The sequence below is a fragment of the Poromitra crassiceps genome, assembly GCF_964638095.1.
Source record: "Poromitra crassiceps genome assembly, chromosome: 17".
NCBI classification, from domain to species: Eukaryota; Metazoa; Chordata; class Actinopteri; order Beryciformes; family Melamphaidae; genus Poromitra; species Poromitra crassiceps.
The window spans coordinates 9,339,777-9,411,865 of record NC_139635.1 but is presented as its reverse complement, the minus strand read 5'-3'; the positions used below and the strand labels follow the sequence as shown (position 1 = coordinate 9,411,865).

General features: G+C 45.2%; 2 protein-coding genes across 2 annotated transcripts in view; both read right to left on the bottom strand.

Annotated features, from left to right (window-relative positions):
• LOC310792190 (zinc-binding protein A33-like) overlaps positions 1-10,244 on the bottom strand; it is a gene marked incomplete at its 5' end in the record, with an annotated part of 21,819 nt that extends 11,575 nt beyond the window's left edge. Inside the window, 2 exons of the mRNA XM_083653919.1 lie at positions 6,024-6,174; positions 9,785-10,244. Coding sequence (XP_083510045.1) covers positions 6,024-6,174; positions 9,785-10,244 — 611 coding nt within the window. The remainder of the gene's footprint in view (positions 1-6,023; positions 6,175-9,784) is intronic.
• A 16,814-nt stretch (positions 10,245-27,058) lies between these two features.
• On the bottom strand, positions 27,059-62,938 carry LOC310792189 (NLR family CARD domain-containing protein 3-like; the record flags this gene model as incomplete). Its single annotated transcript, XM_083653918.1, has 11 exons — positions 27,059-27,160; positions 42,108-42,174; positions 44,312-44,503; positions 53,646-54,490; positions 54,566-55,485; positions 59,795-59,851; positions 60,039-60,101; positions 60,458-60,632; positions 61,170-61,397; positions 61,527-61,627; positions 62,662-62,938. The coding sequence occupies 11 exons, from the start codon at positions 62,936-62,938 to the stop codon at positions 27,059-27,061; spliced, it is 3,027 nt and encodes a 1,008-aa protein (XP_083510044.1).
• Positions 62,939-72,089: the final 9,151 nt, after the last annotated feature.

Below are 72,089 nucleotides of genomic sequence, written 5' to 3'. Positions count from 1 at the left end.
ACCCCGTCTGATCTTCATGTATCAAATCTGGTAAAATAGCTTCCATTCTCTTAGTCATTATAGATGTAAACAGTTTATAATCAACATTCAATATAGATATAGGGCGATAGGACTCACAATACTCTTTATTCTTCCCATCCTTTGGTAGGACCGAGATCACAGCCTCTTTCCATGATGGGGGAGCCTCAGCTTTGTCCAGTGTCCAGTTAAAGGAGTTCAGCAGGACCGAAGCGAGTTCCTCTTTAAAGATTTTATACCACTCATTTGGAAAGCCATCGCTCCCCGGGCTTTTGTTGGCTTTCAGCCTCCCAATTGCAGAAACCAGTTCTTCTCTTGTTATGGGATCGGTCAAAGTTTCATTTTGTATCTCACCTATGGACGGGAGGTCTAATTTTAGTAGAAATTGTCTAATGCTATCTTCATTTTCCAACTCAGGTTGCGAGTATAAGTTTTCATAGTATTCTTTGAAGATTTTCTGAATCTTTTCTGGCTCATAGGTAAGTTTATTTCCCGAGGGATCCCTAATTTTATGTATTGAATTCCTAATTTGTTGATTTTTGAGGCGTTTCGCTAAGATTTTAGTTGCCTTCGGTCCTGCTTCATAAAATGTCTGTTTTGTGAATCTCAATTTCTTCTCTATTTCATCCTTCCCCATATCTTCTATTTGCTTCCTTACTCCTTTTAACTGCTCAACCAATGCTTCATCTCCCTCTATTGGACGTTGACTCTCTAATTCTCTCAAATTTCTCTGTAGCTCCTCATATCTTAATTTCCTGAGCTTGTTCAAATATGCCGTTTTTGATATTAATTTCCCTCTCATTACTGCTTTGACCGTATCCCATACCAGGACTGGATTCACTTGACCATTGTCATTAACCTTTATACAATCAATGATTTCTTCTTGGATCTGCGTCACCACGTTTTCATTGTTTAGAATACTAACGTTCAATCTCCAAAGTCCATTTCTTTGCTTATCATTCAAATGTATAGTCAGATAAATTATATTGTGATCGGATATATCCGCTGTTCCTATTGAGCAGTCCATCACCCTATATCTATCTCCAGTATTCATCAAAAAGAAAGAATGCACCCGATGTGATGCTGAGTAATGAGTGTAATCTTTAACTCCTACATTTATGTTCCTCCAAACGTCAAACAAGCCAGACTCCTTAATTAGAATATTAAGATCTTTAGACCTCTGCGACCTAGGTTTACTTGTACTTGTGGTATCTTGGGAGTAGTTTTTTTTTTTAGTTTTTCGGCTTCGCCTCGTGCCACAACCCTGTACCAGTGGTAAATGTGCCCACAACCCCCTCCCTCTCGTGTTAAATTTGTTAAATCAAACATGCATTCATACTCCAGGATAGCATTTCTCGTTGTTTGTCATTGTTTGTCTGCTTTGTAGGGCATGTGGTTTTGTCTGTGCTTTTGTCCGTGCTTTACAGTAAACCAGGGGCTGCATAATTGTGCTTATATGCTTTTGTCTGTTTTTATGTGCTTATGTGCTGTTGCTCTGGCATGTATTGTATAGAATATGCTAATGTCATCTTGCATGTTCTTTTTATATGCTATTAATCTGCTTGTGCTTTTCTTCTTTTATATGCTTTTGTCTACTTATGTCTTCTGTACTATTGCATGTGTTTGTTAATGTTTTACATATAACATCAACCTGCCAGGGACTGCAGATGAAAATTAGCCTGTATGGCTAAATCTGGCACATTTACATGATGGACTCACGTGCTCATGTTAATTAATGTGCATTGTCCCTTTTCTTAAATAAATAAACAAACAAACAAGTGCAGAAGGACTCAACCCATTCCCTCCCACTCTGCTGATGAAATATCAAGATGGTGATGGCCAACGTTTGCACTCCACCAGTGAGAAGAAATGTAATGGGATAGCTACGTCCATATTATTTATGTCTATGGTATAACACCATTAATGGTAAGCAGCGGTAAGCAGCTTGAAGCTGTCGGCGACCCGCCTACAAACAACAGAAGAAGAAAGTATGTCGCACTGGTGACGCACTTTTTGTGGCGATGTTTACATATACCCCGCTAGTTGAGAGAAGTGGACAGACGTTTGATCATGGATAACGAAATGGATAACCAAATTATTCTGTCCTTTTTACTTGTGATCCGATGCATCGTGGTGGCACCTCAGTAGTTTTTGGATATTATCTCCAGACCTCGCGTCACCAGCCACGAGGTCCCCGGCCCCGGCCGCCTGCGGTTTGACGTTACCTTCCACAAAATTGAGGTAATCTTTAGCTAACGTAATTGCAAGCATGACATTTAACATGTCCATTTGTCAAATATTACATGAGGACTAACATTCTAGAGAATCAGAAGTTACGTGTTAATGTTTTTAAAATGTTATTGCATGCTGCACAGCATTGTGTTGGGTAAACAAATGCCCATTGATTAATAACACGTGTCGTTCGTTTATTCAAGGGAATGATGACCGTCGAGTGACAACAGAGGAACAGGATTTTTGGAAAATGAACGTTATTAAATGCTGTAACGTTAATGGTAATTCTCATGTGTATGGTTTATTTAGCCTACTTAATCTCTCCTGAGATTATAACGTTAACCTGTTAGGCTACTGTGCAGGTTAATACTGCTGATAATCAGTTGTTTCAACATCAGATATAACACAAGTCAAATGCCAACAGTTTTGAGACTGAGATATTTGTTTTGAACTATTTGTACGCATCTATCTGCCAGTGACCGGATAATTATATTGTTATTTGCTTGTTTTAATGCTTTTGTCAATAAACATTGCCAACAAATAGCCTTGTTGTTATTGTTATGTACTTCGGTAAATCATGTAGGCTACCTGAATGTATCACAATATGATCGCAGAAGGAGCCCATTAGTTGTCAGAGGCAGGTTGGATAAAATGATCAGATGTGATATAATAAAGATTGTTGATGTCGAGTGAACACGAACTATGACACGAACCGAAGATTGGACCAGACGAGGCACACCAACCGAAGATTGGACCAGAGGATATGACGACGGCCGAAACAACCGACCAGCAGCCTGCTTCAAATCAATGCTTTATATTTATTGAAATTAAATATGGTGATATCTGTATAAATTTGGCATACATTACATAGACTACACCATAACATATATTTCAATATAATTCAAACAACGGTTCCTTTCCCATACCATGGTGGGCTGGACTGTAGCCTACAGTAGGCTATTGCTGTGAAAAAGTGACTACACATTTGATTGTGTTAAGTGTTACACTATCAATAAATGTTTTCCAATGACACATTAGCTTGCCATATTCTTAACTGAGCTTCGTGGAATTAGCTCAAGACAAGTGTGTATCAGCTTAATGTCCAATACAGAAGAGCATGAAACAAATCTGCAAAAACTATATTTATTGAAATGTGATCGTCACGTTGTATAACGTTATATAGCCCAATTGGTCTGCCCATAACGTCACTTTACATGGAGGCTATGTAAGAAATAATTTGCATCTGTTAAACCAACATATATCTTCCATAATGAATTAAATCATAATCATAATGCTACAAAGACATGAGCTAATCACCACAGAACCGCACAGACCATTTTGCCCGGTATCACGGACGTAAATGTGTCCAGGCCACTGAGATGAATATGAATCTTTATTATATGTCGATGAACCGAGCAGCTCTGAGCTTCCATCAGCTAGTATGGTCGATGTGCTGGCTGGATCCCCTGCCCTCAAAAGTCCGATTTCGAAATAGGCGTTATTTTTTTATAAACTGGCCTCATAATGGGGATCTATAGCCTACAGTTATGTGTCTACTAACATTATTAAAAGATCATAAAGGTAATGCTGTTTTCTGACAGTTTGCTGCTTCTTCTTCTTCTTTTCTTTGACTTGAACGTAGGCGTAGTTGCTGCCCTCTTGTTGTGGACTCCAGTACTAAACATAGAGGCGTGCGCATGCCCAGTGTATGTAAAGCATCGTATTGCGGGCGTCTCGCATGAGCTAATATGGACGGAGACTGCTCGGAGCCTGCTCTAGTGTAGACTGGGAAGGCTTCAACTACGGGGTCTTTGAAAACGGCTTAGTGAAGATGTAGCCTAAGTCGAAGCCTCTGTTTCCTCATGTTTCTAGCCTCTGTTTATAATAACAAAGCTATGAAGTGGCAACTACATCTGACTGACATACAGTTATCCTCCCAAACTCCACTTAGAAAGTTGGAAAGCCCTCGTGGCTAAAGCCGCTTGCTTTGCAAGCTGAAGTTCAGTGGTTCGAATCCACCACTGGGTTTTAGCAATCTCTGTCCCAGCCCGGAGCTTCTTTACAGGTCCGGTACCATGTAACTACATACGAACTACAGTTAAATAGACTCACTCCACTTTACAGGTCCATTACCATGTAACTACATATGAACTACAGTTAAATAGACTCACTCCACTTTACAGGTCCATTACCATGTAACTACATATGAACTACAGTTGAATAGACTCACTCCACTTTACAGGTCCGGTACCATGTAACTACATATGAACTACAGTTGAATAGACTCACTCCACTTTACAGGTCCGGTACCATGTAACTACATATGAACTACAGTTAAATAGACTCACTCCACTTTACAGGTCCGTTACATGTAACTACATATGAACTACAGTTGAATAGACTCACTCCACTTTACAGGTCCGGTACCATGTAACTACATATGAACTACAGTTGAATAGACTGAAATTGAGCAATGCGGTAGTTCAGGCAGGCCACGAACGTCAAGCCCAGCTTAAACCCAGCCCACAGCTGATTAGGAGCTGATCTCAAACCCAGCCCACATCAGCTCAGCTGATGCCATTGGCTCAACTCATACAGGGGCGCCCTATTTAAACCTGCTTTACTCTGCCTGTCATTGCTGCTTCCTCTGCAATCCTGTTTGCAACCCACCTCCTCCCCAGCTCCTCCCTATGCTATATCTGACTTAAACAATGTCAATGATTCTGTTGTCATTGTTGCTCGCTCTGTTCTGTACCTGGAGGTCTTTTGCTGCTTCTTGCCTTAAGGCTATTCCACAGATTGTGGAAGGGCAAGGAGCTCCCAGAATCTGCTGCTGCTCTCCCTGCCTTAGGCTTTCCATGCTTGCTGCGTGGAAGGGCAGGGAGCCTCCAGAACAAAGCCATACCGCCAAATTTAACTTATGCAAATAAAAGCTTTAAATTTATCTAAAGTGGTGTTGTGTTTTGACTAAAGTGGTCCTGACTGAAATGTTTTTTTCTCTCAACAATGGCTTACTTTTATTATGTTATTTTTTATTGTAGTACATCTTAGTAAAGGGCGGTACATAGTCCATGCGCGCTTCCAACCGCGAGGGCCATGCGGCCAATATGACGTAATTACGGTGGGGGCGAGGCCACCGCAGCCGTAAACGCGTGTCGCCAGATTTTTCTAGCAGCGCACCGCACCGCTCTGCTTTGCAGGGAGACAATAGATCCATGGGAGAGTCAAGAAGATAAATGAAATGAAGAAGTAAGTAGGCTACACTGAGCCATGTTTTGACCACATTTCTTGACCCATGTGGAAAACTTTGATTTCTAACTGTTCGTTTTTAGTCATTTCAAGTAATGTGCTGTGTTGAGACAGATCTAGGCCTATTTACATTCAATAAAAACAGGATTGGCGATTCTATTCATGTGCTGATACAATCGTTTGAGAGTGAAACCGCAGTCTACTGAACATAATGGCATTCCATTGACTTTTAATTGCGTTTCATTGACTTGATCATGGGTCATTCACTGTACTATGTAAACAGCTGTGCTCTGAGCAGCACTCTGAGTATGACCCCGTCTGTCCCAGCGCAGGGTGCGCACGCAGTCTGCGGAGCACCGCCTCTCACTGCCCGCATGGAGTATGTCCCGGGCTTAATACACAAAGCTCTGTGTAAGTGTCTATTTTCATTGTTTCATGTCCTCTTTAATATTCCTCCTCTTCTCAATGTGACAGAGAAAATGTGTGTGACTCTCAGCCTTCTAGCAGATGTTGTCTCTCCGTACCTGAGAGAGTCCAGTCTCCAGTGTGGATCCTCCAGCAGCGACACTGAGGCTCCTGGATGATTGTAGCTCAGGTCCAGCTCTCTCAGATGGGAGGGGTTGGAGCTCAGAGCTGAGGCCAGAGAAGCACAACCTTCCCCTGTGAGCAGACAGCCTGACAGCCTGCACACGCACACACACACACGCTCGCGAGCGCGCGCGCGCGCACACACACACACACACACACACACACACACACACACACACACACACACACACACACACACACACACACACACACACACACAGGTAAGTACATATATGATAATATGGTAATTGGATTACTAAATGTGACTTTGATTACATGAACCATATTGACTGACCCCTATGACTATCATATTGATTTATATCGTATCGCCCAGCCCCATTATAGTGTGTGTTCTGCTCTCTCTTCTCCCCCTCCCTCCCCTGTTCTCCCCCCCCTCTCTCTCCCTTCCCCCATTCCCTCTCCTTCTCTCCCCCTCCCCCTCTCTCCCTCTCTAATAAAATATTGTCCATTCTCTTCATTGATAGTGCTTAGCTAAACTTAGACATATTATCTGTAAAACCCTCTGAGACATGCTTGTGAATAGGGCTATACAAATAAACTTGAGTTGACTTGACACACACACACACACACACACACACACACACACACACACACACACACACACACATACATACACACACAAAGATACACACATACAAATAGACACACCTGTGCACACATGCACAGGCACAGAGAAGCACGCGCACGCGCGCACACAGACACACACAGCATATTGCATTGTTGTATCTTCTTCACTGATGTATAGTTTGTAGTACTGGGTGATAAAACCTAGATTTAGGAAAGATTGATGGATTCAATATTTCATCAGTTCCTTCACTGTTTGATGTAGCTTCAGTTAAATCAATATTCCATGAGTTTCAACATGGATTTATTTATTTGAAAGGCAGAATATAATCTACTGACCAAGACCAGATGCAGCTGGACCAGTTTGTAGTTCAGATTTCCCTTCTCTTGTCTATGGAGAAAATTAATGGGGAATTCTCGTCTGGGGTTGGAGACCTCACGTGACTGTTGAGATCTATTGTGGCTGGGGGAGCTTAATTATTTACAGTGGGTGCTCACTTAAAAAAATATATATATATAAGAAATAATAATAATAAGATTGGCAGTAGCATATGCTATAGTAAAAAATAAATAGAACCATTCATATAGACTGCACTAAACCACACCAGTGGACTGAGTTTGACAACAGGTGTTTTGATACTTTTAGCTGGCTATATACTAGCATGAGAAACATTTACCATTTTGTCATTTCATCCAGAGGAAGTGGCCCCACCTCACATATTTAAAGATATTAAAAGTCTTAGTACAGAAATTGATTTGATGACTAATTCAGGGCCACCTTTAATAATAACCACCATTGTTTATTTAAACTTGAGGATCTCCTCCTAGCATGCAATTGCAATTTCTGTTAATTGAATTTCATTTTTTAATGTTATCAAATCAATTAGTAAATTGGAGATGACTAGTCAAAGTGAATCTATGCATTCTCCAATCAACTACATTCATCTTCCAGGCATTTCTACTAGAATCTCTTTAATAACCGTAGCAAACAAAATTGGGCCTGAAAGAAGCACATCTACCACTTCCCACACAGAGGTTGTGATCTATAACAAACTGGATGGGAGAATGTGCGCATCTGTGCGTTAACTTTGATCCATGCACATTTTGGAGACAGTGGAAACAGCGACTGGGGTGGCAAAGCTAAAATAAAGCAAACAAGCAAATAATTTCCAGGCCGACTCCACAACAACTTACCACTATAATAATAACAACCTATAATTATTGTTGGAAGAACGTCTAGGCTACAACGAAATGTGTCTTTGTTGCTTTATTAGTTCCAAAGCCGATCTGCTGTGAATTTGTCTCAAATGAAGCTTAGGTGAAACTTCAGACCAGAAAGACCTTTGTTTGTTTCACACTAACTCATTCCCCTCTTTCCTTTCAGCTGCCCTGCATTCAACTGATTAGGGGAGCGTTAGTGATTTTTCTAAACCAATCACAGTTGGCCACATCTTCCCATTCAGCCAATCTCAGCCTTAGCGGCAACCTTTAAAAACTGCTCTCTTCTCATACACAGTCTGCTGTTATTTCAGTATGATTGCTGCAACCCTCCTCCACCCCATTCTCCTCCAGGGGTCTCATCTATCAAACCTTGTGTAGAATCCCTACTAAAACCATGACTAACCTGTCCAGTGACTATCTACTCCATCCAATCCGTGTTTCACCACCCAGTATGATATCGTCTTGCAAAGGTATCCCACACAGACGTAGTTATGTAAACAACAAAATGGTTAAAAAGTAAACAAGACAACTTATGCAAATAATCTGTACCAACCCTGACACTTCTTTAACTCCAGCGCCCCCAGTGGTTTAGTGCAAAGAGAAGTCAGTGAGAAGTGTGCACAGGCGCACCTTATCCTACACAAACTACATTCCAAAGCTGAAAAGGCCAGACTGCTGTCCAACTGAAGCGCACAGTTCCCCTCTGTTGGTTGATTAATTTGTCCTGTTGGAAAATGCTTTGCATCTGTTGTGACAAGCAGAGATAATTGTTTGCAGTGAATGTGTTTGGGAAAGATATGTAGCCTATGGGTTGTAAAAAAGATGTTTTGAATTATATCTCCTGTGTCAATAAAGTCTGTTTTTGCCGTTCACACCTCCCCGCCTCAAGTCATTGGAAATGTTTAGAACTTGGAACAATCATATTCTACCAGTCAACACTCAAATCTTCTCTTCTTCTTTAATTAATTATTTAAATCCATGTGGTCATGAATGGGCTGTTAATGGTCATTTACGGTATTTATGTATTTATTTCCTGTCTAGTTCATTTGCAAAAACATTTAAATCCATTCTTAAAATTAGCCCAATAGACAACACGCTGATATGGCATATGAAAGTGAAAAGGATTAGGTGAAAGTTGTAGGCCTAATTGTGATCTACAACAAGAACAAATATTAAAAGTAAAATACAAACAAATATATAAATAAAATTGAAGCATATAGACCCAATAAAAGGCAAGATAAACAAACAAGGTTCAAGGTTCAAGGATATTTATTGTCATTCCAAAACATGATACATGGAAGGGAACGAAATACGAACTCAAGGTCCTGGAGGATATATCAACTAGGATATCATAAATCATATCAGAAAATATCATAAAAACAACTGAGTATTAAAAAGGAGAACAATATAAAAACAACAGAAAACAACAAAATACCTGGTGTAAGAGCAAGGGAACACTTAAGGTGCAATGTGTTGGCTCAACATAGGAGCCACTTAAGGTACATTTTGTTACGCTCACAGCTTGGCGGCATTAAAGTGCGATGAATGTGGCAGTAGTTCATTTCACAAGCAGCAGTTTGGATATATACATATATAGATATAATACATACCATGTACTATATTATTAGATACGTAAAAAATGAGGTAAAAACTTTATAACAAGTAGCAGCAGTACATTACACGAGCAGCAGTTTATATATATACATATATAGATATAATACATGCTATGTACTATATATAAATGATAGTATATATGTATATAATTAGATACGTGAAAATTAAATTAAGCAACGTTGGAGTGGTTATACATTGTTCATAATTCTCACAGCCACCGGAAATAAGCTATTCTTGAGCCTGGCGGTTCTGGCCTTGATGCTGCGTAGCCTCCTACCAGAGGGGAGAGGGGCAAACAGTCCATTGGCAGGGTGGGTGTAGTCCTTCATGATTTTCGCAGCTTTACTCCTGCATCTGTCCCGGAAGATGTCACTGATGGTTGGCAGGCTGCAGCCAATGATCTTCTGTGCGGTTTTGACCACACGCTGCAGTGAGTGTTTATCTGCGGCAGAGCAGCTGCCATACCACACAGTGATGCAGGATGTGAGGACGCTCTCCACCACACACCTGTAGAAGGAGATGAGGACTGGGGTGCCGAGGCCAGCACGCTTCAGCCTCCTCAGGAAGTAGAGGCGTTGGTTGGCCTTCTTCACTGTACTTGTTGTGTTCAGGCTCCATGTGAGAGTGTCGGAGATGTGCACTCCCAGACATTTAAGACATGGGACAACTTCGACAGCTGCTCCCCCGATGATAAGGGGAGGGGGGGTGGAGCTGGATTTTCTGAAGTCTATTATCATCTCCTTCTTCTTCTTCTTCTTCTTCTTCACAACCCCTCATAGGCTAGACTTGTAGGGAGATGCTGCTGCTTCATCCACAAAACTGCATGTCAATGTAATAAAAAGAAGGAAGAAATAGGCTATCAAATAACATGTCGGTGATGTCAGGTTATGGACGTGATCGCGATGGGATGCATGGGGCAGATCCCCGTGCGTAATCACTGTGGCAACTGCTGGTAATGGGGAATTGCGTGCAGCTGTGTGTGCAGTCACTGATACAGTAGGTTAATCTTTTTTTTTCAACACAGTCATAGGACTTCTAGTATGGATTCTACACAAGGTTTGATAGATGAGAGCCCCGGTCTGAGATGTCCAGAAGCCCTTCTCAGTTCTCAGAATTCATCACCACCACCAGGTCTAGACTCCACAGGGGGATATCACGGCTTCACTACCCCCTTCATAATTACAATGACGTCGCGATAATGTTGTGATGGAGAGTCTAATCGCCAAAGATTTTGAAGATTTCATAATTGTTGAACATTTCATAATCATTGTTCACATGTAATGAAATCATTGCTTGTGTTAATAAATCATTGTTAACTACATTTAGATAGTAGTCTTTCCTGATTGAAGTACTGTAGCCTACATACATGACCGTCTTTTAGCAGAGACTCAGGTTGTCACAATTAAATCCAACAGATTCAAAGTGTTAATAGACAATTGGACTGGATGTCTCCAAGTAATAATGATGCGTGATGCACACTGGGCGCATTGGAGACACGGTGTGAAGAGCAGCTGTCCTCCTCTTCACCCCGGTCACACACACTGTCTGATCTGACCCAGAGTCAGAAAATGAGAATAATGTCTATGGGCCCTATCGTTGCATCGGCGCAGTTTCTAGGCCGAGCGGCAGGCGCAGATCAAAGCAGTGGGCGTGGACAGGCGCACTTGATATCGTCGTGCTGGCGCTAGATGCAGCCCAAAGCATTACAACCACGCCTTTTAGGCATAAAATTATGCACTGTCATGCTCATTGGATAAGTGCAATAAACGAATGGCACGCTTGCCTTTTTAGCTCCAATTCCACTGGTCCCGCAAAACCAGACGAAACCCAAGCCTCTGATCCCCCCCCCCCCACCTCCCTTCATCCCGTCTGTCTCCATATATCGGCTATTATTCCATATTATGATGCTTCTCAAACCAATCTAACTGCAGTTTAAATAGGCAAGCATGTAAATACGCTACACTATAGCAATATCAAAGTGAAAATAATGTTCTATGCATCAGCTAGAAAAATATAGCCTATTAGATTGGTGAAAGTTTGTCCAGAAAGATATCATTTTCTCTCGCCTGCTGCAGGAAGGATGATGCACATAAATATAGCCTACATTATGTCAAGTCATTGCATAAATGTGTTTTTATTGTAAAACTAAATGTGAAATAGGGCCAAGTTATTGGAGGGACATCACAGTATAGCAGATGCCATTAGAAGCGCGTACCGAAGCGCGTTCCGCTGTTACTTCTCTAAATCACGTTAACTCGACAAGGGGTATATATAGGCCCAGGAGGACATATATGTTTCACATAGGGTGGTGTTTTCATTTCGATGTTTTATTTGGTCCAATATTGAAATGTTGACAATGGCAGGCTGTGTTACCATTACACATTAATTTAGAACTACCTTTTATATCTATTTTGGCTCATTTGGTTGCTATTTAGTAGCGAAATGGAGAAACACAATGCATGCTGGGAACTCAGAGAGAGAGAGAGAGAAGGGTGACAGAGAAGAGGCAGTGAAGGCACAGAATAGGCCTGCTTTTCAAAAGCGCAAAGCGCTAAATGTACGCCAGGTCCCAAGATATCACTAGGCTGGTATTTAGCGCCGACACGCCCACTTTGGGACTGCGCCACGCCCATTCGGCCTAAAGCGCATTTGGCAGCCTAAAGCCTATTGCTATCTTGCCGAAACAGGCGCAAGGCACGTTTTTTTGCGGTTAAGGCCCGTAATAGCGCCGATGGCCTGTGGGAGAATAGAGCCCATGTGTCTTTGATTCACATCAAATGAAATGCTGAGTGCGAGGTTTGTTGGATCTACTTCGAAAATGGCTGTTTCCAGTAACTTTGGATTATTATGTCATTGCGTGGTTGAGTAGGCCTACACGAGTCACAACATGTACATGTCATTGGCGTAGCTACGGGTGCGCCTGGGTGTGCCAATGCCACCAGCTGGCACACCCAAAAAGAATGGTAACGCTTTAGAATACAGCCCGCAAATAAACATGTAGTTATAGTATAACTACGGGGTACAAGGAGTGTAGTTATAGTATAACTACGGGGTACAAGGAGTGAATTTAAACTTTAACTAGAGGGTAACAAGATCTGTAGTTATAGTATAACTACGGGGTACAAGGAGTGTAGTTATAGTATAACTACGGGGTACAAGGAGTGTAGTTATAGTATAACTACGGGGTTCAAGGAGTGAATTTAGACTTGAACTAGAGGGTAACAAGATCTGTACTTATAGTATAACTACGGGGTACCACACTGTAGTTATAGTATAACTACGGGGAACAAGGAGTGAATTTAGACTGTAACTAGAGGGTAACAATATCTGTACTTATAGTATAACTACGGGGTACAAGTAGTGAATTTAGACTTTAACTAGAGGGTAACAAGATCTGTACTTATAGTATAACTACGGGGTACCACACTGTACTTACAGGGTAACTACGGGGTTGCGGGCTGTATTCTGAAGCAGGGGACCAATTCTGTACTTATAGGCTAATTACGGGGTACCACACTGTACTTACAGGGTAACTATGGGGTCGCGGGCTGTATTCTAAAGCAGGGGACCAATTCTGAACTTATAGGCTAATTACGGGGTACCACACTGTACTTATAGTGTAACCACGGGGTACAAGGAGTGAATTTAGACTGTAACTACAGGGGAACAAGATCTGTACTTATACTTAAAGTATAACTACGGGGTACAAGGAGTGAATTTAGACGGTAACTAGAGTGTAACAGGGTAAACCTGTGGTACTGGTATCAGCTCATTATACTTGCCTTCACGTTGGGTGTCATTGATTTTGGGTGTGTTTTGGTTTGCAGTGACTTGGTGGGGTGTGTGAACTTGACTTTGGACTTTACTTTGGCTCTGGTGTGATTGGGAGTAATTGAAGGCAGGTGTGTCTGGGTGTGCCTCCACTCACTGGTCTATAAATAGCCACACGCAGCAAATGCTTGTCACTCATTATTCTGTTTGTGCTCTGTGTGCAGGTATGGTGTTCAGCTTTATTGTAATGTAATGTTGTGCTCGACTATTCTTCTCCTGTGTGCTCTTGACTTATTATTCTGTTGGTGCTCTTGACTCATTATTCTGTTTGTGCTCTGTGTGCAGGCCAGGGTCAACCACGTTCTGCTGCGGTCAACTGACAAACCTGCTCCTCCAGGCTGAAGGTGTTGCCAGCCGACGCTCTGTGCTACACCAGAGTGTGTTCCCCAGCCACTTGAATGGGGTAACCGATTGAGGACTGGAACTTATGCAGCGCTGACCCTGGGCCTAACCACTCCCTACGGCCTCCCTTGCACTTTATTATATTGGACTGTTGCCCCGCTTAGCCCCCTGGCTTTTAACTTTATTTTAATAGTGATACAATAAAAGTCTTAAACGTTCCTCTGTCTTGTTGTTCTTTGCCCCTGTTGATACTGGTTGGTCAGATCCAGAGCCTGTTACAATTGGCGTTGGTCGGCAGGATCTGGCAGCCAGAGTCTTTAGTGGGCAAAAGCAACATGACTGATCTGAATGAAGCACAGCCTGGCACAAGTAGTGCAGTGCTGAGACCAGTGGGCATGTTCCCTATGCTCAACATGGCTACTACTAAATTTAAAGGGAGGGACTCAGATATTGGCCTAGGGGAATGGAAAAGTAACCTTCAAACAACATTTGTTTTGCAAGGTATCCCTGCAGAATTTAGAGCTGAATTGACACTGTGCTGCTTAGAGGGCAAAGCAAAAAGGGAGATTTTAATTCTACCATCAGAGAAGCGCAACACTGCTGATTAAATTTTTAGTGAACTAGAAAAGTTATATGGGGACAAAACCAGTGCCTCGGTCCTGCGCTCTCAATTTTTTAATGCCCGTCAAGAACCTCAGGAAGACATCAGCTCGTTTGCACTCAGATTACAAGAACATTTTCTTCGACTAAAGCGGAAGGATTCAAGAGGAATTAATGATGACAATATTCTGCTCAGAGACCATCTGATTGAAGGACTGAGAGATGCTGCAATCAGAGGTGAATTTAGAACCAAGATTTTACTCGATGACCAATTGACATTTGAGACAGTTAAAGCGGAGCTCGTCTTAAGAGAACATGCTTATGGAGAAGCAGTAGAGCAACTCCAGTGCTTTGCCACTAGAGGGGAGCGATATGCTAATCACCGTAATGTTAACGATCTGGAACAGATTACTGAGTTAAGAGATGAAATGAACAAACACATGACAACACAGTTCAACGAATTATCTCAGTCTCTAATTAAGGAGATTAGGTCAGAACTACATCAAACTACGCCAAAACCATCTGATTGGAACCAGCAATACCGACCCCTGTCCAGGGGGGGGAGTAGGCCCCGGACCAATTCAAACAGGTATGATCAACAGGGCACCCCCATTTGCAACAATTGCTCCCAGCCAGGCCATATAGCTCGCTTTTGTCAAGGGAGAGCCAGGTCGGCATCTTTAAACTGAAACACACCACTGTGGCGGCCCAGACGGTGGGATGTTTAGATGCCAATGGGCCTCAAACTGAAGATATGGGAAAATTGATTGGAAGAGTCCCTAAAGTTGATATCTGCCTTGACCACGCTCCATTACAATGTATTCTTGATACTGGATCAAATGTGTCCCTGATGAGAAACAGCTATTTTGTGAAACACTTTGGCAATAATGGCATGATGCTAAAGGACGCCAGTAGTTGGCTGGCACTCGAGGCTGCTAATGGATTGGATATTCCATGCCTGGGCTATGTATTATTGCATGTTAAAGTGGGGCAAGTGGAACTCCCTGAATGTGGCTTTTTGGTGACTAAAGACCACTGCTTGACTGACTCTGAAGGCGTTCTTGGTATGAACATTATTTCACGCTGTTATGGAGAGGTGGGTCAGCAAAAGCCCTTACCCCACCTCTCCACTAGTGAGTTTCAACAGAGAGCCTGGGCCATGGCTTTCAAGATGTGTGCCAGACAGGCACATTTTGCAGCCCCGGATGGGTCCATTGGATACGTGCGCACCATAAACCGCTATCCCATACAGGTTCCTGCTCGGAGCGAGCTGTTGGTGTGGGGCCGCACCAAGTCCGGAGTAAATGGCAAGGACTATCAATGCCTGGTGGAACCTCTAGAGGTGGGTGAAGTCTTAATTGCTCGAACTTTATCCACAGTCCAAGGGGGGAAGGTCCTAATGAGAATTCAAAATATCAATGACTCACCATTGTACCTTTACAGACATCAGAAGTTAGCTAAGACTTTTTTCATTGATCCAGGAGATGTCATACAAGAGAAAGATGTGAGTATGACCCGTGTTGGTGTAAACACTGTTCGAGTGGGTATGGGCCAAAGTCAACCCCAGTCTGATGAACAGTGTGTTTTTCCTGATGTAATGGGTCCCCATCTGTCCCCAGAGGAGCGAGAGAAATTGCAGGCTTTGCTGTGTAGACACAAAGGAGCTTTTGCTGCGCATGAAGAGGACTATGGGTTGACGAACACCATACAACATGTGATCCCCACAGGCAACGCCCCACCTGTGCGGGAGCGCTACAGACAGATTCCACCAAAAATGTACCAAGAAGTGAAGAGCTTGATTCAAGGTATGTTGGACTCTAACATCATTACACCTAGCTCCAGTCCGTGGGCTTCTCCAATTGTGCTAGTTCGCAAGAAGGACGGGACACCTAGATTTTGTGTGGATTATCGCAAACTCAATTCAGTGACTCATAAAGATGCGTACCCACTCCCACGAATAGAAGAATCATTGGCTAGCCTCGGCAATGCAAAATATTTCTCCACACTTGACCTTGCAAGCGGATATTGGCAGGTGGGAGTCTCCGCTGCAGACAGAGAGAAAACTGCCTTCACTACACCTATGGGTCTATTTGAATTCACTAGAATGCCCTTTGGTTTGTCAAATGCACCAGCTACATTTCAAAGATTGATGCATACATGTCTGGGCGAACAGAATCTACAGTCTTTGCTGATTTATCTTGACGATCTAATAATATACTCGCCAGATTTTGAAACTCATCTGGCCCATTTGGATACAGTGCTTAACAAATTGGCTGAACATGGCCTGAAATTGAAGCCCAATAAGTGTTTCCTTTTGAAACAGGAAGTGCAATATTTGGGACATCGGGTTTCAGCAAGAGGAGTTGCCCCGGACCCGGATAAGATCACATGTATCAAGGATTGGCCTGTGCCAACAACGACCAAACAACTGCAGTCGTTTCTGGGTTTGGCAGGCTATTACCGCAGATTTGTGAAGGACTTTTCAAAAATAGCAAGCCCATTAAATCAAATGATGGGAGCAGCCCACGATCCAAGGGAGAGTTTGTTTCATACTAAATGGAATCAAGTATGTGATGATGCCTTTAATGCCCTAAAAATGGCCCTTACCTCAGCACCAATCTTGGGTTTTGCTGATTTTAACCTCCCTTTCGTTCTGTACACAGATGCCAGCAACCAAGGCTTAGGAGCTGTACTGGCCCAAGTTCAGGACGGGAAAGAGAGGGTAATAGCTTTTGCTAGCCGGAGTCTAAGCCCCACAGAGAAAAATGATGAAAATTACAGCTCCTTTAAACTTGAATTCTTGGCTCTGACCTGGGCCGTGACCAAAAAGTTTGCAGAGTATTTACACTGTGCTCCTTTTGTTGTGTATACGGATAATAATCCCTTAGTGCACTTGAGCTCAGCTAAACTTGGGTGTTTGGAGCAAAGATGGGCAGCACGCCTGGCAAGTTTCCAATTTGAGATAAAGTATCGTCCAGGACGTATTAACCAGAGTGCAGATGCGTTATCCCGATTTCCACCAGATGCAGCAACCTGGGATGCAGAGGAAGATAGGGAAGGGGTGGAAATCCCCTCCTTCACACACGTCGGAGCACTCGTGGCTAGAGCAATGTGCGTGGGAGCAGGAAAGGTCAACCAGGAAAAGGTCCCTAAAGTAACAGTTGGTGTGCCCCTGTACCCTGAGCGTACGTCATCCCAGTGGTCTAGCCTTCAGACGGAAGATCCAACCTTGAGCAAAGTGTGCTGGTATCTGCAAAGGGGTTATCGGCCAAACAAGCAGGAGAGACAACAGGAGTCCAAACTGGTTCTACGCAGTCTGCGACACTGGGAACGACTTTCCCTGATTGAAGGAGTGCTGTGCCGTACAGTAAGGGACCCCAAGGAAGTCGACCCTTTGATTCAACTCATGGTCCCGGAGGGTGAGCAACAGCTTGTATGGCAGCTATATCATGATTATGCAGGTCACTGGGGCCCAGAAAAGACAATATCTCTAATCCAAAAAAGATTTTTTTGGCCTAATTTAAGTACCGATATTACAAACTGGTGTGCCCAATGCCATAACTGTGTCTTGCGCAAAGCTGCTACTGCTAAACCAGCCCCTTTGATCCCAATTCAGACATCTGCCCCCATGGAACTGTTGTCTGCAGACTTTCTGTCCATAGGTCATCCAGAAGACCCCTATCATAATGTGCTGGTAATGGTAGACCATTTCTCCAAATTTGCCTGGGCAGCAGTCACCAAAGACCAAACAGCAGTAACGACAGCTAAGGTACTATGGAACAAGGTAATTCAACCCTTTGGTGTGCCTAAACGATTTATGTCCGATCAGGGCCCGAACTTTGAATCCCAACTGATGCATGAACTGTGTGAGTTGTATGGCCTGAGGAAAAGCCACACTACGCCCTATCATCCAGCCGGAAATGGAGCATGTGAGAGACTAAACCGGACTCTTTTGGGGTTGCTGGGCACCTTGGGTGAAGAAAGAAGAAACTGGCAGGAGCACCTGCCTGAGATGATTCAGGTATATAATAATACTGTACACAGTTCAACAGGATATTCACCACATTATCTCATGTTTGGAAGGCATGGATTTCTCCCACAGGACCGTTTGATGGGCCTCACAGACAATTTGAGCTGTTCCTCCACCGACAACTGGGTGAAGTGCCATCAGAAACGACTGCAGTATGCCTTTGAGAAAGCCAGGCAACACAAAGACTCAGAAATGTCCAGGCAAAAACAACATTATGACCGGAAAGCAGAGGCCTCTCCATTGCCCCCTGGAGAGAGAGTATTCAGGATATGAGAGCAAAAGCCAGAGGTAAGCTTGCTGATAGATGGGAACAGCAGCCTTACCTGGTAGTGAAGCAACCTGACCCCGAACTACCAGTGTATGTGATAAGGAAAGAATCTGGCAACCTTGAAAAAGTGGTGCATCGCAACCTATTGAGGCCCTGTTCACTACCACTGCAGCAAGGTGCACAGAGCATTAGACCACTCATGGATACCCCCACCCAGAAGGCCCCAAAGACTTCCGTAACTTTTCCACAGACATGCAGAGCTCCTGTGGGTCCGCCCTGGGTCGGGTTTTGGGTCCCGACTGGAGCCGTTCCAGAAGTTGGACCGGAGGCGGGAGACAGGAGTCGCACCCCCTCGGAGGCCAGCCCCAGACGGTCGATAAGGACCAACCGAGGACAGCCGCCACAGAGATATCGAGACCTACACCAGTGACCTTGCCGCTGCCGTGACATCAGTGTGGCCATTGGGACAATGACCGTTTCAGCAGGGAAGGGTGTAACAGGGTAAACCTGTGGTACTGGTATCAGCTCATTATACTTGCCTTCACGTTGGGTGTCATTGATTTTGGGTGTGTTTTGGTTTGCAGTGACTTGGTGGGGTGTGTGAACTTGACTTTGGACTTTACTTTGGCTCTGGTGTGATTGGGAGTAATTGAAGGCAGGTGTGTCTGGGTGTGCCTCCACTCACTGGTCTATAAATAGCCACACGCAGCAAATGCTTGTCACTCATTATTCTGTTTGTGCTCTGTGTGCAGGTATGGTGTTCAGCTTTATTGTAATGTAATGTTGTGCTCGACTATTCTTCTCCTGTGTGCTCTTGACTTATTATTCTGTTGGTGCTCTTGACTCATTATTCTGTTTGTGCTCTGTGTGCAGGCCAGGGTCAACCACGTTCTGCTGCGGTCAACTGACAAACCTGCTCCTCCAGGCTGAAGGTGTTGCCAGCCGACGCTCTGTGCTACACCAGAGTGTGTTCCCCAGCCACTTGAATGGGGTAACCGATTGAGGACTGGAACTTATGCAGCGCTGACCCTGGGCCTAACCACTCCCTACGGCCTCCCTTGCACTTTATTATATTGGACTGTTGCCCCGCTTAGCCCCCTGGCCTTTAACTTTATTTTAATAGTGATACAATAAAAGTCTTAAACGTTCCTCTGTCTTGTTGTTCTTTGCCCCTGTTGATACTGGTTGGTCAGATCCAGAGCCTGTTACAAGAGGGTAACAAGATCTGTACTTATAGTATAACTACGGGGTACCACACTGTAGTTATAGTATAACTACGGGGTACAAGGAGTGTAGTTATATTATAACTACGGGGTACAAGGAGTGTAGTTATAGTATAACTACGGGGTACAATGAGTGTAGTTATAGTATAACTAAGGGGTACAAGGAGTGTAGTTATAGTATAACTACGGGGTACAAGGAGTGTAGTTATAGTATAACTACGGGGTACAAGGAGTGTAGTTATGGTATAACTACGGGGTACAAGGAGTGTAGTTATAGTATAACTACGGGGTACAAGGAGTGTAGTTATAGTATAACTACGGGGTACAAGGAGTGTAGTTATAGTATAACTACGGGGTACAAGGAGTGTAGTTATGGTATAACTACGGGGTACAAGGAGTATAGTTATGGTATAACTACGGGGTACAAGGAGCGTAGTTATAGTATAACTACGGGGTACAAGGAGTGTAGTTATAGTATATCTACGGGTATCAAGGAGTGTAGTTATGTGGAAGTGTGCTCGTGTAAACCCTTTGCATAAAGGTGGTGATCCACTTGACATTAATAACTACAGACCTATTTCAATTATTAATAGTATAGTTAAAATATTTGAAAAATTAATCTTTAATCAATTATCCCAATATCTCAATGACCATCACATCCTGTCACCATTCCAATCCGGTTTTAGATCCAACTTCTCCACAACCACTGCTCTGTTAAAATTTACAAATGATGTATCATCTTCATTGGATAAAAACATGCTTACAGGTGCTATATTCATAGACCTCACTAAGGCATTCGACATGGTTGATCACTACCTCCTCCTTGACAAACTTTATGGAATCGGTCTCTCACAGAGTTCCTTATTTTGGTTTAACTCATATCTCCACCACAGACGTCAGTGTGTCTCTATTCATGGCAATCAGTCCGACTTCTTGATTATGGAAAAAGGCGTACCCCAAGGTTCATCACTAGGTCCATTGTTATTTTCTATTTTTATTAATGATCTTCCACACATCTGCTCTAATTGTCATATTCACCTATATGCAGACGACACTGTGATCTATTCCTCCAATATTGATACAGCACAAATTCAGACAGCTCTTCAGACTGATTTTGACGCTGTTCAAAAATGGTTTTCTTCCAACAAACTTTTACTAAATAAGAAGAAGTCCTACAGCATGTTGTTTGGCCCCAAATCTGATTCTCTGCTTGTAACCAATAATTGGTCAATCACTTTCTCAGATGGGACTCCACTTGAGAAAGTGGAGGAATTTAAGTATCTGGGCCTTTGGCTTGATTCTCATCTTTCTTTTAAACCCCATATTGATGCAGTAATTAAGAAAATAAACTGCAGCCTTGGAATTCTATATCGCTCCATCAACTGCTTCACTTTTCATGTCAGGAAAATAATTATTTCACAACTGATATTTCCAATACTTGACTATGCAGATGTTGTCTATCAGAGCGCCTCAGAGGCTAATCTTCGAGCTCTCAACGTAGTTTATAATAGCCTTTGCAGATTTGTTCTGAGGTGTCCTTATAGAACCCACCACTGTCATATGTATGAGTCACTTAACTGGTTAATGCCTAAGGCTCGTAGGCATTCACACTGGCTGCAGTTTGTTTTTAAATGTATTTTCTTTAATTATCCCTCATACTTAAAAGAACTCTTAATTCCATTTAGATCATCATATAGTCTCAGGCATGCTGAGCATCCATTCTTTTTCGTTCCTAGAATTCACAAAGAAATTGGACGTCGTGCATTTAAATTTAAAGCTCCATCTGACTGGAACAATTTGCCTACATCACTTAGATCTATCACATCTTTTCATTCCTTCAAGGCATCTCTCCTCACTTATCTTCAAACAACCTGCTCCTGCTTCTAATTATGTTTGAAATTTTGAAACAACTTGCTCATGATACTTCATGCATGTAATTTCACCTTATCTGGGTATGTGTACACTTACATTATCTATTCTCACTGTATATATTATGCTATCTTTGGGGACTAAGGGGTTGGGGAGTGGCTAGGCCTGGGAGTGCTGCTTATGTGTATGTATGAGTGTATTTGTATGTTGTTTGTTTTATGTAACACCTGTCTTCTTTCTGTATATTTGTGCTAAGGACCCCCTCGAAAACGAGATGGTTCATCTCAAGGGGTTTATCCTTCTAATAAATTTGAAATTTATGGTATAACTACGGGGTACAAGGAGTGTAGTTATAGTATAACTACATTGATGGTTATTGATGGTTAGGAACATTGATGGTTATGGTCATATGGTCCTATCTTAATATTCCTCTAAATCTGGCTTGAAAAGGCCCAAAAATGTTTGGGCGGCGGCCGCCACCAAATGGTTCGCCACCTGGCACACCCTCTCTTTCTGTGGCACACCCAATGTGCCAAGTCTGGCTACGCCAGTGGTACATGTGAATGTTTCTGGTGCTGTTGCAATGTATATTTTGGGCGACTGAACGGGAACAGGCAGCTGTACCATTGTAACGCTGCAAACTAGCGGCGAGGGCTGTACCACTCTTTGTAGGGAACACACAGTGATGATAAAGGCATCCACATTATTCATTTACTGTCAAATAGGCGAATCTCCCAAAAAGTTGGCCTATCCTTTTAAACTTTAGGCAATATCATATGAATATATTTATATAGAAATATTGTTGTGATAGAGTGGAATCCGCTTCTAGTGATCACGTTTATAGTGACCAACCGCTTATATTGATCAAAAAGCTTGGTCCCGAATCATTCCTATACACATGCTGTTTAAATAATTTGCTTATAGTGATCAATACTCCACTTACAGTGATCATTTTGGGCCTTGTCCCACCCTAGAACAATGGAAAGAATGTTGAAAAACTACAGTAATTTCAGATATTGTTTTGCTTACAAACTGCCAACAATTAGCCAATGAGATACAGCAGCGATACTCTGTGCATGTCTGTCTGTATATGGAGAGATCACGGCATCTCTGTCTGTGGAGAGATGGTTGCGTTTCTGTCTCTGCAAGACCGCTGTGTTTGAAACAGCTGGAGGCCTAACTTACTGTATGCATTTTTAAAGTCAGTAACAGTCCTTTACTTTATGTAGCCTACTGTATTCATGTAATACATATACAAAAGTCAAGTACATATCAATATCAAAGGAATATACTGTAATATTATAGAAATATTGTTGTGATATGCACAATAATGTCACTATGAGTACTACATAATACACTATATGGATAATTATAAGAAAACTAGATTATCAGGCCGCTACGCTGCTTTTGAATCTAGTTTGGTGGGAATCCAGCCCTGTGTTGTGTGTGTAAGGTCTGTGTGTGTTTTTGGATGTAACAGCCAGACCTAAAACCACATAACAGCCAGACCCAAAACCATGTAACAGCCAGACATAAAACCACATAACAGCCTGACCTAAAACCACATAACAGCCAGACATAAAACCATGTAACAGCCAGACATAAAACCACATAACAGCCAGTTCTCTATCGTCTATCGGGGTTTACCCTCCAATACAGAGATATGAATATATCTTGTATGGGAAAACCTGATTATTGGAATCAGGTGACGTGAATAATTACTTCAAGACAATCCACCTGTGGACGTGGTTCCAGCCGAGCTGATATAACCACCTGTTAACCACGCCCAACTCGACTTTTTCGATTTCACTGGAGCAGTGTGATGTGTGGTCGCTCTGTCTGAGACAATCAAAATCTAATCTAATCTAATTAGACTTCTATTCTGACTCTCTCATAAACAGCTTTGCCTCTTACCTTCGGTGGTGGGAGAGAGGACGATTGCCTCTCGTGGCAGCTGTTGTCGGGGTGAGCACAAACTTTCTCAGCGCTGACATTTTGTCTCCAGGTCTCTGGAGGCTTCCATGTCTTGGGGCGCTAGGTCTTGTTTCTCGGCTCCGTAACTGGACAGTGAGAGCAGGTCCGCGAGTGTGTTGTCCGTCTCCTATATAACGCTAAACACAACTTCCTCGGCGCTGACATATTGTCTCCAGGTTTCTGGAGGCTTCCGTGTCCTGGGGCGCTTGGTCCTCTCTCGGCTCCCTAATCAGGACAACGAGAGCAGGTCTGCGGGTTCGTTGTCAGCTTTCTCTCTATCTCTCTCTCTCTCTCTCTGGCCGCGGCTTCTGTCTGGCGAACAATAGCCCGGGCATTAACAACGTTACAAAAACACACAAACTAACTGGAGCTTAAGACGTTTAGAGCTCTTCCGTGTTGTTAGTCTCGCGAGGGCGGGGCCTATCGCAAGGTTTGGTGGACTGTGCATGCGTGTCAAGTTGGCAGCAAGCGCAGTTACACTGGCTTAGCACTTCCTCTCTTCCTTCAAAATAAAATCATTAAAAGGAAAGGAAGCTATGGCATCTATGAGCCACATCTGTGTGGTGTGTGGAGTGCAGCTGCCCACTGAAGATGGGCATGATGTGTGTGTGCGTTGTCTGGGAGAGGAACATGCCTCTGAAGCGGTTGTTAATCCCTCCTCCTGTATGGATTGCTTTATTTTGCCAGCACGATCCCTGGAGGCTTGGCTTTGTGTGTTTGGGGTTAAGTGCAGGCGGGTTGCTGTAGCACAGTCTGCTTCGCCCCAGCAGGTTAAGCGCCTTAAAGCGGTGGGGAGTGGGGGTGCATGGTTCCTCAGTTGATCCCCGCCCCTTTCCCTTACTTAGGACAGTTATACCTGATGACAGCATCAGGATTGAGGCTGGTGATCAGGAGGATGTCGAGGAGGATGTCGACATAGAGGGGTTATCAGATGAGGGGGGCCTCACTGAGGGGTTTGTCGCAGAGGGCGAACAGACCAGTGAACGCACACGATTCCAGGGTCTGATGGTCAGGGCTTCCCAAGCCTTGGGACTTGAGCCCGTCACGGGCCAAGCCCCTCCTCCCTCGCGCTTCAATGATGAGGACGCGCCAGGTCCGGAGGTGCCATTTGAGGTGCCTCTCCTCCCGGAAGTGGAGAACCTAATGACAGATGGCTGTCTGCCATGCAGGATAGGGGTAAGGTGGGCTGTGGCCCATTGCCTCAGCTGGACCAAGCCATATCAGCTCTTTTGTTCCCGGCCAGCCCAGTGCTGGGGCCGGCTACTCCAACGGGGGACTGTAAAATGCTCGATGCCGCACTGGCTAAGGTGCATAGGCCTGTAGCAGTTCAGGCACGGTTGGCAAATACTGGGTCCATACTAGCATTGTATCAGAGGAAGCTGGTCCGCGAGCTGAGCACCAGGTTCGATGCTCATCTCATTGCTGAGATACAACTGGTTTAATCGGTCTTATCACAGCTGATGAAAGAGCAGCTGTCGACTGCAGGTAAGGGTGTGTCGGCACTCTGGGTTGCTAGGCGCCAACTGTGGCTGTCCTGGTCCAAGTTGCGATCAGAGGACCAGAGGGCCCTCTTGAGGCTGCCGGTTGTGCCATCAGCCATGTTTGGTCCTGGTGCCACTGCTTTGTTGCAGCAGGCCCAGGAGGCCTGTCGTTGTGCTAAGGAGGTTTCTGATGCACTGACCCCCAGGTGGTCCAGACAGTCGGGGGGCAGGAGGAAGGAAGCCCCCGCACAGACACAGAGGTCGGACTGGGGCCCAAATGACCTGAGGGCCACTCTGGATGCGCGCCGTGGGCACGGCAACACAGTCAGGAGGGCGGTCAGGGGCAAGCAAGGCAGAGGCGGCAGCAAGCCTAGGCCTCCGCCTTCATCCTGAGGCCAGTTTACGTCCAGCCTGCCTCCAGCAAGCCCGGGTGGGTCTTGTGGCTTGGAGGTCACTGCAGGCGAGCCCCTGGGTGGTTTCGACCATGACCCAGGGGTATCATATTCAGTTTGCTCGTCGTCCTCCGACCTCGAGGACCCCAACGGTTGTCACAGTGGTGGGCGCAAAGCACAAGGCAGTGCTCCAGGCCGAGGTTTCTACCCTGTTGGAGAAGGGAGACATCAGGGAGGTGCCTCAGGGCAACAAACAGGCTGGATTTTACTCCCGGTATTTCCTCATCCCCAAGAAGGATGGGAGACTACGCCCCATTTTACATCTCAGGGGTCTCAACAGACATCCCAGGCGACTGCCTTGCAAGATGCTGACAATCCCAAGGTTGCGACAGTCCATCAACAGAGGGGACTGGTTTGTCACCATAGATTTGAAGGATGCCTACTTCCGAGTTCCGATCTGGGAAGGGCATTGACGGTTCCTCAGGTTAGTTTTCGATGGCAAGGAGTACGAGTTCCAGGTCCTGCCGTTTGGGATCTTCCTAGCTCCCCACACTTTTACCAGGTGCATGGACGCAGTTCTGTCGCCTCTGCGATGGAAGGGGATACGAATCCTGAACTATCTAGACGACTGGCTCCAGTGCGCACGCTCAGAAGTTCAGTGTTGGGCTCATCTGTCCATCCTCTTGGAGCACGTGCAACAGCTTGGCTGCGGCTCAATCTGGGGAAGTGCAGGCTGGAGCCTTCACAGAAGACGCAGTTCCTGGGCCTGTGGATTCCAAGGCTGCGCTGTTGTCACTGACGCAGGAGAGGCAGCTATCCCTCAGGGCTTGCCTCTCCCAATTCAGGCTGGGGGCCGGAGTCACATGGAGGCTGTGTCTCCGCCTCTTGGGCCTGATGGCGTCTTCGGTCCAAGCCGTCCCGTTGGCCCTCCTACACATGCGGCCGGTACAAAGGTGCCTCCTGGGTCGGGCTTGAGCCCCAGGAGTCACCTAAGTTCCACTGTGCTCTTCACCAGGCGGTTGCGGGCGGCCCTCCATTAGTGGGAGGACGACGGGAATCTCAGCAGGGGGAGTGTGCTCGGCCCAGTGACACATCGTCAACTGGTGTTGACAGATGCTTCACTGACGGGCTGGGGTGCGGTGTTCAGAGGAAACGGTGCCAGCGGTCGCTGGAGCAGGCCTCACACCACCCAGCACATCAACCTGCTAGAGCTGACAGCACCATTTTTTGCCATTCCTGCAAGGCCAACACGTGTTGGTGAAGACAGACAGTGTGGCAGCGGCTGCTTACATCAACGGGCAAGGGGGGTTGGTTTCCCCTCGCCTTTGCGAGCTGGCACGTCGGCTTTGGGCATACCCCAGGGTTCTCTCCCTGAGGGCAGTCCATGTGCCAGGGCTGGACAATTGTGTGGCAGATCAGCTGTCCAGGGGGGGTCCGGACCCAGGGGGGTGGTGGCTGCACCCCCAGGTGGTCGCGGAGATTTGTCAGAAGTCGACCTGTTTGCATCACAGGAATCCACCCACTGTCCCCTGTTCTTCTCGCTAGGGAAGGACAATCCTCCCCTCGGAGTGGATGCCTTGGCTCACCCTTGGCCACGCGTCCTGCTGTACGCTTTCCCCCCATTTGTTCTCCTCCCGGGCCTCCTACAGAGGGTACGGTTGGAGGTGATGAGACTGGTCATGGTGGCCCCGTGTTGGCCACACATGACCTGGTTCTCGGACATCCCGCCACTGCTGGACGAGACCCCATGGGAGCTTCCAGTGCGGCGGGACTTGCTGTCGATAATTTATCGGTCCGATAATTATCGTGCATCCCTAGTTTACAGGTATGTACTCGGAGGTAGCACAATTTTGTGGGTGTAATTTCGCTTGTAGGCGCTATAGCAATATTTCAAAATTTAAAATGGCATAACTTTGCGGGTTGTAAATCATAGAAACACTATTGCTTGACTGTTGTTTCCCTTGGGCCAAGCCACATCTAGAAAAATTTGAGTAAACACACGCACATCTCTTCTTGTAGGTGCTGAGTCCAAAGTGATTAATTCATCAAGATTAAAAAAGACTCGCGACACTGATTAGCTCCCAATGTTTTGTTTAATTTTGCATTTTAAAAGACGTTTCGAGCCGTTGCAGGCTCTTCGTCAGGTCAGGCAGCAACATCTATCCATGGAGGGCCCGCCCATCTTCGTCTCCGCCCTTGTGTTTTGCCACCATTTATAATTTTCTCCAAAACTACTTTTTCTGCTACTCCTACAAATAATGTCTGGACTGTTCTGCACTAAACCTCTCTAACCATTTTTTGAAAGTCCACACCGTTTTTCATATCATCGACTTATAAAGTTTGGTGGGTGGAGCCTATTTCACAAAAAAGTCCACTATAAACCATCAATCTGGGTTGTTTAGCTTTAGAAAATGCTTCCGCCAGATTAAAGACAACACATTACCTGATGTTGTTGACTGAGGGTTTTTCTCTAAATGTGCACGTTGGTTAAGTTATTTTCCCCCCTAACTTTTCTAGTTATAGGATTATGAAAATACTAGGAATCGATTCCTAGGGTGGAGACTCGAGTTGATGCACCATGACTGCAGGTATGGAAATCGCCCGCTCCGCAGGCTCCCAAAATCATGACTGACAGACAGACAGACGCACACTGCCCACCCACCTAGGTGCCATCGTGCAAGTGCACTAGGGATGTCCGATATTATCGGCCTACCGATATTATCGGCCGATATTAGCATAAAAAAAATCGATATCGGAAAATATCGGTATCGGTTTTCATGCCGATTTTTTTTTTTTTTTAATACAGGGGGAGTCTCACTGAGAGCAATGCTCTCTTTTTCAGGAGTGCCCTGTTCACATTCACACAGACATTCATACCTGGAAGCTGACCAGTACAACCACAGTCTGATCTGTTGGCCACTGAGCAGCTCCACTGGAGCGGTTGGGGTTAAGGGCCTTGCTCAAGGGCACCTCAGTGGTGGTAGGAGGGGCAAGCGCTGCCTTTTCACTTTCCCCACCCAGATTTATCCTGCCGGGTCCCGGGGATTGGACCGACGACCTTCTGGTCACAAGCTCGCTTCTCTAACACTTACAAATTTAACACAACATGCATATTATATATTAAACTCTTCAGCTACATTAAGCTACATTATGTAACTTGTTACGTGAAATTTTGGTGAAAAAAAAGCCCGCTTATATCGGTATCGGTTGATATCGGTTGATATCGGTATCGGAAATTAAGAGTTGGACATTATCGGATATCGGATATCGGTAAAAAAGCCAATATCGAACATCCCTAAACTGCACCATCGGCTCATACTACATCACAATTGCTCGACTGACATCACAATTGCTCAAGGGCCATCACTGATGACATCACAATCGTGACATTACATTACATTACATTACATTATGTCATTTTACGTCGAAGCGACTTACAATAACACATTTTTGTCAGCAATAGAGCAATCAACTATGTAACACAGTCTATGATAACTACAACTTCTGAAGGAACAGTGGTACAAGTTAAGGTTAGTTTAGATTTTTTTTGTTTTAAGAGAGAGAAAGAAGTTAGATCAAGAAGGGCCCAGATGGAGCCTGAAAAGGTGTCTTTAGTCTGTGACATACACTGCCACAGACACCGACGCCACAGACACCACCCACTTAGCCCATTCTAACTGATAAATATGATCATGTTTACTTCTCTCTCTCTCTGCTTGTGTGCATGTCTGCTTTGACACAGACTGTAAAATTTTAAGTTTAGTCTATTAGAAAGTCAGTTATCTATTTGTAGGCTTCAAATCCCATTATTTCACTCTATTGTCTTTGTGCCCTGGCATGTGGCCTTGTCCCGGGAAACGGTCATTTTTTAAGTAAATCCATAGCCAGAACTAATGTGACGGAACCAAAAGTTACTTCTGCATTTTCCTGAGGTGCATGTGCTGTGTGCAGTGATCAGACTTCCTGGTATGTATTTACTTCGAAAATGACCGTTTGCCATATAATAAAGTTGGATGAATTATTTCATCGCGTGTTGAGAGCACGAGTCACAACATGTGCATGTGAATCTTTCTGGTGCTGTTGGAATGTGTAATTTTTGTGACTGAATGGGGGTAGACAGCTGTACTGTATAGTCTATTGCCATTGTAGTGCTATAGGCTATATCCGTGTCTCGTATAGCCTAACAGGAGCACTGGGTAAACAAACGTTATAGGGTGACACTTGTACATTTTGAGGGAATTCCTCAATGATTCTTCGAGATTAAGGTTTGAATTAAATTAGCTTTCGTTTTTATTAAAACTGTCCCGACTCCATGGACGTATACCGGTATAAAAAGAACAAGGAGTCCATGTTTTGAAACAGTAGGCTATTTTACTCCAACGTACAGCATTTCAGCAAACAGGGAAGCATAGTGGTAGAATAACTGTCCTGTAAGTTATAGATCCGGAGTTCAAATCCCAGACGGGGTGGTATTATAATTTTTGAAAATGTAGCATAAATTGTTAATCTGGACATAATTATAGCTTTATGTATAAAGTAGCTGAATATACACTGTGTACATAGCAGAATAACTGAACATGCCCATTCATGGTAACGGTCATATTTCGACATCAGCTTGACGTTCCCGCGTAGATGTCTAAATCATCCCCAAATCACGCTGTGATCTGGCCTAGTCCTGAACGTCACTGAAACACGTCATCACAATGTGATTTTGCTTACTGGGCACTAGCAGGAGGGTGAAACACACGTTCTAAAGCACGCACAGGGAAGAGAAAAGCATCTACATTCAGTTTGACTATAGGGAATATGGCAAATAGGCGAATCTCCATATATGTTGGCATATCCCTTTAACAGCTGATAGCAGCATCAGGTTTGTGTTTTCAGTTCAGTTCAGGACTCAGTTCAACATAATCTGACAAGTCCTTTACTTCAGGTTTCACCAACAGAGGCAGTGAGCATAAAAATAAATAACTATCTCAGAGGAGAGAAGGTGGAGCTGAATGTTGGTTTCTCAGCTGGTTTCAAAAAACCACATCAGCAGGAAAATGTGAGAACATATTATTTTCTCTGACATTAATGTGCATGTGAAGCAGAATTTAAATGGTCTGTTGATCCTGACCTGAGAGTCTCCAGTCTACAGTGTGGACTCCCCAGTCCAACCGAGAGCATCGTCAGCCCTAAATCTTGTAGGTCGTTGTTATTCAGGTCCAGCTCTGTCAGACTAGAGGACTGGGAGCTGAGAACTGAGGCCAGAGCTTCACAGCTTTTCTCTGACAGCTGGCAGACACTCAGCCTGAAGGACAAGAAGACATGTGTAAATGTTATTCTGTTTTATATTTATATATATTTTATATTTTATGTCAGTATTGTATTATTTCTACTGACAGACTGTATAATGAGGCTAACTGACCCTTATATTTAAAGCCCCCCTCCAGTAAGTTTTTCCTACCTGTATACCTGTTGGGGCCCTATTGTTGTCAATCGCTATCTGCTTTTCACGCTTGTGCCCCGGTTTGCGCGCCGTAACGCCGTGTCTATGCTATCGTTGGAAGAGTGCAGACAGCCATTTAGTTTTTCCCATCTTTTTCCGCCTCTATGCAGCTGCGGGTGTGCCATATGCTGCGCTAAATCCTCATGTTTGCTATCGTCCCTATGTGCGCAACTCTTTGCGCTAGGATGTCTGAAAAGCAGGTCTTAGCACTAAAATACCCCACTGCGCTTGAGCACACCATTACTCTCCGTGCTGTGCAACGCAATACAGGGGAAATCCTTGAATATGTCATTACACACGGATGTTCCATTAAAATACAAAAACCAGGCGATCAAATTCTGCTGCTAAAATTGCGGAACAGCAGATTATTCAGTGAAGCAATCAACTAGTATTCACTGAAAAACTTGTATCACCTGTAAAGAGCCACAAACATGCTGCTGATATTGTTTTTCTACCCCTCTCTCTCCCTCTCTATCTCTCTCCGAAACCTCACACACGCACAACATACTGCATCCCCCAGATTAATTAATAGCCAATGCTATAATTATTAGCCTACTATAATATTAGTCTACAACCCCCCCCCCCTTGAGTAGCCTACAATCATCTATCAGCATCTATGTCACTCACTCGCCCTCGCTCTCAGTGAAAATAAATAAATTCTACTGAAACAAATTATCCCCAACCAGACCGGTCAGGTTTTCTGTGGAAACACAAACAGGAACAAATAGGCTACAAAGAGGGGTTAATGGGAAATTAATTGAGAAAGCTTGGACATTGTAGCCTACTTGCAATATTATTGTCAATCAAATGTCCCTGTTTCCCCGTGGCAAACACGTTTCTATTTTCCAGTCAACCAAATAACCCGAATTGCATCAATTAAAAGCTGCAAATCACAGATGTTTTTAACATGTATCTGATGTGATGGTTGTTGTGAGATGTCCAAATTACGCATGGAGATAATTACAGCATGCATCGCACAAACTGTATTAAAGGGAATATGAGACAGGAATGCGATTGGTTTGATTGATGTAACGCCCAGGCATTGACAGGCCACACCAGTGAATAATGCAGGTGGTTAAGACTGCCCAAATCCCGTTTGCGTTGCGCACAGGTGGCATTTTGCGGGGAACAGAGAATAGCAGATGACTTGGCATGCCTCCAATTTGCACCTGCGCCTGGCGGTAAAGACGCGCAAGTGCTAAATTACCACTTTTGCCAAGATAGGGCCCTTGGTGTTCTATGAAAAAATACATGAGTGCACGCTGTATAAACACACGTCATCATTTGTGCCAAATAACTTACATTTATAAGAACCGAAGGCTAATTAGGGCTTGTTACACTCATTATGCTACTGCAGCATAATGACTGCAGCACTGTTCTCTCTTTGTCTCTTCTCTCTTTGTTCAACTCTTTGTCTGCGCCCAGAGCACAAATACTGGTAAACAGTTATAAACAGTCATGCCGCCATGACAGTCTCTGGAAAACGTTAGTATAGGGCCCTATATCTTGGTACAGGCGATATCCCCTGTTTGCTCATGCCTTAAGGCAGGGAAGATTGCAGTCCGCCTTGCGCTAGTGTCCAGGTGTTATGCCGAGTTTTGCACCCCCGCCCGGCAGTAGCTAAACGCATCGCCACCTCACGGGAGCATATTGTAATGATAATTTTTAAACAGTTATGTTTCTGTATAAATTTTATACAGAAACATAACCGTTTAAAAATTATATAATTGTTTGGGTAGACGTGACCTCCCTGTTTTTAAGTTAAAACAGTCCCAAAATATGGTGGGCATGCAATTACTCGCGGGGGACCATAACTCATCACAACAACGGGCGCAAGCGCAGATTAGAGGCGTGCCAAATCATTTATGCATGGAAGCAAATGGGATTTGGGCGGTGTTAACCACCAGAATTATTCACAGGTGTGGCCTGGCAATGCCTGGGCGTTACATCAATCAAACAGATTCCCGTCTTGCAGTCCCTGTAATACAGTTTGCATGAGGCATGCTGTAATTCTGCCCATGCGTAATTTGGATAGGTGTAGGCCTATTGACTGTATATATTATCCCTATCTCATAACGACACCATCACATCATATACCTGTTAAAAACATCTGTGTTTTGATGCAATTCAGGTTATTTTGTTGATTGGGGTTTGACAATAGAAATGTGTTTGCAGCGGGTAAACGGCAGAAACAAAAGAAAAGATTGGAGGATTTACAGTGGACTCAATTAAAACTCGGTGAAACATTGAACTGCTGACTCGTGCCGAGGACAGAGAGAGACGGAGAGAGCTTGCGACAGATTGGCTGTGGTGCCAATGACCCTCCGGGTTATGGGATAGCAGGTGAAGGCGAATAGCCTATTGCAGGCTACAATCTCCAAGTTTTCTCAATTCATTTACCTTAACCCCCTTATTGCGATGTGATAAAAGTTTCTCAGTACATTATAGTTGATTGCCTCACTGAATAATCTGCTGGTTACCCAATTTTAGCAGCAGAATTTGAATTTGATTGAAGCGCAGCGAGTATTTTAGGACCTAAGAGGTGCTTTTCAAAGCTCTTAGCGCAAAGTAATTGCACGCTGCTGACAATAGGATAATGCCATCTATCCCCACATTGTAGCGATGAAACGCCTGGTTTGCCATGTGGCACGCATATGTCCAGTAGCTACAATTATAACAGGCATGCGCTTGTGCACACCCCCAATTTGCATTGCACGCAGCGTTAATCGAGCGCAAACACTAAATTACCCCTTTTGCGAAGATAGGGCCCATAATATTGTTATCAACAACTAGACAACAGATATCAAAGCTGGTGGGCTTTATCGAAAGAGAGTGACTCAAACTGGTTAACAGGTCATTCACTGGTGTTTTATGCCACATAACTAACGTAGCTATGCCTACGTAAACTAACATAGCTAACAGCTAGCTATAATGGCAGAGGCTAATACTAGCTATTTACTGTATACTGTACTGTATTATCTGTCTATCATGTGTCAGTCTTCAGACCACTATAATGTCTGACCTCATCACCCGTTTTGACCAACAGCTTATTTTTTCGACTTTGAGCCCAAAATACATACATTGGCTAACTGTGTGGCTAATCAACAGACCAGGTCATGACTCACCAACACATTAACTATCTTAAAAATGACAAAATACACTGGAGGGGGACTTTAATCTCATTATTGTATTATTTCTACTGACAGACTATCATTGAGGCTAACTGACCTTATATTTAATCTCATTATTGTATTATTTTTACTGACAGACTATCATTGAGGCTAACTGACCTTATATTCAATCTCATTATTGTTTTATTTTTTACTGACAGACTCTATCATTGAGGCTAACTCACCTTATATTTAAGCTCATTATTGTATTATTTCTACTGACAGACTATCATTGAGGCTAACTGACCTTATATTTAATCTTATTGTTGTATTATTTCTACTGACAGACTGTATCATTGAGGCTAACTTATATTTAATGTCATTATTGTATTATTTCTACTGACAGACTGTATTGATGGGGCTAACTGACCCTTATATTTAATGTCATGATTGTATTATTTATACTGACTAACCAGCTAACTGGTGATTTGTATATTGTTTGTTAGCTTGTTTGTTGTTTGTTAGCTTGTTTTTAATCTGGGTTGGGCTTCTAAATGTGTTTTACGTCGGATTTTGGCACAAGGGATAGTAACATATTGTCCTGTGTATTAATGAATGTTAGTCTGCGGACAGACTATCGATGAGGCTAACTGCCCCTTATATTTGATTTTTTCATTGTATTATACTGACAGACTGTATTGATGAGGTTAACTAACTCTTATATTTAATGTAAATATTGTATTACTTCTACTGACAGACTGTATTGATGACATTCACTATTTTTAATGTCAATAATGTATTATTTCTACTGACAGACTGTATTGATGAAGCTAACTAGTCAAGTCAAGTCAAGTCAAGTGTATTTGTATAGCACATTTCATACACAGAGGCAATTCAAAGTGCTTCACATAAAATGGTTGACAGGAAAAGAAAAGAAAAGAAGAGAGTAAAACGGACATTTAAAAGCAAAAACTAACCCTTAAATTTAATGTCATTATTGTATTACTTCACTGACAGACTGTATTGATGAAGCTAACTAACCTTATATTAATGTCATTATTGTATTATTTCTACTGACAGACTGTATTGATGAGGTTAACTAACCATTATATTTAATGTCTTTATTGTATTATGAGGCCCTGGTCGAGAGCAGGTCCCAGTGTGTTTGCATGGTGCTGTATACTGAGCTGACTGGAGCACTAACACTGACAGGGAAACTGGTTAAAACTGGATAAATCCACCAAATGGTGCATGCACTGTTACGCTGCACAACAGGCCATGAAATACATACATACATACATACTAGTGATGCGCGGGTCAGGGTTTTTTAAGGCCCGCCCCAACCCAACCCGTCATTTGAGCCAGCCCGCCCCGCCCAGCCCGTTAAAATATCTGACAATTCCGAACCCAGCCCAACCCAGCAGCCCGCAACAGCCAATTTAATGTAATATGTCTCCGGACTCAGGAGGAGCACAGCGGAGCTTCCAAGGTGTGCAAAGTAGCTAATAACTCTGTCTCTCCCCCCCTCTCTCTCTCACACACACACAGACACTCACGACAACAGTTGTAGCCTACTATACTGCTCTGGATGAGTTGCGCTGCTGCTTTCATGTCGGTCTTTCTTCAATTAATCCATGGTCTTCAGATAGTGCGACCGACTACGGTTCCCCAAAGTGCGGATGGCGTGACCGCAGTGTTTCAAATGGAGGTAGCAGGTAGAGATAGGCACTAGGCAGGCTACAGAAACAGTTCTTATTCTTCCCCATTTATTTTAATTACCTCATCAATTGGCCATGTTGCAGTAGTAGGCTACTAAACGTAGTAGTGCAGCAGGTGCGCACACGGCTTGCAGATACGGCTAGACTCGCTGTCTGATTTCTTTTAATTACCTCATGCGCACTCAATTGTTCACAGCCTACTCACGTTGCAGTAAAGTTGACAAATAGATCACAGTCGAGTCCACAACAGAAAATCTGCGGTGGCATTATATGGACACTTCAAATAATAATTACAGCGAATAATCCTTCCAAAATGTTTGTTTTGAGACCACATAGGCTACCTCATTGAAGCGTTTCTTTACTCCATGTAGGCTATAGAGAGTGCAGCAGGAGTCTGTCTGATTGTGTGTACCTACGTGTGAGAGAGAGTTAACGTCTTTAAGGTTAATTACTCTGCGTGTTTCACTGCTCTAAATTATTTAATAATGTTGCTTTGTCATGTTCTGAGCCTGCCCCGCCCGCACCCGCGATATTTTCATAATTTGCCAACCCAGCCCGCCTGCAGGGCGGCCCAGCCCGCGGGACCCGGCGGGTTCTGGGTGACCCGCGCATCACTAATACATACATACATACATACATACATACATAAAGTGGGTATAACTTTAAAAACAATTTAAATAATATTACAAATACAAATATGAGAAAGATGAAGAAGGGACCAAACAGATTACACAAAATGACACAAAAGCAAGTCAATAAATGGGTGTTTTTAAAGATGATAGTGAATCTGCAGCCTCACTAAAGTGAAACCACTTTCAGTGTTGAGTCTGAGGGAAAGTTGGAAGGACCTGAAGATCTCAGCTGGCCCTCAGCTCAAAGGGAACTAAGCGCTTCACAGTGTAATTCCGGACCAAAACTAGCCTGCTTCAAATGTGTTCAGTGACATTTTAATATTAATTATCTATCTAACTGGTAACCAGAGGACAGGTGTTTAAACTGGGAGATGATGATGTCACATTCCCACTGGTTAATATCTAGCTGCTCTATTTCGAAGCAGCTGGAGATGTGACAGTGAATTATGGCTGAGAGGAACAGAGAGAGGTGTGGTAACCTAATAGCAAGATATCAGATCATAGTTGATCCTCTCTGTCACTGAGCTTCACTGCTGTATATACGAAGCTGGATCAATAAAACTCAAATCCTTGTGTAAAACCTGCACGGCGACCTTTGCAGATTCAGGAATCCTGTTTTGAGAGAACAGACCTTATTTTGGAGAAATGTGTCAAATCAGCTGAGAAAAACTGTAAACTGATTTTACCTGAGAGTCTCCAGTCTGAAGTGTTGACTCTCCAGCTCAGCAGAGAGCAGCTTCACTCCTGAATCCTGTAAGTTGTTGTTACTCAGGTCCAGCTCTCTCAGACACGACAGGGTGGACTTCAGAGCTGAGACGAGGACTTCACAGTGAGACTCTGACAACCTGCATCCACTCAGGTCCAGCTCTCTCAGATGGGAGGGGTTGGACTTTAGAGCTGAGCACAGGACTTCAAAGTACGCCTCTGAGAAGTTGCAGCCACTCAATCTGAATAAAGAATAAAGCAAAATAGCTACAAGTATAAGATAAAATATCCCTGAAAGCTTTCAACAATCGACACTGACAGCATCTTGTCAGTGTGGATCAGCATCATGTCAGCCTTATAGAGTCTTTTCATCTGAAAGCAGACAGGCTGTCACAAGGTTCAGTTAAATTTCAGAATCCAATTTTTACAACATTGGACACCATTTTCAGATGGTATTTTCTCTGACAGTAATGGTAAAAAGCAGAACCTGAGTCGGATGGGGAACTTAATCCTGACATAACAATAACTGGAGGTAGACATTTATTTAACAAGCTACACAAACTAACATGCTAGTAGTTAGCACCACCATAGTCTGATTGGGGGGAAGCAGCATGGTGGACTTAGCTCTCCCATTGGTGCTGACCATTTCAGTCGGTGCCGGATGGAAATCCCATTCCGCTCCCTGCAAGCACTGCATTGGCTCCAACCCGCTCTGACTGCGGCTGCAACCATATTTGGAGCGCTAGTTTGCTAGCTCATTGCTACACGCTGAAAACGATTGATGTGGATTATGCAATATGAAGCAGCCTGCATGGTACGTTTGGAGGATGGCTGTAAACAGCTTTTTCCCGCTCTAGTCCATAATAGAGTCTGGCGTCCCCAGCCAGACTCTCCTCGCCCCTTTGCTGGGAGAGCCCGGTAAGCGAGACTAGCACCACCATAACACTTAAAGCCCCCCTCCAGTCAGTTTTTCATACCTGTGTACACCATTGATGTTCTATGAAAACGTACATGAGCGCATGCTGTAATAACACACGTCATCATTTGAGCCAAAGATCGTATATTAGAACCAAAGGCTTATACTTTGTTCCACTGCAACATCATGGCTGTAGCGCTGTTGTCCAAAAAAGGAAAAGAGCCTCGCTCCTGCATTCAATATACAATTTTTTTCTTCCTTCCAGGCCAACACAGTCCAGGCGGCAGACCGAATACAGTACGGCTGACTCTACCTCTGCAAAATGTTTGTTCAGAGGCTACAATATTGTTATAAATATCAACAACCAGCCAATATATCAAAGTTATGGAAATAGTGTGAATCAAACTGCTTGACAGTTATATCAAACTGGTCATTCAGTGGCGTTTTACTGCAATGTAACTAACATCAGAATCAGAATCAGAATCAGAGTTTAATACATGTCCCAGAAGGGCACTTTGGTTCACATCAGACAGTAGTGGATAATTACAACATCATTACTAGTTTGAGATTAGTAATAACGGCACACTTCAGAATTGAGATACATTATTATTAGTTTTAAAGTAATAAAGGCGCACTTCAATATTATACAATACATAAACATTTGTTGCATTATGTACAGATTCCAAAGGACCATCTACTGCCCTCAGCCGGGTCGCCACGTGCGCAACGCCACCGTTGCATTAGCTAGAGTCAGTGAATGTGCTTGAAATGCTGCATTTCACAAAAGGCTGAATATCTCAGCTTCTAGATAGAAATGCATGTTTTTGCTGTTTTTGACCTATCTTCTCCGGCTGATAACTAAAGAACGGAAAATGGTATCAATAAACTTTTTTTTGCTGATGATACAATAGAGTCTCCTTGTTCTTTTTGCGTGTTCGGTGTTTACATAGTAATACCACACAATATTCTGTGGGCCTCGAGAAATCACTGAAAACGCTCTGAAACTCTGGCACTGGGAGCGTCCGTTCTCCAAAAGTGGCTGGCACTCAATGAGTTAATGGGGGGGTAAAATAGGTTATACACATTCAATAGCTCCCATATTTTTATAGGAGATGTAAGAGGCTTTGATCCACGTCCCACCGTCAAAAAATGCAATTGACGAACATACTCGTCCTTGGCACTCTACGTTAGTATTTGAATTGACGAACATACTCGTCCTTGGCACTCAATGAGTTAATTAAAAAAAATCGATCTCTGGACATATATATATATATATATATTTTTATTTAGCACATATTAAAACATACAGAAATACTGAAAGATAATAAACAAGAAAATAAATGTGCAAAGTAGAGGCAAGAGACCCGCAAGGGCCTATACGAGGCCTCTACTTGTATAACATCATAAGTAGAAACAAAATCATCAAGTATGAAATCAAATTAAAATTTAACGAAAAAAGAAACTAAAGTAAAGAAGAAGAGCCAAAACATGTATGCAGATAAGAGATTTAACAGGGTTTTTTTCATTCTTGATTTAAAAATAGGCATATGAATCGATATCAAAGGATTAAAATAAAAATCGATTCAAAATCGGAGAATCGATTTTTTTTAACCCAGCCCTGTTAGACAACCATAATGTCTGACGTCATCACCTGTTTTTTACCAACAGCTTATTTGTAGGACTTTGAGCCCAAAATAAGGTTATTTGTCATCAAAATAGACTGGTGAACACTGCAGGGTTGTGTCGGAACTGGTACCGCCCTCCCCCCTAACCTCGAACCCATCAAAGCTAGAAGCTTATCGCATAATAATGTGTTCTAATCATATGTATAATCACATAATAATGTATTCTAAGGTAATCAAATGTAACCCATTACATTTCATGTAAACTGCATTACATTTATTGTTGTGCCATAACTGGTCAAATTGGGGGGAAATACTCAAACACAGTAAAAACTATAATTTGAAGCCTTCCCTCCAGGATGGCAGGATGGATGCCTAACATCAGGGAATCGATGACTTTTGAAAAATGGCCAAATATAGCACTTTTGAATGGAAGTCAATGGAGGACAGAATCTGTCAACCCGGGATGTGTAACAACTAAACTAACCCGACACAAAAGTTAAGATCGAGGGATTTGACACGCAGGGAGTGGGGCCCGTCAGTCGGAGCCGGTCAGTCGGAGCCGGTCGGAGACAACTGAAACGCGTAGCCTCGTCCGTAGCTCGGATGCTGCGTGGCCTCCCCTGCTCTATTGGCATGTGCAGCGCACAATCGCCTGCTCTATTGGCATGCACAAGCGCACAATTGCTGAACTTCTCATCACTGATGATGTCACAATGACCCTGACATCATCAGTGATGTCATAAGATGATTTTGGTCAATAATGCTGGCACTGATGATGCTGCCTCGCGTGCAGCTCGGCTGCTGCGTGGCCTCGCTTGCTCCATTGGCATGTGCAGCACACAATTGCCCAACTTCGCATTACTGGTGACATCACTGTCACTGATGATGTCACAATGCCTATGACATCAGTGCCTATGACAACATCAGTGATGTCATAATGATGATTTGGTCAATAATGATGTCACTGATGACATCACTGATGTCATAGACATTGTGACATCATCAGTGGGGCAAACATAGAAACAAACATTGCCCACTTGCTCCTTTATATAAAGGAGAATGTTCATTATTGTGCATTGTCCCGCAAATAAATGAATAAATAAATACAACATTTTTAAAGTAACACAAATGTACTTTTACTCGAGTACTTTTAAATAGGCTACTTTTTTTACTCTTACTTGAGTAATTTCCTGGACTGGTAATTTCACGTGTACTTGAGTTAATCTTCACTAAAGTAACACTATTTATTTGTACTTGAGTAGGATTTATCAGTACTCTTTCCACTTTCCACTTCTGGTGAAAACAACATGAGCAACATCTGAGATCTAAGCCTCTAAAACCACATCCTGTCTGATTTCAGATGGAACAACTTCAGATGTCCTCAAAGTACAATATCGTCACCTTGCTAAACTAATGGCCTAAGTCACTTTTTTACGAAAATGATATTTTTGCCTAAGTCAGCTCTTCAGGATGCTCCCCACCTCTGGTAAAACGGCCAACATCCTAATTGAAAAGAAAATGCTGTTTTTACCTCAATATTCTAATGGCCTAAATCAATAGTGTGACTAAATCAATCTAACTGTGACTTAGGCCATTTTATTTTTGCCTAAGTCACAAGGCAATGTGACTTAGGCCATTTTACAAGCTTTTAAAATGGCATCTGCATCAAGGAAAAAGAAATACTTCAACATAAATGAAGCTCTTTGTATGTACAAACTGCTAGTGGGTTGGTTACGGGTGTAGCCTCAGCAAGTGGGACACCGATTAGAATGAAGAGGACCAGAGGAACATATGCCAAGGGTGTTTATTTAAAGCAGATCCCTTGATGATGATGTACAGGCAGATGCAGATGTACAAGCAGATGAGGGCTTCAAATAATGCATCTGTACATGGCAATCAATAGGGAAGAACGAAAGCAGCCTCCTCCACTGCTGTCTGGAGCACACACACTGAGTGTGAAGGCTCTTAGAGCCTCTTAAGTGCAGGTGTGTGGTGATCAGTCCAGAATTAGGTGCAGGTGTGCTTAGGGGAGGGAAAATGGCTGGAGGTGAGGGAGTGATGGGTTATGGGAATTGGAGTCCGAGAGTCACTTTTGTACAGCCGCCCCCATATTCACTAGTGAATATGTATACTAAGAAAAGTGACTAGAGGCAGGGGAATTGAAGGTAAGGAGAGTAAATGAGGCAAACCGTTCGGCTGTCATGGCCGCCCCATAGCAGGGTGAAATGGGGCAAGCTGCATGGCCGGTGAAAAAAGAGCCAAGACGGCCGGAGGCAGGGCTGAAGGGGCCATCTGGTCCGGAGGGCATCCAGGAGGCAGAGCAGACAGGTTGAGCAACCCCGGATGATGTCCCAGACACCGACGCCACAGACAGGACCTTTCCGGAGGCCGACCTGGATGCTGGTGACGCCGGCAGGTATACTCAGGGGGCCGGCCCGGATATTGTCGACTCCGGCTGGACTGTTATGGAGGGTGGCGCCGAGGGATGGGAGCCACGGAAGATTGGCGCCGAGGGATGGGCGCCAAGGGAGCAGATGGAGGTGCGGGGGCCACCAGAGCAGGGGGTGCAGGGGGCACCGGGACTGGAGCTGGGGGGGCCACCGGGACTGACGGTGCGGGGGGCACCGGGACTGGCAGTGCGAGGGGCACTGGGACTGGCAGTGCGGGGGGCACTAGGACTGGAGCCAGGGGGGCCACCGGGACTGGCGGTGCGGGGGGCACCGGAACTGGCAGTGCGAGGGGCACTGGGACTGGCAGTGCGGGGGGCACTAGGACTGGAGCCAGGGGGGCCACCGGGACTGGCGGTGCGGGGGGTACCGGAACTGGCGGTGCAGGGGGCACTGGGACTGGAGCCAGGGGGGCCACCGGGACTGGGGGTGCGGGGGGCACTGGAACTGGCAGTGCGGGGGGCACCGGAACTGGCAGTGCAGGGGGCACCGGGACTGGCAGTGCAGGGGGCACTGGAACTGGCAGTGCGGGGGGCACCGGAACTGGCAGTGCGGGGGGCACTGGGACTGGTGGTGTGTGGGGCACTGGGACTGGAGCCAGGGGGGCCACCGGGACTGGGGGTGCGGGGGGCACTGGAACTGGCAGTGCGGGGGGCACCGGGACTGGCGCCAGGGGGCCCACCAGGACTGGCGGTGCGGGGGGCACCGGGACTGGCGATGCGGGGAGCACCGGGACTGGCGGTGCGGAGGGCACCAGGACTGGCAGTGCGGGGGGCACCAGGACTGGCAGTGCGGGGGGACTGGCAGTGCGGGGGCTCTGGGACTGGCGGTGTGGAGGGCACCAGGACTGGCGGTGCGGGGGGCACCGGGACTGGCAGTGCGGGGGCACTGGGACTTGCAGTGCGGGGGCACTGGGACTGGCGGTGCGGAGGGCACCGGGACTGGTGGTGCGGGGGGCACTGGGACTGCCGGTGCGGGGGGCATCGGAACTGGCAGTGCGGGGGGCACCGGGACTGGGTGAGGCACAGGGAGCACCTGGACTGGGTGAGGCACAGGGAGCGCCTGGACTGGGTGAGGCACAGGGAGCGCCTGGGCTGGGTGAGGCACAGGGAGCGCCTGGACTGGGTGAGGCACAGGGAGCGCTTTCCTTGAGTACAAGCATCCCTCTACCGCATCAAGCCTCCTCAAGAAGTGTCTCAAATAGTCCATGGTGTCTCGTGCAGGTTAGCCATGCTGCCGCTCAGGTGTAGGCCCAACTACATGGGGATGGTATCGTTGTGGGGGAGGGGGGTGCGATGGTGGATGATATCCCCACAACTGAAGGTATGGAGGTGACCTTCTTCCCCCTACTGGCTGCTGGTTCCTCTGGTCCATTCCCACTTGCTGAGGCCCATCCGGGCTCGAAGGACCATGTACATGCAGCTGGATAGAACGCTCATCCATAGGGACTTGAGACTTGACTTGGACTTGCCCCTCAAAGACTTGACTTGGACTTTCCCCTCAAAGACTTGACTTGGATTGCCCCTCAAAGACTTGAGACTTGACTTGGACTTGCAAAAAATTACTTGTGAGCAGTGAAATTGTTAAAGGGTTAGTTAAAACCCAGCAAAGAGCTGGAGGAAGAAGTGAGGAGAGGCACATGCCTCCTCAGTGTTTGATTTAATTGACATTTGTTTGATTTAAGAAGGATTTAAGTTTAAGTTTAAATTACAATTTGTTAAGAGTGACGCAGTAAAGATGAGTTTGCTTTATTAAATGAAAGTCAAACTTCCCTCTGTCTCCTGAGTCTCTAACTATGTGCTCCACTAGCGTTTTAAACTGTTTGTGGTCACAGAAGTGGGAGTAAAAGATGTGCAGTGTTTTGCCTAAGTCAGGTTTAAAATTGCCTAAGATGCAACGGCATGTTCATAAATTGGCCTAAGTCATTTAATCCACTTATGCAACATGATTTGACATACAGCGTTATTTGTATGTTAAATGTCATATATTGGCATAACCTTTTTGTGTGAAATGATTAAGGAATATCATATACTCTCTATTTGGTTCAGTTTTTTGTGTCTCCTGAAAAACTTGAAAATATGACTTAGGCCATTAGTTTAGCAAGGTGACGATATTGAAATCTCATCAGCACATTATTAAATATGTCTGACCTGAGAGTCTCCAGTCTGCAGTGTGGACTCTCCAGTCCAGCAGAGAGATGCTTCACTCCTGAATGCAGCGTCCTCCGCTCCAGAATCAGGTTGCTGTGACTCAGGTCCAGCTCTGTCAGATGGCAGGGGTTGGACTTCAGACCTGAGGCCAGGATTGCACAGGCAGTCTCTGACAAGTTGCAGCCCCTCAATCTGAATAAAGGATAAAGGAGGAGATGGACTTCAGAGCTGAGACATGGGCCCCGTTCCAATACCCATACTTCCATACTATTTAGTAGGCAAAAAAAGATTTAGTATGTCCCAATACATAGTATGTCAGATGCAGTATGCCAAGAGTACCAGGATGTTGTACTACATCAGCTCCTATTTCGGAGTATGCATCGATGCATGCTGCTTCAGCCAAACTTCCCCACAATCCTTTGCGCAGCAGGAAGTTATGTCTTCTTCTTCTTCTTCTAATGTTTTATGGCGGTTGGCAAACAACTTTTTGTGCATTACCGCCACCTACTGGAGTTACGTCGCACTGACTGAGCTGCGTGTTCATGAATGAGATAATTAACTTTAAGAAAGCCTTGAAATATGTTAAAACCAAACAAGCATGGTGTGTACCAAAACATGCATATCTTGATTCCTGTTTAGATCTCTGACTTAATGTTTTTGCTTTATTTATTTTATTTTGTTTATTTGATTGTCTGTTCCAATTTTGTAAACGTTTAGTCTGAATTTTTTGTATAATGTACTGTTTGTTACTGCCAGACTTTGTTTATTGAAAAAAAAAAAAAAAAAACACTCAAATATGGCGCTGCGGACGTCGGCGGAAGTGAGCAAGAGGTCGGAGTTCAGGAAGCTCACGTGACGACAGATGTAGTGTGTCCCAATAGTATGCATTTTGCATGCATGCTGCACACTACAATCCATACTTTGTGAGGGCAGCGGCAGTACATACTACAAGAAAGAAGTACAAGTATGGGTATTGGAACGGGGCCCAGGACTTGAGAGCTGAGGTCTCTGAGCGTCCAAAGTTGGAAACTCTGTTTACAGATTTAGCCTAATGTAAAATATCAAAACAGAGCTGAGACTATGCAAGTAAAACTTATAAAACATTTACAACAACTACTACTAGTACTACTACTATTACTACTACTACTAATGAGGATAACTACAATAATTGAGGCAGTTTGGTTAAAATTCTGGTAACACAGTACCGCCTGACACCATTAGACACCTTAGACAAATTACAACTTTCCGAGTCATATTTTCCTGTTTGTCGGCTCGTTCATGTCACTCTCTGTAATTCTGATATTTCTCACATGAGCTGAAGGCAGGAGAAGACGAGGGGGATCTTTCATAGATATTAGACCAATAAAGAGTTGAACTCGACTAAAGAATGAAACTCAAGAAACAACCAATGGTAAGGCTTTAGAATACAGCCCGCAAATACACATGTAGTTATAGTCTAACTACGGGGTTTAAGGAGTGAATTAACTAGAGGGTAACAAGATCTGTACTTATGGTATAACAACGGGGTTTAAGGAGTGTAGTTATAGTATAACTACGGGGTTTAAGGAGTGTAGTTATAGTATAACAACGGGGTTTAAGGAGTGTAGTTATAGTATAACAACGGGGTTTAAGGAGTGTAGTTATAGTATAACAACGGGGTTTAAGGAGTGTAGTTATGGTATAACAACAGGGTTTAAGGAGTGTAGTTATGGTATAACAACTGGGTTTAAGGAGTGTAGTTATAGTATAACAACGGGGTTTAAGGAGTGTAGTTATGGTATAACAACAGGGTTTAAGGAGTGTAGTTATAGTATAACAACAGGGTTTAAGGAGTGTAGTTATAGTATAACAACAGGGTTTAAGGAGTGTAGTTATGGTATAACAACAGGGTTTAAGGAGTGTAGTTATAGTATAACAACGAGGTTTAAGAAGTGTAGTTATGGTATAACAACGGGGTTTAAGGAATGTAGTTATGGTATAACAACAGGGTTTAAGGAGTGTAGTAATAGTATAACAACGGGGTTTAAGGAGTGTAGTTATAGTATAACAACGGGGTTTAAGGAGTGTAGTTATGGTATAACAACGGGGTTTAAGGAGTGTAGTTATGGTATAACAACGGGGTTTAAGGAGTGTAGTTATAGTATAACAACTGGGTTTAAGGAGTGTAGTTATAGTATAACAACGGGGTTTAAGGAGTGTAGTTATGGTATAACAACAGGGTTTAAGGAGTGTAGTTATAGTATAACAACAGGGTTTAAGGAGTGTAGTTATAGTATAACAACGGGGTTTAAGGAGTGTAGTTATGGTATAACAACGGGGTTTAAGGAGTGTAGTTATAGTATAACTACACTCCTTAAACCCTGTTGTTATACTATAACGACACTCCTTAAACCCCGTAGTTATACTATAACTACACTCCTTAAACCCCGTAGTTACCCTGTAATAAAGTGTGGTACCCCGTAATTAGCCTATAAGTACAAACATTGGTCCCCTGCTTCATAATACAGTCCACAACCCCGTAGTTAGACTATAAGTACAGATCTTGTTACCCTCTAGTTAAAGTATTTTTTCACTGCTTAAACCCCGTAGTTAGACTATAACTACACTCCTTAAAGCCCGTTGTTATACTATAACTACACTCCTTAAACCCCGTTGTTATACTATAACTACACTCCTTAAACCCCATTGTTATACCATAACTACACTCCTTAAACCCCGTTGTTATACTATAACTACACTCCTTAAACCCCGTTGTTATACTATAACTACACTCCTTAAACCCCATTGTTATACCATAACTACACTCCTTAAACCCCGTTGTTATACTATAACTACATGCTTATTTGCGGGCTGTATTCTAAAGCGTTACCCAACCAATCTGCTCAGTAACGGAATATAAAACTGAACCTGGAACAGTAATGTCTTTACTCTGTTACAGGAAAAAGTAATGTGATTACAGTAATGTCATGTAATTATTAGTAATGTGTGACACATTACTTTGTAACATGTTAAGCCACTGCTATGTAGAACAACAGCTAATATTCTGTATGTTTGAGGAACTATAGATCTTTACTTAAATTCTGATGTGTCAGGTATAAAGTAAGGTTGTCAATATCTATAAGTGTCAATACTAAACATTTGAAACAATACTCACTTGCAACAGTATCGATACCAGCAGTGCTTTCTCTTAATGAAAAATCAAACATACTACAGACTTTTCTCTCCCTATATTGGTGGGTATGTTATTTCAACAAGCTAAAAGTGTTGTGATAGGCTGATGACTAGAGCAGGGGTAATCTGCTGTTTTGTGATAATCTCTGGTTAATCTCTCCAGACAGACTTTCGACTTGCATCGAAAATCTGTCGGCAGGCTCTGTCAAAAGGGGTGTAACAGCGCTCGCAGTCATGCTGCACTTTACCCGATCAAAATGAAGTGCACGTGACCGGTGTGTAGTCAAAACTTACCATTTTCAGCGTATAGCAAGTTGCTACTTGCTACTATCAATGAGCTAGAGTTGTTATTTTTGTTTCATAGCGATGGACGGATTTGAGAGCGACACGCATGGAGCAGAAAATAAATGCATTAATGGGCAGAGCCGGTAGGTTGGAGCCAATGGTAGAGCTTGCAGGGAGCGGAAAGGGATTTTCTTCTGCTGCCGACTGCGCCTCTTGAGTTCCTGTTGCACCACATTGAAACGGGGCTGCCCCCAGAGGTTAGAGATTTTTTTTTTCACCAATGGGTTCCCAGATTGGTGATAGGCTGATGACTAGAGCAGGGGTAATCTGCTGTGTTGTGATAGGCTGATGACTAGAGCAGAGATAATCTGCTGTGTTGTGATAGGCTGATGACTAGAGCAGGTGTAATCAGCTGTGTTGTGATAGGCTGATGACTAGAGCAGGTGTAATCTGCTGTGTTATGATAGGCTGATGACTAGAGCAGAGGTAATCTGCTGTGTTTTGATAGCCTGTGATGACTAGAGCAGGTGTAATCTGCTGTGTTGTTATAGGCTGATGAGTAGAGCAGGGATAATCTGCTGTGTTGTGATAGGCTGATGACTAGAGCAGAGATAATCTGCTGTGTTGTGATAGGCTGATGAGTAGAGCAGGGATAATCTGCTGTGTTGTGATAGGCTGATGACTAGAGCAGGTGTAATCAGCTGTGTTGTGATAGGCTGATGACTAGAGCAGGTGTAATCTGCTGTGTTATGATAGGCTGATGACTAGAGCAGAGGTAATCTGCTGTGTTTTGATAGCCTGTGATGACTAGAGCAGGTGTAATCTGCTGTGTTGTTATAGGCTGATGAGTAGAGCAGGGATAATCTGCTGTGTTGTGATAGGCTGATGACTAGAGCAGAGATAATCTGCTGTGTTGTGATAGGCTGATGAGTAGAGCAGGGATAATCTGCTGTGTTGTGATAGGCTGATGACTACAGCAGGGGTAATCTGCTGTGTTGTGATAGGCTGATGACTACAGCAGGGGTAATCTGCTGTGTTGTTACAGACATCGTATATGTTTGCAAACAGTGATTATGCATTTTGTGGGCCTAGCCGAACTGGTTGCAGAAAGTGACAGCTAGCGATTCAGTGGTCATAGAAATATGGAAGACCTGGATGCCTTCTCCACGTATTTCAAAGGTTTGCCAGCAACAGACAGGTTATCTTACACAAATAAACTACTGTAACTCTTTCGATGGGGTGAGGTTTCCTGACCAGTATTCGCTGTCAGGATTGGTCTTGGATCAAACTACATCGCCAAAGTTGCAGTGCCGGACATCTTCATATTCCTAGTTGGAAAGCGCAGCGCCTATATGGCACAAGACGTCTTTTTCCCTTATTCCGGGGGTCTCTAGTTTCGGTTTCTGGTACCACGATGCGTGCGCAACTGCAGTGACATAACCCTGTGACGTCCACTCCAAATTGCTCTATATGCTGATGACTAGAGCAGGGTTAAACTGCTGTGTTCTCTCAAGCCCCTTTCACACAGTCTGTGAAAGCCGTGAATGTTGTGGGATTATTAAGGCCACGTTCACACAGCATGCCAAAGCAACGCTCAACCTACGCTGTACCTACGCTGTACCCACAAGTTTCATTTTGGCGTCCTTGTTAACAGGCTAAACTGTTCACACCACCTGCGCGCGTGCCACGCTGACGCCGTGCCGAAGCCACACTCATGCCACGCCGAAGCGATCACTCCGCTCTGAGGCCGAATTTCCAAGCTTGACACTGAAGCCGTGAAGCCGCGAGGCATGAAGTCAATGGGAGTTGTGGGCGGGTTCAAGCCGCGGAAGTAGGCGCTGAAAGGAAACGAGAAGGCGTCCTGTGTGAACAACAAGGCGTACGTTCAGCTTGTACCTGCTTCAAGGTTCAGTTCTGCTTACGTTCGGCGGCATGTGTGAACGTAGCGTAAGACTTGCCTCCTGTGTAAAAGTCACAAATGCGGAGTGGTGGATCATTTTGTTACGCCTTTCGTTCCACCGGTGAAGGTAGTCATAGCCCCGAATCAACGTCTGTCTGAAAGGGTACCCGTGGGAAGACGGATCGAAGCTCAGCTCTCATTAAAATAAATTACAGGGGAAACCACCTCACACAGCAATAAAAAGGGGAAAGGTTTAAATAAAAGTTAAAAAAAAGTAGCCTATGCAATCCATGACTGTAACAGGGGCGCCAGGAAGAATGCTCCGTACCTACAGTTCATGAGTAAGTAGGTTAGGGACCGTTCGTTATTTAGAAAGGGGGTCACTGGAGGGATTTGGTGTGCTCTGAAATAAAAAGCTGTGCCCCTTCCCTGATCAAAATATATTTTTCCTTCACCCTCCCGAAGCGATTTGAAAATTATAATTAACCCTCCCCAAACAATATTGTGGCAAGTTTGCGTGGAAGAATGCAGACTGACACAGATATCTTACTTTTAACCTAACATTTCCAGAAACTCCGGCCAGAGGTGATCAAACACACTAACAGTCTCAGTCGTGGTGGCTACATTGATAGTAAAACTAAACATATCCTGGCCACACAAACATTGCCATAATACCACATAATGCAATCAAAACATATGCACAACATCACTAAACCACGTTTTTAACTGTACAGTAAGAAGCTTCCCACAAGAACATGAACTCCCATAATCCTTTGCGCTTCTTAAGAGCAGAACTGTCACCAATCAGAGCGACCGCCTCCTCCGGTTGCTACATTCTGCTATTTTCGCTTGTGAAACAATCTTCAGTCTGTGTATATCAATATTTGTGTTTAAATAGCAGTGAATGACTGATGGAAAAAAGTTAGCCGGTTCTATGTGGCGGACTCTCCACTCTCTGTCCCCCCTCTCTTTCTCTCTCTCACTCCCTCAGCAGACAGGCACAAAGCCACACATGTAAAATCTCCCAGCATCCATTGAGGTACATTTCGATAACAAATAGCATCCAAATTAGCCTAAATAGATAGAAAGGTAGATAGAAATAATGTTAACACAACATGCAATTGTCGAACATTTCAATATTGGACAAAATAAAATCTCGAAATCAAAACACAACCCTATGTGAAACATATATGTCATCCTGGTGGTATAAATATCCCTTGTAGACTTTACGTAATTTAGGAGATGAGTGAGCCAACTCGGTTCTACTGTGACTTCCTAGACTTATCTGGCGTAACGATAGAGCCCATATATATTTTGTGATGCCATGTCTGTTTGTTTGCTCGACTTTTCGTGCTGGAAATGTAGCCTACTTCCATATTGTGGCACCTAGAGACCACAGCCACAGGCTCCAACACCGTTAAGGCACACACACCAAGAAGCAGCTTAATATTAAAATAGGAATCTTTATTATCGACAAAAATATATATATATGTTTTAATTAAAACAGCTCATAGCATCACAGCACAGGTTGGTTGACACTTGTTACATATCACCACGTCATGATAGCACGCAGCAGCAACAATAATTACGTGTAAGGGCTCCCGCAGGATGGTGGTCTTACACTAAGTTATACAATCAAATCAAACTATTAGTATCACAATGAGTCAGCCACTCCCGAAAGAAAGCAGCAACAGCACACCAGCCTGTCGCAGCCTCGCTGATATGAACGTATAGGTTACCCCAGCAGTGCGTACAAGACCCCAGCCCTCCGTCGAGGCAAACAGAGCCCACTGATTGGCCAGATACTGTACACGCCTACTGTCTGGATAGGCCAAGCACAAAGATCGACAGATCAGACCGCCAAAGAGAAACAATGCACCGGGACATACCAAACAGTTTGGACAGGAGGGGTGTAAATGAAGCAACTCAGTAGTTGTTGAAGTCCGAAAAGCAAACATTACACACAAACAAAAAGTTTATATATTTTTATCTAATCAAAATTGTATACCCCTCCCCTGGACTCAAATTAAAGAGAATGTACCCTCCCTCAAACTAAATTCAAAACAAGATTACCCTCCCCTATTTTCCTCCAGTGGCCCCTTCCCTAAATAACGAACGGTCCCTTAGGCTATTTTATGCTCAAACGATGTTGACATTAGTAGGCAAAATTCTCTACCTCACGGTGAGAGAAGAGAAGATCACTTATCATGTGAAGGCAGGTTAATTGTTCCATGCTGCCGAGCTGCACATATTGATGAGAACGCTGGCAGGGGGAAAAATCTATACTATTCTCAAACAAATCATTGGACCAAACCTGAGGGATTTGATGTAGAAAAATCATCAGAAACTAAAAGAAAAAGCCCAGAACCAAAATGTGTTGCCGGGGAACGAATTTCCACTTTAAAGAGTGCATCAATCAAACCCCGCCACTCTCGCATTCACTGTAGTTGAGCCGAGCATGTCTTTTTTCCCAGAGATTTTTTTATGCCATTTTTATCGCCCATTAGTGTTAATTTAATTCATTTATCCTGGTTGCTGCTCTACCCTCTGCCCTCTGCTGAAACTGGATCCATGCTTCCTCCGAGACATGGGCAGTAGCCAGCCACTTCTTTTCACCTGACAGGGGAAGCTTCACCGGTAGGACATAGCACGTGGGAGGATCACACTATTCCAATGAGTTCCCCTCCCTCTGAACAGGCGCCCCAAACGACCAGAGGAGGCACCACTTCAGCGACCAGGATATTGCATGTTTTTTGTGAGGGGTTCCTGAAGGAAACCCCCAGGGGGCCCTTTTGATGACCCCACCCGGGTGGTGGGCATGCAGACGGGCACGCACTCTTTCAGCGCTCACAGCGTCCCAGGTGGGAATCGAACCCACGACTGTGAGGCGACAGCGCTACCACTGCGCCACCGTGAGCCGAGCATGTCAAACCACAACGCAGTTTCATCCATGGTTATGATGTCCTTCGCCTGTATCTTCTTTGTCTCAAATATGTGTTGAAAATGTGACCAAATTCACCAGCAACTTTAATGGATTACCAGTTTCCGCGTTGTCGGCATATTTGGGTGAGCTCTCGTGTTTTCTCTTTCATCTTCTTAATGACCAGCTGCACTGTGGAGAGTTGTTGGGCATGCAGGCGATGTTTGGTGGTTTCGTTCATCATACAGTAGCCTACGATATAACCTACACATGAAAATATTAATTTAGGCTACTTAATAGGAGGAGCTGTGTGGAAATGTAATTTGAGCCTATTTTAATAGGCTACAACTCAAATTGTGCTGAGATGGGATTATTTTCACCGGACTTGGTGACCAGCATCATTTTAGTTTGTCAGACTTTAACTCGGAAATATGGCGGGGCTGATTGGTTCTGTGTGAAAGCAATTTCTGTGGCAAAACTGCCGGGGTTGCGGGCCTTCTGAACGGCAATATTGTGGGATCTATATGTGAAAGTGGCTATAGGCTGATGACTAGAGCAGGGGTAATCTGCTATGTTGTGATAGGCTGATGACTACTAGGGCTAATCTGTTGTGTTGTGATAGGCTGATGAGTACAGCAGGGGTAATCTGCTGTAGAGCAAAGTTTTTAATTTGTTCCATCTGGCCTAGATTATGGAGAAATGTGTGTCTGTCTGTCCAATGTTTACTTTTGTATGGCTCTTGATATGTTGCCCTATACCCCCCCCCCCCCCCCCCCACCCCCGTATCGAAAAAGGTATCGAGCAGTGGTGTTTCAAAGTCTGAGACTGTGGGCCTCCCCCCAGACAAAGCTTGGAATAAGGAGCCCCCCTATTCCCCAATTCCTGGACGCCTATATTGGATCATGATTATGTTATTTGATCCCATAGACACTCAACTGCAGGAGTGTTGGCGTGTATAATGTCCAATGTGCAGCTCGTCGGTTACTTTATGTAAGACAGTTTGGCCCTTTGGGAAAAAAATCTACACTGTTGGTATTCACAATCACATCAGGACTAACCGGGCCTTCCTGCAGTTCCTCACAGCTGGGATCAGTCTCAGTTGTCCGTCTTGTGATATGTTGTAGGCCTCCAGGTCCAACACATCCAGAACTTCCTCTGACATCTCTAGCATGTAGGCCAGAGCTGAGCAGTCACTCTCAGAGAGTTCATACCGTGATCTGTTTTCTGACTTAAGGAACTGTAGGATCTCCTGATGTACCGACCGATCATTCATTTCCATCAAACAGTGGAAGATGTTGATGCTTCTGTCAGGAGAGGTATTGGAGATGGCCAACTCCTTCAGGTTGCTGATGGCTCTCTGGATGCTGTCTGGTCTGCTCTCTGTCTGACCCAGCAAGCCTCGTAGGGGTTTCTGGCTGGACTCTAGTGAGAGGCCATGAAGGAAGCGGACAAAGAGGTCCAGGTGGCCATTTTCACTCTCCAGGGATTTGTGCATGGCTGTCTGCAGGAAGACATCGAGGGAGTGTCCACTGTCTTCAGATCTAACCAAACCTTTTCCCAGGAATGTCTCCAGTACCTTCTCATCCATGTTTGTGTGACAGTGGAACATGTAGACAGCAGCCAGAAACTCCTGAATGCTCAGATGGACAAAAGAGTACACCATGTCCTGGTACAGCCCACACTTCTCCTCTTTAAAGAGCTGTGTGAACACTCCTGAGTACACTGATGCTGCTTTGGTATCAATGCCACACTCTTTCAGGTCGGCTGCATAGAAGATCAGGTTGCCTTTCTTCAGCTGCTCAGAAGCCACTTTTGCCAGAGAGAGAATCATCTTGCTGGTCTCTTCACTCCAGGGTGCATCTGTCTCAGCTCTCCCATAGTACTTGACATTCCCCCGTTTGGACTGAACCACCAGGAATTGGATGTACATCTCAGTCAGGGTCTTGGGCATCTTTCCTGTCTCACTGGTTTTCCACACAGACTCCAGAACCATAGCAGTGATCCAGCAGAAGACTGGGATGTAGCACATGATGTGGATGGTTCGTGAAGCCTTGATGTGGGAGATGATTCTGCTGGCCTGCTCTTCCGTGAATTTCTTCACATCACTCTTCTCCTCCTCCATCCTCTTCAATCTCTTCTTGAAGTACTCTTCCTTCTGTGAGTCAGTGAAGCCTCTCACCTCTGTCACCACGTCAAAGCACTTAGGAGGGATCTGATTGGCTGCTCCAGGTCGTGTGGTCATCCAGATGCGAGCAAGGGGAAGCAGTTTCCCCCTGATGAGGTTTGTCAGCAGCACATCCACTGAGGCCGGCTCTGTAACATCAGTCACAATCTCATTCTGGAAGTCTAGAGGAGGTCGATACTCATCCAGACCGTCAAAGATGAACAGAAACTGGAACTTGTCAAAACTGCAGATTCCTGCTTCTTTGGTCAGAGGAAAGAAGAGATGAATAAGTTCCACCAAGGTGATTTTTTTATTTTTCTGCAGATTCAGCTCTCGGAAAGTGAACAGAAATATGAACTCGATATCCTGGTTGGCTTTGTCTTCAGCCCAGTCCAGGGTGAACTTTTGTGTTAAGACTGTTTTCCCAATGCCAGCCACTCCCATTGTCATCACTGCTCTGGTTGGTTCAACTCTTCCAGGTAAGGGGTTAAAGATGTCTTCACATTTTAGTGTTGTTTCTGATCTCGCAGGTTTCCGGGATGCTTCTTCAATCTGTCTGACTTCATGTTCATAATTGACCTTTCTACTCTTTCCGATTGTGAGGTAAAGCATTGTGAAGATCTCGTTCAGAAGTGTTCGGTTTGCGTCTGTTTCAGCAATCCCGTCAAACAGATACTGAAGCTCCTTTATCAGTTTGGATTTGTGTCGATGTTGACAGGCAGCATCATGAGTTTCTGAAAGAACAAACAACAGATGGAATCAATGAGTTATTTTACACATTAATAATTTACACATTCACAACTCCCTCCTGGATTATTAGGTACCAAGGAGAAACCCAAAATTAAACAAGGTAGTATAGGCCTGAATATTAATGGCTCTCTAAGCTTTGACAAGGCTACAGTTGCTGACAGTTTTAATCATTTTTTGTTACAACAATAGCAAGTGACTTAGTGCAAAAGCTTCCTGCTAATACAAAGGACTTTGATGAACCTGCAGTGAAACAGTACTATAAATTCAAAGGGATTATTGGGGAGCAGTTCTCCCTCTCCCAAGTTACAATCCCATTTCTCCATATGTCACACACATTGTAAATCTGTCTATCATCCAATCAAAGGTCCCACAGGAATATAAAAAAGCTAGAGTGACTTCCCTTTACAAGAAAGGCAGTAAAATTGATCAAAGTAACTACAGGCATGTGTCTATTTTAAGTGTTTTGAGTACAATTTTAGAGAGAGTTGTTCACGAGCAGATTTTTAAGTATGTTAATCAGTTTAATATTTTATATGATTTTCAATCAGGTTTTAGACAGTCTCACGGATACTTGTTTGACCTTCTTAACAGATTTGATCAAGAAACAAACATTGACCGTGGAAAGTATTGTGGAATGGCAATGCTCGACTTACAAAGAGCATTCGACACAATGTCAATCACCAAATGTTACTATGTAAACTGAAGGCAATAGGTTTCAAAGGGGAGGCACTGAACTGGGTACAGTCATACCTCTCCGACAGAGTCCAAAGAGTAGAAGTAGGAGGGGTACTCTCTGAGCCCAAAACGCTCACCTGTGGGGTCCCCCAAGGAAGCATAATTGGTCCTTTATTATTTCTGTTGTACATTAATGACATGGAATACGCAGATGACTCCACCTTGATGGTAACCGGAGAGTGCTTAGAATCAGTTAGATCATCCCTTAGCAAAGAGCTTTATAATGTAACCACATGGTTATGCAACAATACGCTATCCCTGCACTGGATCAAGGTATAAATTAAGGGACCAACCCAGTTTGCCGGTGGAATGTAATGGTATTATGCTAGAGCAGTGATCCTCACTATTTCTTCGATGATAGCTGCACTGGCAGCACAAAGTCAATAGGAGAGCCACGTTTACCGCAAAACACCAAAAGCCACCCCAACCAAGCACATCTGCCGACCATTTTTTTGTGTTTTATTGTTTTCCACACACACACACACACACACACACACACACACACACACACACACACACACACACACATATACCAGTTTCCCCTAGAAAATATTTCAGGCCTGGAGGGATTTCGAAACGGCCGTCGCTGGCGACGCTAAAGTTTTAGCTAACCTGTTCGCATCCATGTTCACAATGGCATCCCAAGTATCATCATACTATTATGGGATGCGATGCGAACAGTTGTATTATGGGATGTGCGTTTCCCAGGCAATGACACACGTTGACACGTTTTGGAACAGCGCTGCACGCTGGCACAATACTCCTACTAAAAGCTAAATGCTTACTGTTTTGAATGATTTGGCACCTTCTATTACTGTCAACACCAGTATTGTTGTATTGTAATAATATGCCATAAAGGTTTATTGAAATTTTGGGGAGAGCAGGGGGGGGGGGGGGGAAATCTAAATTTCTCGCGAGCCGCGCAATGAGGAACTAGGTGCTAGAGGAAAAGTGTTTCTGGGATGTCAATTGGACCAGTGTATGTCGAGTGAGGCTAAAATCCACTCGGACAAAATACTTGACAAGAATATCTAAATTCCTGGACAAGAAGACCATGAGACTTTTAGCTACGTCCTTAATCCAATGTCACTATGACTACAACTGTATATCACGGTACAGTGGTTTAACCAAAAGATCAAAAGACAGCCTTCAAAAAGCTCCAAACAAATTAATGAGGGTTATTCTTAACCTCAGCCCTAGAAGCACATTGGCCCAATTCATTTTAAGGAGTTGAATTGGCTCCCCGTTGAATGTAGAGTTCAACAGTTAAAACTCATCATGGTCTATACTGCATGACCTATGCCCAAATTACTTTAATAAGTATTTTCAGTTTATTCGGGACGCCCATGGCAGGAACACAGGAGCTAGTGTGGCGGACTTGAAACTTCCTAATCTAAAAAGCAAGGTGGGGAGAAGTACATTCCTCTACACCGGGGGAGAGGAATGGAACAAGATCCCGAACAAAATTAACACTGCAAATTCCTTGATCGGTTTTAAGAACCTTCTGAAAAAATTCCTACTGAGTAAGTTAGAGTAGTGGGTGGAGCCTTTCTCTAATTTGTTTCAGAATTTTTATTGCTTGTATTCTCTTGTTTCTCTAATTTGTTTTCTGAACTTGTATTGCTTGCATTCTCTTGTTTTTCTATATTCTTGATTGATCTGTTATTCATTCTATGTAATGTGTAACTGTATGTCCTGTTTTTGAGACCAGGGACCAGGCTGTAAATAAGTGTCCCCACTTTTGCTTGTTCATCCCTTGGATTTGTTTTCTTTTTTATCCATAATGAATTCAACCAATCAGCTCATTACTGGTGGGTGGACACGCAGCTCCTGACTGGGTATAAATAAGGGAGCTGTTTTAGAATAATTTATTATTACTAACCAAGTTTCATGCAACCTGATTCCTTAAAGCAGGGATTCCAAAAGTGTGGTGCACCTTTGGGGGTATGTGAGCGGCCTCTATAGGCTAGGGGGTGCGCGAGATTAATCATTTAATATTTTGTTATTTAATGTTTTCAAGTGGGATTTTTTCATCAAATAAACATTAGGGTTGTGCTACAAACCAGTTTTTACGAGTGAGAACGAGAGCTCTCACTATTGCCATTTCGCTGCCACAGCAGTGCTTCATTTTTACTCCAAAAATTACCTTTTTTATAAAAAACAACCATCCACCAGTAGGTGGCATGGTATGCATGAGAATGGCACGGCACCCACTAGCAATCGCTGTGATTGTGTCACGTCCGCCCAGCTCTCATGCCCCTCACTCCAACTCATCCAGCCCACTGCGCAATCGACGCATCGACGCAGCAAGGCTGGCTAGTGAGAGCTCTCATTCTCACTCGTAAAACCTGGGTTGTAGCACAACCCTAACGTTTTACTTCTTTTCGAACTCAAGCTCTCACTATTGACAACTTCAACCGCCCTTGCTGCAGGGAGCACTCCTCAGAGCGACCCTGAGAGGCGTAGGTTAACAACGGACGCATTGCAACTGCCCATGCCCCATCGTGTGGCATCGGAGTGACAACGGCACTACCGCCTAACAATTGACAGGACCGCACGCACGAAGAGCGAGCCGGACACATCACAACTGTAGTACCTAACAACGTGTGATGAGAGGACCATGAGGCCACTGCGCACATGTCCTCCACCGATACACCGCACAATAATGCGCAAGACGTCGCGACGCCTCGCGTATAATGCACCTTGATACCCTCCGGGGGTGCCTTAGAGTATGCCAAAGCCTCCACTATCCAGTGTGATAAGCGATCCTTGGAAAGGGGTCCACCCTGGGCTATTTGCCCGAAACAGACCAACAACTGGTTCGAAGTGCGTAACGGGCGCGTCCCCCCCACGTAGGCCGAGAGCGCCCTTACGGGACACAGCATGTGCAAACGTCGCTCCTCGTCCGAACTGAACGGCGGGGGACAGAAAGCTGCCAAGTCTATGACCATGAACCTAAAGCTGGCAGTAATATTCCTAGGTTGGTAAGCAGGGTTAGGCCGCAACGTCACCCTGCATCCATCACCAGCGAACACCATGCAGGACTGCTGCACCGAGAGGGCAATCAGGTCACCAACCCTCTTTCCTCATGACAAGGCCAGCAGCAGCGCAGTCTTCAAAGACAGAAGCTTCAGATCGACAGAGTCCGGATGACCCGAGAGCCTGTCCAGCACCGTGACCAAGTCCCATTTGGGAAAGACGCACCGAGATGGTGAGCGCAACCTACGCGCTCCCTTCATGAAGTGCGAGATTAAAGGGAGCCCCCCCCCCCCCCACGGGCCGACTCGCCATTCCCATGAGGCAAGCGGAAATCGCGGCTACGTAACCTTAAGAGCCTGCGGGGACTTATGCTACGGGCCTGCACACCACAGTTCACTGGATCCACTCCTTTGTCCGTGTACCAACACGCAAAGACCCGTGTACTGAGAGCGGGTCAAAGTAGCCCTAGCACTCTGAATAGTGCAAACCACATTTTTTCGGGCAAGCCCTGGGCTAGCAAATGGTCCCGTTCAGGAAACAGGCTGCTAATTTCCACCCACTGGGGGAGGGATGGCATACCTCCCCCTCCGCCTGGGATAGGAGATCCAGCCGTGACGGCAACGGCCAGGGCGGTCCCTGTGCCAAGGAGATCAGGTCCGCAAACCATATCTGCTTGGGCCAAAAGGGGGCCACAAAAAAGAGCCGCAGGTGCTGTTCCCTCACTCTGTCCAACACCTGTCGAATCAGGGGGATTGGGGGGAAGCATAGAGCCCGTCCTGGTGCCAAGCGTGCGCCTGAGGGTGGAGGCACCACTCTGTCTGACGTGGGTTGCCGCGAGACATCAGGTCGGCCCCCCCGAAATTGAGCCGGCCTGGCACATGAACCGCTGAGAGCGAAAGGAAACGGGGATACGCCCACAGGTGAATCCCCGCCGCTAACTGGTTCAGTGCCGTGGACCGCACAACGCCCTGTTTGTTCAGGTGGGCGATCGCTGCCGTATTGTCCGAACGGATCAGAACATGGCGCCCATGTATCAGCCGTTGGAAGTGAAGCAGAGCCAGGCAAATCGGCTCCAGCTCTACCACGTTTATGTGGCGAAGCTCCTGAGCTCCCCACCGGCCGTTCGCCGAGAGGCCTCCGCACGCGGCACTCCCAGAGGGAGGCGTCGGTGCGAATGACCAACATGAGCAGGACACGGCCCAACCGAGTGCCTCTCTTGAGAGGTAACAGGGGTCTGCCGACCTGAGACTATGAGAGCGTCGTCGAGATAGAGGAAGACGCGAATCCCACTCAAGTGGAGGGGAGCCAGGGCTATCTCCACGCACACAGTGAAGGTCCATGGGCTCAAGGACATGCCAAATGGCAGGACGCAGAACTCTTTTCCCAGGAAGGAGAACCTCAGGTATTTCCTGTGCCTCTGAACCACGGGGACATGGAAGAACACACCTTCCAGATCCACGGAAGTAAAGAAATCCCCCGGCCTCAATGCTTTGAAAGGCGGGGAAGGGTAAGCATACGGAACGGGAACTTCCTCAGCGTCCCGTTGAGGCGCCGAATATCCAGAATCGGACACAAGGAACCATCCTTCTTGGGTACGGCAAGGTACCTGTGATAGAACCCCAAGCGCTCCTCCGCCTTGGGGACCGAGCGTATCGCCCCCTTGGCGAGCAACGCGGTTGGGGGGAGAATTTGGGGGGAGCAGGGTGTGAGAGGCTGCGCCCACCTGTCACACGGCCTGCTCCGCAGATGCTAGGCATGCCGGGGGAAAGTCCTTCATGCAAACTCCGACGTGCCAGGTCGGGCTGGTCCTCACGCCGTGCGGCTTTCAGGGGCCTGCGGGGACGAAGGCCTCTTTTGAGCCCGAGACCGAAGACGGGCGTCGTATGCCATCGATGGCGGGCTAGCAACTCCACTCGGCGGCCTGAACCGCCGTGGAACACCCTGGAGGCCGTACACAGATCCCATGAAGGCTCCCAGCCGAAGTCGGGCCCTGGGCCGCGACGATGGTGAGCCGGTGTCCCGGGGTGTGGTCCACAGGAGAGCTCCCGACCGATGACAGGAGCACGGCGCCGTCAACGGTGGGCTTGTCCTGGGCGCTACAAACCCAGGACAAGCCCACCGCCCATGGCCAGGCTGTGGCCATGGGCCAAGGTGATTTGGGTCCCCTGCCAGGCGCCCTGCGCTGGCAGGGGCGCCCCAACGAAAGGCATGGGACCCAAGGAGAGCTCCTAACCGAACTCGGGCCATGGGCACCGAAGATGGTGGGCTTGTCCCTAGAGCTACATGCCGAAGGCTGGCACTAAGCCCCGACCTTGGCGAGCTGACCGGTGGGCTTGTCCTGGGCGCTGCAACCCGAGGCCAGGCCGTGGTTATAGACCAAGGTGCGCTGGGCCCCCTGCCCGGCGCCTTGCGCTTGCAGGGGGCGCCCAACGAAGGGAATGGGACCCAAGGAGAGCTCCCAACTGAACTCGGGCCCTACAAAGCTGTCAGTCTCAGAAGAAAACTCCTCAGCCGAGGAGAAGGTCAATAAAGTCAGTAGAAGCTATTTGCACGGCGGCAAAGCAACACTTAGCAGACAGAATGAGCTAACAAAAGGAGGCGAAAACACTCTTAGCTTTCAATGACTTTGATGAAACTGGAACCGCCGCCCGAGGCGAAGAGGACAGGTTCGGAGCCCCGATGCCTGTCTGGGTCTCGCGCGCCGAACGCCTATAGTTTGGTGGGCTGTCAAGGCGGAGTTAGCTACGGCTAAGAAAGCAACTTCAGTTAGCAATATAGGAGCAACATACGAGCGACCACACAGTGGGCTGGATGAAGCGAGAGTGAGGGGCATGAGAGCTGGGCGGACGTGACGCAATCACAGCGATTGCTAGTGGGTGGCCGCGCCATTCTCATGCATACCATGCCACCTACTGGTGGATGGTTGGTTTTATAAAAAAGTTTATTTTTGGAGTAAAAATGAGTTCATCCAGTGGCGCTGCTGCGGCAGCGATATGGCAATAGTGAGAGCTTGAGTTCGAAACAAAGTAAAACACGGAATTTAAAGATGTTACGGCAATTGGGTTATGGTGTGTTCATTTAAATGACAAAAGGTGGTTGGGGGGGGGGGGGTAATTGAGAGAGGAAAGATAATTGAATTTTCTCTTAAAAAAGAGCTACAACTTTGAGAACATAACTTAGTTAGTTACAAGAATAAGATCCAGGGAGAAACATAAAAAAATATCCTTTAAAGGATAAGACCAGTATTTTTTTAAAGCATTGCTTCCTGTCACCAAATCCTATGAAAACAACAAAATCAACTATTAATTTGTTTTGCTTCCAAGTCTGGTCCATGTAATTGTGCTAAGTGCAGCCTTAGAACTCCACTGTATTAAAAACCATTAAAAAGCCATCACAGAGCCATGCTGCTCCTCTGCAGCATATTATATCACCTCGTATCACAATACCTTTGGGTTCTGAGCTGCTGTTTGACAATCTCTCTACTAGATCTGTTCTCTTCATCTCCATTAGAATCTTCTTGGTCACCTCCAGAGTGTCTCTGGTGTAGGTCTGGGCCATCCTATCCACTGTGTCCATATTGTCTGCTTTCTCCAACAGGCAGGTTTTGATGGCTGGGAAACGTCCCAGGCTGCCAGGCTGCTGCAGGGACCACTTGAACCTCTTGAACTCTTCCTCTCCCAAATCATCCAGCGTTTCCAAGAGCTTCTGTTTATCCGCCACCATCGTTGCTCCCTGTTAAAATCATAGTAAATAGTAAAATCCAAGCACAATTAAACAATAAAAAACGATTTGCACTTAGTAAAAGAAAATCTCCCCATACATAATTTGCATTAGTTACAACAGTGTAACTAAACAATCTAAGTCTAAAGTCAAGAAACACAATGTATTTTCAGGTGTGTGTGATGGTCGCAATACCTTCTGCTCAGCTGGTCCTGGTGACATGGGACCCCTCTCTCCAGGAGACACCAGGGGATCTGTCTCTCCAGTAGACACCAGGGGGTCTGTCTCTCCAGTAGACACCAGAGGGTCTGTCTCTCCAGAAGACACCAGGGGGTCTGTCTCTCCAGAAGACACCAGGGGGTCTGTCTCTCCAGTAGACACCAGAGGGTCTGTCTCTCCAGAAGACACCGGGGGGTCTGTCTCTCCAGAAGACACCAGGGGGTCTGTCTCTCCAGTAGACACCAGGGGGTCTGTCTCTCCAGTAGACACCAGGGGGTCTGTCTCTCCAGAAGACACCAGGGGGTCTGTCTCTCCAGTAGATACCAGGGGACCTGTCTCTCCAGGAGACACCATAGGACCTGCCTGTCCAAGTGTTCCTTTGGGTCTCTGAAGTTCATTTGATCTGACATCTCCAGGAGTCCGTGGGAGAGAGAGCTCTTCAGGTGTGCCTCCCTCTACCTGCACAGACAACCAACAGGAGAAGCAGAACAACTATTTACTTCACTATAAGTAGAAAAGAGATTTATTCCAACATGGTATTTCCACTGTTTGGAAAGAGTGCCCTCAAGTCGTCAACCATACAAAGTGATTGATAATGTATTCAACTCCTGAAGTTTGAAGACGGTCGACACAACGGTCATCGGCCTTATCCAAGACGGCAATGAGTCTGCATACAGACGGGAGGTTGAACAGCTGGCCCTTTGGTGCGGTGAGAAAAACCTTGAGCATCCAGTCTGTCCTCTGCAACTCCATCTCTCTCTGGTATGGGTCTGCCACCAAACAGAACAGGCGCGATGACGATTTTTCACCTCATGTCATGTTTTTGTTAGGATTTTTGTCCTCTGTTGTTGTTCTCTGTGCCCAGCCTCTCTCACACAACCCCACAGTCTGTTCCCCATTCTCAATCACAGTAATGAGACTGATGTGAGTCCAGCCATGTAGAATCAGGAGGGGGCGTGGCATGGCGTGGTGTGGCTGGACTGGATAAAGAGGCAGACATCAGAGGGCCCAGGATCACACTGTTGTTACAACGCCGTGTACACTGCCTTTAGTGCATGGTTTAAGGACCAGGGCTTCGTTTTCGTTCGTTCCTGAAGAAGTATTCTTTGTGTTGGACTCCTGACCTGGAGAATATCAGCTGCTTGGCGTTGCCAAGATTTTCTCTGTTCCTGAAGTAAAACGTTGGTTTTTGTTTGAGACTTTCCAGCTGCCTGTGTCAACCAGCCCTGCCTACAGTCACAAAATAAAGACTGTAAACCTTTCTCTGCCTCCTGCGTTTGGATCCGCACTCACTGGTCCTGATAGAACAGTGCGAACTAATGGATCCAGCAGAGGCCGACCATCTGCGCCAGGCTGTAGGCAATCAAGGACAATTACATTACGTCATTTAGCAGACGCTTTTGTCCAAAGCGACTTACAATATCACAATTTGTCAACAGTACAGAAAACAACTATGCAACACAATCAATGACAGCTAAGATATTGTGATAGACTAGCACCATGTAGGAAGTAGTTTGAAAAGGAATAAGTAATATGTAGCATTAGATTGATTGGCCGAAAGATTGGCAGTGATTTGGCCGTTCTGACCGAAGGGGGGAGCTCATTCCACCATTGTGTGGCCAGGGCCGAGAAGAGTCGCGATCGGGACGGGCGACTTTTGAGCCCACGTAGCGGTGGAGGAGCGAGGCGATGTGGACGGGTGGAGGAGCGGAGGGAGCGATGCGCAGTTTGGAACATCAACTCTCTACTTAAAAGAGAGGCCTTTTGGATTTTCACCCTGGACACTCGAGCCCCAAGAGGGCTGAACGAAGATTTTGACTTGCGGCCATTTTTGTAGTCATTTGTAGTCCTTTTGCAGGTGTGCTTGTAGGTGTGCTTTTGTGCTTTTGTGTGTGCTAATCTCATTATGTCCACATTGTAGTGAATATTGCTCTGTCTAGTATCTCTGTCCTGTGTCATTTTCTTCACAGCTGTGGTATCTTCATATACTTTTTTACTACTACCACAATTTTAAAGTAGTAGAGACCACCTTGTAATAGTTCACATCACACTTTCTTCTTAAATATTACATTTCATTATGACGGTTTATGCCTGATAACCCCAGTTTATGTGATATTCAAGTTGTTCTGAATACTTCCATTATTGTCCTTTGAGACAATTATGTTTTGATATTGCCAGTTGCCATTTGATTATGTGAACAAGTGCACTGTATGTTTAATTTTATGTATCACATGATGTGTCAGGTGACCCCTGCGAGGGTACTTAAGGGGTGTGTCCCTACACTTCATTTATGTCTGAGGAAGGGCCTTGCCCGAAACGTCACTTTTTTGTGGTCAAATAAATATTTGGGAGCAGCTGCCAGTGTGCGGACTCTATTTTTATTACCAGTTTGGAACTTGACCATAGATTGCAGATACGAAGGGGCTGACATGTGGACTGCCCTGTAGGACAGTACCAGTGTCTTGAATTTGATGCGAGCCGAGATGGGAAGCCAGTGAAGGTCACGGAAGAGGGGAGTGACATGAGAGAATTTTGGTTGGTTGAACACCAAACGGGCTGCAGCGTTCTGAATGAGCTGAAGCGGTCGGATGGCTGCAGGAGGTAGCCCAGCCAGAAGAACATTGCAGTAGTCCAGGCGAGAGATGACAAGTGCCTGGACCAGGAGTTGTGTTGCTTCCCTGCACCCGATCTACTATGAATCACCTCATTCAATGGAAAGGAATTTGGGTGGGTGCAAACGGACGGATTTTGCAGATGTTGTACAGGGAGAACCTACAGGAGCGGGCAGTTGCTGCGATGTACGCTGAGTTGGACTGCTGATTGTCAAGGATCACTCCAAGGTTCGTAGCTGTTTGAGAGGGAAACACAGTAGTGTTGTCAATGGAGATGGAAAGGTCGGTGAGGGGACAGTCTTTCCCGGGGAGGAAGAGTAGCTCTGTCAGAGATTACTGGGCCATCACGACTCGGTCCTTCAAGATCTCTACGCCGAGGTTCGTGGCGTTACCCAAGCCATGGCTGGGCTCCAGACATCTCCACTGCCAGCATCTTCCGGCTCCACACCATCTGCTCTACATGCCACGCCCCGACCATCTAACATCAAGGCTCCTCACCCAAAACGGTATGACGGGGATCTCGGCAAGTGCGGGGGCTTCCTCCTCCAGTGCTCCCTGGTGTTTGAACTTCAGGCTGATGCTTTCACCACCGACCGGTCCCAGGTGGCGTTTGTGATCAGCTGCCTGAAAGGCAGGGCTCTGGAGTGGGCCAAACCATTATGGGAAGAGCAGGGCAGGCACGCCAATTCTTATGCGGCCTTCACCAGGGAGATGAGCCGGGAATTTGATCACCCCGTCAGAAGTAAGGAAGCTGCCCGCAGGCTGTTACATCTACGCCAAGGTTCCCGCAGCGTGGCAGAGTATGCCGTGGAATTTCGCACTCTGGCCGGTGAGAGCGCCTGGGGTGCTGAACCTCTCATTGAGTTGTTTCAAAATGGGCTGTCAGAGGTTCTCAAAGACGAGCTCGCCTCTCAGGACGAGCCGGAGGGCATGGAAAAGTTAATTACCCTTGCCATTCAAATCGAGAACAGGCTCAGAGAGAGAAGATGGGAACGTCGGGCCCCATCGCCCCGTGTTATTAGCCTGACAGCAACAACCATGTCCAGCCCATCTCAGGAGACTCTCTGGAGGAGGACCGCTCCTGCTGAGCCGATGGAGGTCGGTGCCTGGGCCCCGGGACGTGACAAGTGCTCTCCTGAGGAGCGGCTCCGCCGTCGTCTCACGGGGGGCTGCTTTTACTGCGGGACAGGGCCACCGAAGCTCTGCATGCCCCAAGCGACCGCAGGGAAACGACACCGCCCACTAGCAGGAGTTGGCCTGTTAGTGGGCACTAGTTCGACCATGCCAAGCCCCGCCGCTGACCACGTGGACGAGCTCCCGCCACCAACCTGTGTCAAGGTACGGAAATTCCTGTAACTGTGTTAATTGATTCCGGTGCTGAAGGGGACCTAATAAGTGAGACTTTAACTAAATTGCATAATTTTCCACTTCATCAACTCCAATCTCCTATCCCCATCCGAGGACCTTTTAAGGAGTCCAACTTATCCGACATCACTCATCAGACCGTTGGTTCTGTTCATGAACGGTAATCACCAGTCGGAAGGAACATTTGTGGTTACTACTATGTCTTCGGACTTTGATATAATTCTAGGTAGACCATGGCTAGCTCTGCAAAACCTTCATATTGCCTGGACCACTCTGACCATCAAAGGGTGGAGTGATTACTGCTATCAACATTGTCTCGTGTCTGCTCTAACTCCTCCTCCTTCCACAGAACAAGGAGGACAGCCGTAGGTGCCCCCCAATCTGTCCAAAGTCCCCGCTGAGTATCACGATCTGGCTCCGGTATTCAGTAAGTTCAAAGATAAAGGTTTGCCTCCCCACCGTCCCTATGACTGTGCTATTGATTTGGTTCCAAACTAAGTTCCCCAAAAGTCGGTTGTATTCCCTGGCTAAAGCAGAACACGCTGCCATGGAAGCCTATATTAAAGAGGCACTTGCCCTGGGCCATATTCGCAGATCCTCATCTCCCCTGGGAGCAGGTTTCTTTTTTGTTGAGAAAAAAGATACCACTGAGCTCCGACGATGTATCGATTACAGGGGGCTCAATGACATCACTATCAAAAATGCCTATCCCATACCCTTCATGGAAGCCACCTTCCCGTCCCTCCAGGGGTCCAAAGTTTACACCAAATTGGACCTCCGGAGCGGCTACAATCTGGTTCGAATTCAAGAAGGTGGTGAGTGGAAAACTGCATTTAAGACTCACCTGGGACATTTCAAGTATTTAGTCATGCCTTTCGGACTAACGAATGGCCCCGCAGTTTTCCAAGCATTTATCAATGATGTTCTCTGGGACTTTCTGGATAGGTTTGTGGTAGTCTACTTGGACGACATCCTGATTCTCTCGCCTGATTTGACTTCCCACATAAATCATGTACGCCTAGTGCTCTGCCGTCTCCTGGACAATTATATGTTAAAGCGGAAAAGTGTGAATTCCATGTCAACAAGACCACGTTCCTAGGCTACGTCATTTTGGAGGGCCAACTTAGCATGTCCCTGGCCAAGATTGATGCTGTGGCAGAGTGGCCTGCTCCCACCACTCGCAAACAGCTTCAGCGATTCTTAGGATCCGCTAACTTCTACCGTCGATGCATCCGCGACTACAAAGCAAAGTTGCCGCCCCCCTCACGGATCTGACTTACCCCAAAATGCCTTTCAAATGGTCGGACACAGCGGACATGGCATTCAGAGACTTATTGGCCCAGTTTGTCTCTGCTCCCATCCTCACTACCCCCGATCCTGCCCTGCAGTTCGTAGTTGAGGTTGACGCATTGAACGCCGGCTTGGGCGCTGTGCTGTCCCAGCGATCTTTATCTTTATCTTTATCTTTATTGTTTATTTGAACAGTACACAATAAACATATTGCACCAGAGATAGCTAAGAGCTAATTTGCATCTGTAGTCCCTGGGCGCACAGAGTCCTGTGCGCACATAGTACATATCAAATACAGAAATAAAAGAAAATCCTAATGTCTAAACAATCAATATACATGGTACAAAAAATGGTAGGGTTAGGGCAAGGGGGGCAAGGCCGTGGAAGATCCTATACAACAAACTGACATTTGCCATCAGCAGGAAATTCTCGAATATTAGAAAGTTATATTTCTTGATAATGTTACAGTAATGATAGCTGTTTTTTATCCAGGACCTTCAACGCTTGCTTGAATAGAGTAAAGAGTGGCTGCGTCATTGTTTTATTAGTCTCGCTAGCCAGCCTCTCTTCCTTTCCGTCAGAGAGTCTGGCGCTGCAGGTTTCCATTGTGGGATTGCGAAGAAAAATGCTCTGTTTGGGTTAGCCAATCATGCTCGTCTTGGGCGGTGCTTAGCGTTAGTGCCCTTGGAAAATAGTTTCGGGTGGAACTTGTGCCGAGCAGGCCTTCTTTATTGCACAATCCAAATTTTCTTCAAAACTTGCCATTTTCAGCGTGTAGCAACGAGTTAGCCTGTAGGTTTCTGCCGTTAGCTTTCTACGCTAGCTAGTTAGCGTTGTTGTTTTCACATTCGGCGGCCGGGAGCATTACAGCGACACACATGGGAGCTGATTGACATGGTCGGAGCCAATGACAGAGCGTGTGACAGAGCTTGCAAGTGGGGGAGCGGATGTCCTGCTGCCACCGAAACAGCCGCTCGAATGGGAGAGCAGCTTTAGAGCAGGGGCGGGCTGATCCCCGTTGCCTGTTTCCACGACGCCAGACTCTCTAACGGAAAGGAAGAGAGGCTGGCTAGCGAGACTATTGTTTTATTGGCCTGGGACCACGTAGTGGCACAATAAGACAGATGTGATAGAATGAAAGAATGAAGATACAGTTTTTTTCAAGGACTGGCTTGGAGTACTATTTCAATCACAACAACGCCTACGACGGTCCAAATCGCTGCGGAGAACACTGGGTGAGTCGTCAGATAATAATTAATGTGAGGAGAGGGCTCCAGGTTAAAAAAAAAATGAAATTCTCCTTTAAACATATGTGAGAATCGAGTTCAAAATGAAGTAAAACCCCTTTGTGAGATCATGTGCAAAATAAATCAGCATTATTTGTCAGTGAAATTACACAACTTAATAGCGAAAATATGCTAAATGTTCAACACTTACTAAAATAATTTCTACTCAAAGATCACCTCTTTGGCCTTTGCAGAACTGTCATCAACGCGCTGCCTCTTCGGAGATGTCAGAGTGCTGTCGCTCTGTGATGAATGTGATGAGAGAGACAGGGTCTCTGTACACGAGGGCCCTGCTGGAGACTCTGAGAAGGAAGCCAGTATGCATAGTCCATTAAAATAAACAAGTACAATATTTTGCATTGATTTGGCTCTGTTAACTGTTATTGTCTAGTCATTGTGATATAGTACAGTATGGTTTTGTTTGTATCTCCCATTCTTTGACTGAATATTTTCATGCTGGCTTGTAATTGAATATCAGTGCACAAAAATCACTGAAAAATATTGCATTTTACAATTTCGGCTCCGAAATTGTAAAATGCAATATTTTTGCAGCAATATTTTTGTTTTTTTGGTGTGGTTGTGCTTTGGGTCTATGACCCCCACTCTCATAGACCCTAACCCTAAACCTAACCTCTCCCCAGACTCTAACCCTAAACCTAACTTCTCCCACCCCTCAAAAGCCACGCCCACCGCTGTATAAACTCCTATTGAAAAAAACGTTACCATTTCACAATTTTGGAGGTGAAATTGTAAAATGGTAACATTTCAATCATGAGAGACCGGTCGGTAAGGTTTAACAAGGGACTTTATTTAGCAAGTGGCGTGCATGGCAAGTACTTTGGCGTATGACTCCATTGTAAGATGTGCTCCTCTTTAGGCGAGAGGGCGGCATCTATTTGGGCTAGAGAGAATCCCTTGCTATAAAAAAAAAACACGATTTAAAACACGATTTCAGACGTTAGGCCGTCTTTATTGTCACACGAACACTACAACACATGCATGCGGCCACAACACACACTCATGCTGACGGTGGCCGGTGAAATATGTCCTCTGCATTTGACCCATCCAGGCTTGTCTTTTCCTCCAGGGGGCAGGCCAGGAGCAGTGGTCGCTTTTTCTTTCCAGCGCCCGGGGACCATCATTGGACCATCTTCAGATGTTGTCGTCACTGGTCGGATGACGATCTTCTGCATGTTTTTAGTGGGGGGTTATGTACGGAGGAACACCCTGGGGGGTACGGGGAGAACATGCAAACTCCACACAGAAAGGCCCTTTCGACGAGATAGCCCAACTGGGCAGTAGGCACTGAAGATATGGGGGGGCACAACTCCATCACCCACAGCGTCCCAGGCGAGACCAATATATACTAAAGAGGACTGACGTCATGCCTGACGTCATGAACTGAGGACAACTGATGTCATGCCTGACGTCACGCTAGGGCTTGACTGACATCACGGGCTGATCAGGTAATACAGATATGACGACCTCTCTCTCAGCTTGAAATTTGGTATGGAAACCTCACTTCTAGCTTTGAACCAACATTGCTATTTTACAATTTTCTGTTAAACTGTGTTGCCTATAGGGTTCTCAAATGTTTTTCAGCCAAGGACCCCTTACAAGATAGAAAATATACCGGGGACCCCCTCATTCTGATTTGTGATTTTGGGCTAAGCTTAATTGTTTCCACGGTAACGTGCTTGACTTTTAATTTGATAGGTTTGTTATTAGAATGTAATCCATGAACCATTTTAGATTGAAAGCATAAACTATTTTCATTGAACTATGAAGATTTTGCAAAAAAAATATATATATATATATTTTTTTTATTACATTACATTTACATTACGTCATTTGGCAGACACTTTTGTTTTGTCCAAAGCGACTTACAATATCACAATTTGTCAACAGTACAGAAAACCACTATGCAACACAATCAATGACAGCCAAGATATTTTGATAGACTAGCACCATGTAGGAAGTAGTTTGAGAAGGAATAATTAACATGTAGCATTTTATTTTTTAATTAAAAAAAATTTTTTTTTTTTTTTTTTTTTTTTTTTTTCACTTGAAAACTTTTCGCGGACCCCCTGGCAAAGTGCCACGGACCCCTGGGGGTCCGTGGACCCCCATTTGAGAACCACTGGCCTATACACGCTATAATCTGTGGTGCACATGTTTTATGCTTCCATGCAGAGGATGATGTAAAACTTTCCCAGCCTTAGAAATCAGATGCCCTTTTAATCACTTATTTTCTTCAGTGTGGTAGTTTTTACTCTCCACAGATTTCTGCAAATAAAACAGTGAGCGGATTTTTTAGCAGTTTGAACATGTGTGTGTAGTGCACATCAAATAAAGAGGATTAAGGCCCACTGGCTAAACTAT